This window comes from Argiope bruennichi, chromosome 1 (assembly GCF_947563725.1).
Source record: "Argiope bruennichi chromosome 1, qqArgBrue1.1, whole genome shotgun sequence".
NCBI classification, from domain to species: Eukaryota; Metazoa; Arthropoda; class Arachnida; order Araneae; family Araneidae; genus Argiope; species Argiope bruennichi.
Genome location: NC_079151.1, coordinates 105,938,625 through 106,010,713, shown reverse-complemented (window position 1 = coordinate 106,010,713; position 72,089 = coordinate 105,938,625). Strand labels below are relative to the sequence as shown.

At 30.3% G+C, this 72,089-nt stretch overlaps 1 protein-coding gene and 5 non-coding genes across 6 annotated transcripts; all 6 read left to right on the top strand.

Moving 5' to 3' along the window:
- Window positions 1-34,281: 34,281 nt before the first annotated feature.
- On the top strand, window positions 34,282-34,355 carry Trnat-agu (transfer RNA threonine (anticodon AGU)). The gene has a single exon. It is a non-coding gene; the product is annotated as a tRNA-Thr (tRNA).
- A 659-nt stretch (window positions 34,356-35,014) lies between these two features.
- On the top strand, window positions 35,015-35,088 carry Trnat-agu (transfer RNA threonine (anticodon AGU)). The gene has a single exon. It is a non-coding gene; the product is annotated as a tRNA-Thr (tRNA).
- A 460-nt stretch (window positions 35,089-35,548) lies between these two features.
- On the top strand, window positions 35,549-36,718 carry LOC129974207 (uncharacterized). Its single transcript, XM_056087541.1, has one exon. The coding sequence runs from the start codon at window positions 35,549-35,551 to the stop codon at window positions 36,716-36,718; it is 1,170 nt and encodes a 389-aa protein (XP_055943516.1).
- Window positions 36,719-38,031: 1,313 nt separating this feature from the next.
- Trnat-agu (transfer RNA threonine (anticodon AGU)) lies at window positions 38,032-38,105 on the top strand. Its single transcript has one exon. It is a non-coding gene; the product is annotated as a tRNA-Thr (tRNA).
- Window positions 38,106-45,000: 6,895 nt separating this feature from the next.
- Window positions 45,001-45,074, top strand: Trnat-agu (transfer RNA threonine (anticodon AGU)). Its single transcript has one exon. It is a non-coding gene; the product is annotated as a tRNA-Thr (tRNA).
- Window positions 45,075-46,261: 1,187 nt separating this feature from the next.
- Window positions 46,262-46,335, top strand: Trnat-cgu (transfer RNA threonine (anticodon CGU)). Its single transcript has one exon. It is a non-coding gene; the product is annotated as a tRNA-Thr (tRNA).
- The last annotated feature ends 25,754 nt before the right edge of the window (window positions 46,336-72,089 follow it).

Sequence of the window (72,089 nt, the reverse complement as noted above, 5' to 3'; positions counted from 1 at the left end):
GATAAAATTTAAAGTAAAAATCTTAGACGCTTCTTCTGAAGCTTATTTCATTTTTAAACGAATTAAATATTTTAATATTAAATCCTCTAAGCAAGATTACGCAAATGTGTGGACCAATTATTAAAATTTACTTTTTCGCAAGGCTGAACTATTTAGCACTCGTGTTTTTACTTGCAATCGCTCAAGCAAAAATCAGCCATCGTATCCGTACATTAATAACAAATCTATTTCAAAGGCTAACTTTGCTTTGAGTTTTGCTTTTTGCTAATGTATTTTAATTTAAAATTTAATCTAATAAAATTTATATCTAAAAAATTATCTAAGAATTTGAACCATGATTTTTTTGCTGTTTAGCGGTTGTAGAATACATTTCCTACTTATGCTTATGCCTACTTATGCATGTTTTTGCCAATCAGTCTAATTGCTATTGCTGTCTATAACTGTCCTTTTTTACTTCGTATATTAGAACTGAAACTTGACTTATTTCATCGATATTCGGTATTCTAATCTCCTGAAAAAAATAGTTAAATTTATTTTGTCTTAGAACTATGATTTCTATTGTTTAATGCGAATGAGCTCTTTGTATGAAATTCGGGGAATGCTAATTATTTAGAAAGCAGGTATTCTCCTTGTAGTGCGATGTTCCTTTCGAGATTTCCTAATCGGATAAGAAATGATTAATAGAACACATTCATTTCCGGTTATGCAAGATTTGAAATATTTTTTACTTCTAAGAAAAATGTCTTTTAATGCAGTTGCTTTCATTTAATAATTGTTAACGTTTCAACAGTGATTTTTTTAAACTATGCTAGACTACTAAGTTTGAAATGTCTTAAATGTTTTTTCTTCTCATAGGTGGAAGTTAATTATATGTTGACACTTGAATTCTCGGATTATACCATCTGTTACCAATTAAAATGAAAAGGGCGAGTCTTGGAAAATTGCCTTAGAGATCCGTGGCTTATCCAAAGGAACTTGTATCCGAGTCCATTCAGAAGCGCTTGAGATGCATCAGTAAATTAAATCTACACTGAATTTAGGTATGCGAAGAATTGTTATTTTAATTCAAAAAAATACTTTTCTTTTTATTCTACCTATTTCCTAAAACTGTTCAGTATTGATATGTAGTTCTTGGGTCAATTGCAGTTTACTGCATTACCAATGCTATTTTGAGAAATTATTGCTAAGACTTATCTTATTTAATATAATTATACCGCACTTAAAATGTTGATTCGTAAAACTTTCAGTCTTAGAAATCAATACTTTCCCTTCTATGCAATTGTAAAGGGCTGCGGTGGCCTGGTGGTAAGGTCTCGGTTTCGGAACCGGAGGGTTTCAGGTTCGTGACCGAACTCCACTGAAGAACCGTCGTATAAGGGGATCTGTTGCACGTCAAATCCGTCATGACCAAACGTCCTCCCGCTAGTGGGGTGTGGCGTGGAGAGGGGGTGCCAGCTCAGGTGTCGTCCACGTCATCTGACCGCGGTTCAAAATTACGAGGTCCGTCCCAAAATAGCCTTAGTGTTGCTTCAAACGGGACGTTAATATAACTAAACTATGCAATAGTACTCTATAAATGAATTGAGTTTATCGTTTACTCATCAGAAACCAAGAATGCATAATACAAGATAAATTTTTGCTTCGACTGAAATAGTAAATCAAACACAACTTATGCATACTATGAAGGGGTGATATTTATTGCCTAGTTTATATGTCGATATCTTGACTATTTAAAGATACAAGTGAATAGAATTTTTGAATCTGAATTTAAATTAACGATAGTAATTTTAATTCATAAATGTGATAAATATAAACTGGATAATAGAGTAATTGTTTATTAACATAATTTATGATACAAAATTGAAGGCGTATGTATCTATCAAACGTTTTGTATTAACAGTTTTTTCCACAATTCTTATTTCATATAAAAACGCACTAGTTAGAAAAACGAAATTGTTTTTATTTAATTTTAAATTCAAACGTGTCTGAATTTGTTGCAGGATCTTTCGAATACAGTCGTTTCAGTATGGACATTGTACCGTATTTGTGTGCCACTCGATTCATGTTGCCAATGGACTGATTCATGCAACTACAGAACCCATCTTAGATTTTGGACTCCATTCACCTATCACAACAGCTCCATCTGCAGTGGTTTTCATGTGTTATTTAAAACTTGATGGAACCAAGAAGCTTTGTGTATTGAAAGCTTCTCTCCTTGGGTGATGTATTTTGATTTAAAATTTGAATTAATCAAGTTTTGGATTGTATAAAGTAGTTCATCAACCTTTAGAGGACTTATCTGTTAGTACTGAGACTTGATACTAACTAGTAGCTAATCAAAGTGGATTTGCCATCGAATTGATAGTCTGCAAATGTTAAGGATTAAAGGTGCACTGAATAAGCCTTATTATAGTCTTCTATATTGTATTGGTAATGACGAGTATTTACCTCATGATCCTGGGTTCGAGTCTCGGTTTGGGCATGGCTGTTCATCTGTTCCGTCTGAGATGTATGAATGTGCCCCCCTGGAAAATGGTTTGTGTAAGCGAATGTGATGCGTGAGTAGCCAAGACGTACTCTTGGCCCTAGTTGGCGCTATGAAAACAAGACTCTCCCTTGGTTTAAAATTGCTGACTTCGTCAGCGAGCTTGTCCATGGCAAGTGCCATTGGAACAACGAGTATTTACACATTAATAAATCTTCATATCTAAATACCAAAATAGGAAACATATTTTCATAAAATTTCTCTTGTGTGCACATTTCCAGTGAAAACGCATCCAATTGTTTCATAATCTTTGATTTAAACTTGGATGACGATACTAGCAGTTACTTTAGTGATTGATGATAATCGGCAGACTTCTTAATTGGAATTAGAAATTGTTGGAAAAAATTTATGCAGAATCTTTTAAATGAGTTAAAGTATGAAACTTTTGTTAATTTTTAACCCAAGGAAGCACTCTGCATTATAAGTTAAAATGAAGCTGAGATTGTTACATAAAATAAAGCCACATCAGCAGTCCCATCTAGGAACCCTTTCAAAATGATTAAGAATCTTGTATCGAATTTGGACTTACTATCATTAAATAGCTTGCACTCTAAATAGGAAAACCAGAAGTATATCTAGAGCATAAAAATATCAAGAATATTTAATTGAAATTATCACAATTACCTGATTCACAGTTTCCAAGCAAACACCTCATGTTTTAATTATGGTTATGGCATTCTCTGCAAAATTTCTAATGCATCTGAAATAGGCAGAATTCATTGAGTTTAAGATCAGTTATGTGCAATTTTAAGCATAACAAATTTCGAATCAAAATTTCAAATTTTATCATTAATATTGTACATTAACCCTATGCACTCTAAAGTAATTCGATGCTTAATTATTCACTTAATACAAGGGCTTGTTTATTGTTCCAAAAAATATACATACAATTGTTTTAATAAATATATATAATTGTTCCCCTGAAAAATTTATCATGTAGGCAATTTTAACAAAATTGGAAAAAAGTGCTAAACGGATGCACAGTCTTGAATAGTGAGAGGGACCATCCGAAGGAAAAAGGGTTAAAAATGAATTTAAACTTGTTCTCTGGATCATTTCCTTTTAACTGTTTCGCGACTCTGACCAATGGCTTTGTTGATGAAATCCATTCCTTCTCGTTAATACGAGAAGTAGTTCAATTTCAATATTCGGAACATTTAAACATAATTGATTCCTTTCACTCCAGTGAATGTTACGTAGGAAATATTCAGTTTATATTAATCTTTCTTTAATTTGGTAGTAATTCACCGAATTATGATTTTAAAATTTTATATTAAAAGTGTTTTCTCAAGTGGTGGAAGCCTATTAACAGGTTTGTCAAACCAGTAAGATGTTTTGATCTTGTCATCAAATTATGACAATGGATTGAAACTTAAGATGCTAGATTGACATTAAACCGTTGGTCTGATTGGCGATGACCAGAGATAATTTCAAAATCTTTGAAAATTGGATTCCTGGAAATTTTTAGATAATCTTTGTTTTTAACTCTACAGCAATGAGAGCAAGAGGTCAATGTTTAATGACTAGTTATTGGATAATACCCATCTTTTCCTATCTAGATAACTGCAAGATGGTTGCGCAACTGTGCATTATTGGAATGTATTCCGATTAATCAAGAGGTATACAATTTTCTTTTTAGAGTTGCTTAGTTAAATACCAGTTCTTTCTTGCATGGCTTCATATTCTAAATATATAAATTCTCTGACGATGCCGATTCTGAGAAACTCCCTTGTTTATCGAACTGCCATATATAAAGCTAATTACAAAAGGTTTAATGTAGGGACTCTTAGGAGTTTCAGAATGTTTCCCTGTTCTTGTGTTCAAAAGATCAAGTTAAGCTTCTTTATAATGCGAGATAGCTAAAGGAAAAATTTTCTTTAGGTTAATCGGGGGGAAAAACTTTAGTTACTTTAGAGTACTGGTACAGCAGAATATTAATCAGAATGCTTACTTAAAATTACTAACACCTTAATGATTGAGGGAATAGGATGTAATCAAACTCCCCTTTTTCTATATCCTGGAACGTGGAGGGTAGAATAGGTAGATGCCAGCCGGCTGGTGAGAGGTGGGAATACGAAATGCAGTTATTGATAGGAACTAGGAAAATTCACCCCAATACCGCTTCTATGGTGGGTTTATAAAGAAGCATTAACTTGTACTTTTAACATTGAGAATGTGGGAATACATCTGAGCTCCTAAGAAACTTGGTATAGAATCAATTTTCTTAAGCGAGATGAAACAGTAAAGGTGAATCGTGTATGTATGGAGAGAAGCTCGTTACTCTTTAATGAAGCTTACGTTGATTTTTAAGCAGAATCACTCTGCAATTTCTACTTTAGACAATGTAATAGAATACAAATATGAACGTCGAATAATTGTTGTGCAATTCAAAGTTGAAAACGAAAACATTTTTAGAGCATCCAAGGGTGCTTGAATAATCAAATTTTACTCTTTTCATCAGAATAGCCTTTAAGAGTACTATGGCAGTAATTGAGTCAAAAGGAAGTGGTTGCACTTGAAACGTTTTATGCATTTTGAGTATGTTTCCAAATTATTTGCCAACTTCGCTTTTTATAAATGGCTTAATGGCAATCATCACTCTTCATATTTATAGCTTGCTGACATTGGTTGCTTTCTAGGCTTAGGACATTTCAAGGGATAGATTCCATCATTTCATAAACTCTTGATATAATTAATCTTGAATTCTTGCATTTCAAGAAATTTTGCCGGCTTAGCTAGAGTATTGCATTTGAAATTTCCAATTTCTTGGAATATTTATATACCTGTTTTGGTTTTCTTGAGTTTGAAAATGGTTACCATACTAGTTGATCACATACGCATTATGAATTACCACGGTATGTTATAAAGATTTTAGAGGGCTTCATCAAATACCCTCATGCTTTGAAACTCAAATGTTTGTAAGAATGTCCAATCTGCAGATATCTCTACAATTTTCTTTCCTAATTCAATTGTCTGAAATGAAATACTCAAGCACCAAGTCAAAAATACATGAAATAATCTCAGAGCATGGGACTGCTGAAGCTGTAATTTCTGCATATAAAACGGAGAATTTCTTAAATTCTATTCTATAAACTCAGCCTGGCATTCGTACAAAACAATTGCTTTCTAAACTGCAAAATTATGTGGAATTGCTAATCCAAGTAGTCAATTGAAGATTTCTTTCTGTTAATTACTTGAATGCAGGCTTATAAGCCTTTCTTAGAAAAAACTTTTAACTAATTCAAGATGACTTAAAATGAACTAATCTAAATATTGCCTTAATATCATAATGGATTCATCAAGATTTATCAATTAAAATGAATGATATATCAGGCTGAAATATATATCGATACACTAAACATGTCTGCCTTTCGCTGAATTAGTATTGAAGAACGGTAATTTGACCGATCAGTGGCATTAGTGTTAGATTTTAATATTGATAATACTAAACTTCAACACATTGTGAATAACATTCGTTTAGGATCTTGGATCTTCCAGTTGAGCACTTGCTTTTCTGTTGACCTACTGGAAAATAAGAGCAGAATTCAATGCTCAGTGAGAAATTTTAGACCTCTCAATCAGCTGCACGAAAATCTGCTTGGGATAGTCTAATAATGCAGTTTAATTAGTAGTCTATTAATGCAACGTATATAGATTTCTACCTATATTACAAAGTCATAAATAGCATTATTGCAATGCCATTATTAATTACTTAGTCGGAAATCAACGAATTGTAACTTCATACTAGTCTGACCAACAGGCCTTGTTCCTTTTTTTTTGATGAAATCATTGCATTGGATAATTAGTAAATTAAAATCAGATAATCTTTTACAATAGTTTAAAAACATTGAGCATTGTGGTTTTCACAGGTTTATAAATTCAAATCTTTAAATTATCTTCCTAGATACAAACATGTTTATAGATTTACTTGATAAGGAATTTGAACAGTGATGTTCAGGCCACTAAATAAAGTATATTAAGACTGTAACTCTGAAATCAATCGGGGAGCTCGGTTCTTCGAGTAAAGCCTGATTTTGTGATAGCATAAAAAAATCTTTGTATTTGAATGGTTGATGAACTACTTATGTTTTCTAACTAAGTTACACGAGTATAGTGCTTGTAATGAATGTTTGCTTATTTGTTGATTTAGTTTATTTGCTACTTTTAAATGTAGTTGTTGAATATAGTATTACACGAATTTGCTTGTCAAGTTTTAATGTTTGAGATTTTATCTTCTGACCACATTCCCATAATTTGTATATTTTTATTTACCTGATTTTTTTCTTTGTAAAATATATTTAAGGTACGTAAACTGTTCTTATAATATATTTCGTTGCTTATTCATGAATTGCTTATTAATGACATTCTCGGAAACCGTTCGAGACTGGATGATGCCTTAAATCTAGCAATATTGAAAAGCTCATATAAATCAAAGAAACTGCGGGGGGCGCCTGAGGCGCCTGGACATAGTGAAATTTCTTTCTCGTTAACTGTCCTTGGATACCCATGATATGCTTCATTCATTAGAGACGCTTTCTTTGTGTCTCGGGGACAGATCTTTCAACTCGAATAAGGCCTGAGCATATATTTGACCTTCTAAGTGTGGGTCTATTTTATATCATTCCCTTAAGAAAACGGTCTGTCTTTGCGACAATTAAAGTGTGTATCCAATTTTCCTTATTGGAAGAGAAACTCGGGTGTTGCAGTATTCAGAAGTATTTGAACTCGAATGAATGAAATATAATTGGGATAGTCGCAGTTTTTGAGTATTTTGTATCCGAATAGGATTTGTTCGTATCCACAATTAAAATGTTAACTTCAGTCAGATTTAAAGGCATGACGTGAAGGAAATTTTGAATTTTGGAAATATTTTGATGGATAAATTTATTGCATTTTGTATTAATTTAGTTTAGATATCGCAGCCTAATCACACTAAATTAAACTTATAAAACTGGTTCTAATTTTAATATCGGATTCTGTAGCAAACTGTTTTGAGTTGAATGAAGAAAACCTATCATAATTGGAGGTCCCGTGTTTTCTCAATTTGTCATGCAATAGTGGCTGCGTCTTTTCAGATAACGGACAATGATACTTCTATAAATTTCTGTGCGAGTGACTGGTTCTTCAAAAGACAAATATAATTATTGAGGATCCTGAAAAGAAAATTTCGAGAGAATATAGGGAAGTGGTGCACGATTGGGGATTTGCAAATGGAATCATTAGATCAGTAGGAACTGAATAATCTTGTGGTTCAAAAAATGTGTTGGTTAGGTTTGGTATAGTTTATTGGACAAGAAAAACGTTTCAGATTCTTTGAAAGAATACATCTGTTAAACAAAACTAGTATTGCAAGCTATTTCAAGGGAGTGATTCTCGCTTCTTATTAGTTTCACTTTTAAAAATGAAACCAACTTGCCGATTTTAATCTTGTTTCTGTGCATATTGCACACAGGTTGAATATTATCCACTGAAATCCTAAGCGTTGACCCCGCTTCAGAGCACAGTTGATTCTTGTACCTACTGTTTACGAACTATTTCTTCTAGTAAAAGGCAGGACGGTGCCAGAGGCTATGTTTAAGGCACGAGACATGCAATATCCTGCGATACACATAATCAGTGTAGTTATGATGCCTTCTTTAGCTGTCCATAGATTTCGAAGCGAGTGTTGTCCATTTCCTACTCTTGTCTCTTGTCCAAATGTTGCAAGCCCGATACAGCCGGTCTCCACTTCAACAGAATTAAGTGTAGGCCGAATATATCCCGTGTTAAGTGTGAAAAGGTAAATGGTATTTCTTTTTAGCTGTTCTTTCTCTTTAGTTCTATCAGTCCGCTCTACCGGAGCAATTTCACTGAACGGGATGTGTGCATATTGCAGCCCGATTGAATATTAGCAACAGGAAGTTTGAATACTTCCCAACTCACTTTTGAGCATACAGTTGATTCTTGTATCGATTGTTTACAAATTCTTTTATGTGGAGTAAAATATTAAATGACGGCAATATCACAGAATCAGTATCGAGCCGACGCCGGCCATAGTCGACACTAGACCATCCATCCAAATCGTTTAGAATTAAGTGGTTGTTGTCTATTATCTACACTTGTCTCTGGTTCGAATCTTGCAAACCGGATATAGGTGTTCAAATACGATGTTTGTCTCCCACGGAATTATTACGTGGTCTGATATATCATGTGTTAAGAGTGAAAGGGTAAATCTTTCCCTTTTAGCCATTTTTCGCTGTACTATCATATGCAAGTAATTTGGTGTACGAAACTCGTTTCATTTGCAACTTGGTTCAGGCAGACATAAATTGCGTATTTTTTTCATCTTAAAATTAGTGCATTCATGGCCCAATAAATTTAAAATGGCTATATTCGTGAAAGCAGTTCTTTTACGCTGTCGTCCATGTCAAATAACTTGTCACCATGAAACAATATTTCTCATCCAAGTATCTAATTTCTTTCGAGTTTCTATTTGCTGTAAAGAGTTTTCTTCAATGAGTCATTCAGACATCTTAATATTTTAAATGCTAATTTGATTTCTTAGTTATAAAGCAGTTGGCTCGGATTGTTGTAGCTTTATCACTTGACCTTTGTTGCCTTCCTTTTTGTGATGAGATATTTGTCGGTGCTAATAGTTTTGCGACCAAAAATTTTCCTATCTTGATTTTAATCTTCTAAAGCTGTTGTAACGCTCTTTGAAAGTTTTAAATTTCCATATCTAAATTTCTTGAGCTGTCTTTCTGCTGGCTGTGTAAAATTTTTGAATCGAGTAGCTGTTGTGATAATAAGTGAGCTGAAATGGAAGCGAATATGAATGAATCTTTGCAATAATATTTGTTTCATAAAAAGAAAATAATTCGTGTTATGAAAACACATCAGTCTTTTGCTATTAACTTCCGATACAATTCGATACATGTTAAGTAATGTAACGGGCAACAGCCTTGATTACAGCATTTGCTACAGTGAGCAGCTCATTATAATCGATTGAAAAAGGGATAACTTTAATCGCTGCAAATTCATTACGGATATTTAAGGTCTATATGTTCCTTACTATTCTTGGGCAATATGCCTGATTTCATCTGAAGTTGTATTTTGTGCGTCATTTGACGAATTCTTGATCTCCTTCCTTCGTCTTATTTTGTTTGCAAATATTGCTTTATTGAACTAATATTTCATAGAATATGTAGCAATACTATTTAGTTTTCAGTGTAAAATTCTTAATATTTAGAGAAATTTAGCCTACAATAGTGATTTAGTTGCAACATAAGCTGAAATCGGGATTTCACCATCTCGAATTTTTATACATCATGCATACGGCTATTTTAATTTCCAATCTTGTCCCGATCCTCCTGTTTCATTAGAATGTAATTAACAATCTGAAACAACTTAAGTTTAAAGAAACAATTACCTTTTTAAACTTCTAAGATTTGAATGAAACAAAATATTAGATTAATATTCACTTTCATAGGATTACCGTTTCAAATCGGTAAAAAAATCACTTTCATTGAGCTATGAACTGAAATTCATTATCCAACTACAAATATATTAAAGGCAGGGTCTCGGCCAGTGCAAGATGAGAAGCAAGTACTTATTTACTGCAACTCTAAGTTTACCAGATATGGCGAGAAAGCGACAGTAAATAATTGAATTATATAACGGCTGTTCATCCAAACTCAAGAGGATTGTTTAAATCGTAACATACTATGAACAGATAATATAGCTTAATGAGACTAGAATTTATGTAGATCATCTCGGTTTGGGAAAACTCTTGTGGTTTGTCAAGTTTTGCATATTAATGAGATTAGTTATATTTTTAAATTTTAACTAATTTTGAAAAGCTCTGATTGCCCCTATAATAAGGGCAAAAAGAAAGAAATTTCTGAATGATACGAAAACTAAAAGCGTTTCTTTCAAATTCTAAAATCGTCTTTAAAAGTTATAAATGGCAATATTGAATCTCCATCGACTCAAAATATTAACTTTTAACTATGCCATTTTTACTAGTAAAAGGATGCAATATAGAAATAAAGGCTGGAAACGCGACATATTTCGGTGAAAATGCAGATTAAAAGCATCAATCAAATACTGAATTTCTTTCACTTAAAACTGTAATCTCTGTATTTCTTTTGAAAACTTGATTTGTAGTCATGTAAATCATCGAATCGTGAAGATAATCCTGATGACGAGAATAGCTATAGGTTGCCTTTCTTAATCTTGCAGCTCCTACTTCGATATTTCTAAGAATATTGGAAAAAACCTTTAATATTTAAATTGTATAATTATATCGAAAGGTATTAAAATTATTCAAGCTGATATATAATTTTAACTATTGAGTGTAAAAAGATTAATTTACCTCAAACTACTTTTTAAACTATTTTATTCCACAACACATTTATATAGGTAAAACGCGGCAAAAAAGAATAAACGCGGTTTATGTGCATCGAATTATTTAATTTTTTATCCTGTAAACTTAAATTTTTCATTTTGACTTAATAGAAGATTCGTATGGAATCAACATCTCAAGTGTCCTGTGTTCTTGGATATAATTTCAAGGTAGGTCTAAGTAAATAATAGATTAAATATGTAAAATTATACGTTTGTATGCTATGAAAATCTAGTATTCGGACCGACAAAATTCACTCTTTAGACTTAATCATTCTTTGTCACAGGCCATTTGTCCGTCTATTTCTTCTAAATATTTTAATTACCTTACGGGTATATTCTTCCAAATTTTTAACTGAAGACAGCAATTCTAATTTTAAAATTACTCCGATTTCAGCTGCTTCAAACTACCTGTCCTATAATGGATTCGTGTTACTTTTTCTAATGAATATAGGAATACAAATTGAATTAGAAACATGGTTCTTAATTTTTTAAAAGTACGTATTTTTGATATTCGCTTCTTGCATTCTTTAAAACAATTGAGCTTTATTTCTCGAAGATACACATTAAATATTTATATAAATTTTAAATAGTTTGCATTCATTTTTCTGCATTTTATGTCCCATAAATGTGAACTTTATGAACACAAATGATAGTTAAAACGTTCTCTAAAAATTAAAAATAATCGGGGCAATAGTTCAACAAAACCTTCAATTTTGTTAAGAATAATTTCTATTATATTTTTAAGATCTTAAATAAATCGTATATGTACGGTATGCAGTGTATCAAGTCTCGTTGGAATTGCAGGTAAATTTTGTTTGTGCCAAAAACGTCATTGCAACTGTCAATTCTCTCAACCGAATGCAAACTTCAGATTCTGCAATAATTTTGCTTGAACAATAATTGAGATACAAATATAAAATGCTTCTCTTTATTTCTAGATGTCTAAATTTTTTCGAAGCAAAGTGAAACTTGAAATTATTTTGTTTACAGTTCGCTTAAAAGCCGAATTTCTCATAGATTAAAAGTAAGAAATCATATTTCAGAACTCTTCTATTCCGGATTATGAAAAGTATTAGTGTACCGTAAAATCAATAAAAGCCCATTTTTTTAATGCCAAGTTTGAGCATAGGTTTTACATGAGAATATGCGTTATTGCCATCTTAAAATAGGTCCGATATCAAGAGCTCAAAGTGGAAACTTTTTTTGTACTATCGTAGATATTAAAAACTCAGAATGCAATAGATTTTCTGAACCATTACATCAACAAAGGAAATTATATTTAAAATTACTTTGGCAGATTAATTTAAGAAATGTTATCTTTAGTTACCTTAAATGCCACATTACTTCTAATTTTATTCAGGTTCAATTATTTAAAGTAAATGTAATGTTCACAATCCCAATTTCAATAATTGAATTTGTAGGAATCTAATTTTATAAACTGGAACATCTTGGTATTTAATGCCAGTTATAATTTCTTTGTAGAAAGAGAAAGTAAAATCCTAGCGTTTTTATTTTACATGGCCATTTGGAATACTATATGGCTGCGTCTCCACTTTTCTCAAATATTATACTAACAAAGGAATTTAAACTTTAGATTCTTTAATAAATCGAGAAGTTTTCTAGAAGAAAGCGCCTAATAATGCTTTATGCTTGATATAAAATGAACTTCACTTTAAAAAATTCTCGTTTGAAAGCAAAACCTATAATTGTATAAATTACATTGTTAGGAATCTAGTTTTTCTTTTTGTTCGAAACCTTCAATTGGCTCGGCCGGCCAGCTAATTGGCAGGTTTCTGCAACGTTAGGGAAGTTTTAATCCTGATGCTTGATCACCATCAAGATTAAAACTTGGAGAAATGAACCGAACCTTTTCTTATATTTTTAGCTTGAACCATTTCAATTGTACAATCATAAATCTTCGTTCGATACGAGGATAAATTCATATAAAAACACTTTCAAAATTGATTTTTGTCGTATTTCAAATGAAATCATCCATTGCTTTAATTATTTCGACAGACTTCGAGAAAGTACGGAATCACTAAATTTAGTTTTAAATTTGGATGCAGTCCTTTAATTATTAATTTTCAGTATAAAATATTGAATTGGGAGAGTGAACTGTTCTAAATAGCAAGGCGAACTTTATTGGTAGTAAGCCACATACATTGGTTACGGATTAGTTTTTTGAAAATTATCTTACTTGAAAACATTCCTACACGCTCTTGATATTGGAACATTCTACTAATGATTTAAAAATATCCGACCTATTAATTTTTGTTAGTAAGCGAACTGTACTGCGCTCTGTAATAGATATGGTTAGTTTTAAACACAAATTTATCAACCTCATGCGAATTCTTCTGAATGAAATAAATTTTAAAACTCAAACTATATATGCTAATTGATATTTATAATACTTGAGGGAAAAAACTGTCCACGATTTGTTTTGGCTTGATGCGCTTTGCACACATTTAATTCAGGATTAAATTATGTCAACTTTATATGAAATTTTGTATCAAATTTTTTATTTGCTTGTAAGTAATTTCAGTCTTGCTTTTCTGATTCTTAACTGTATTTACCAAAATCTGATAATCTCACCCTCACGGGTGATTTTTAAAAAGAATTCTTCGGAATATTTGATATAGGGCAGAAAAGTTCATATATTCTTCCTCAAAAGTTACCACCTTTTTTTAAATGCGTGTTTAAATGTTAGATTAAGTTATAACCTTCATTTTAAATTTTAGTAGACGTCAATAAATTTTTCAAATTCTTTTTAAAAGGTCTTCTAGTAAAGGTTCCTGCGCCAAATATAAAGATAAATATTCTAAAATGTTTTAACACAATTATACAATATTAATCGAAACCTCCAAAAGAAATGCCCTAAATGAACGGAAATGGAAAAGGCAACGTTGCATCATTTAAGTAGGAAATAAATCGCTTTAAATTTACCCGAAATCCTCAGTCCTTTGTATATCCTGACAATTTGCACTAACCGTCGATTTTCTAGGTACCTTTCGCAGATCTGGAGAACACGGGACGTTTAAACTGTGGAGTCGATGTGAACTATTCAATATTTTTTTCATCTCGAATCAAATTCATTGTCGGTTCTCCTACAACACATTCTAGAAAGAGTGGAAGCAACTTCTCTAAATTGTAGACATTTAATGTAAATCCTCTCTGATCTAAATGTAAAGATAAACTCTCTTGCATTCATTTGTTAGAATTTAAAGAGGAGTCGGCTAATAAACATCAAATTGAAAAATAAATGAAGATTCAAATTATTCTTTGGCGCAAAAAGGTAAATGTTTCAAGATTTTGCATGCGTTTTCTATTCTTGAGCTTTTGTATTTTCTTCCAGATTGAATGATAATTTATAAAAATGTAAATAGATAATTATTGAATGCATCTTTAAATGGCTTTAAGAATTTCTTAAAGAATGTTGTTCTTTAAATTCGAAAATAATTCTATTTCTAAAATATTTGCTAAATCTTGCATTTCCGGTGAACAAGAGGTACTGATATCAGGTTTAAAATGAGAAATCAATAAATTGAACTTGGTTAATCTAAATCATCAATATTTAGGCATTATACTGCTTTAAGTGCCGTATGCTAATAGTGCTTTTCTTTGAAAAATTTAAATTCAATTGTTTAAACTCTTTCTCCTTTTTTATTTCTACTTAACTTCTTATTTTAAAGAACTACTAAGGATAAAATTTTTCATCATAAATATGGAGGTAGATATTCGGATTAGAAACACAACTGCAGGGATTTTAAGAAATTCAGAAGCTTTTCTCAATCTAATGTTGAAAATATAAGTTAAGCTTCTTTAAGAAGCGAGGAAGATGAGGACAGGAATAAAATGTTAGGATATGACGGGGGAGAGAAAGTTGGGATTGTAGAGTTGAAGAAAAAGTTTAAAAAAAAAAATTCGCCCAAACCATCTTTTCTCTATTTAGTGAAACCGTGGAGGGTGGGATAGGTAGGTGCCAGCCGGCTGGAGAGAGGAGGGGGAATACAGTTAACTTGTAACGTTAAGACAAAAAATAAACGCCCAAACTTTCCATCATAGGGATTATAAAGAAGCTTTAACTTGTACTTTTGGCATTAGAAATAGTGATTGCTTCTGAATTTCTTCGGCATGAAATATTTTGCACTCTACTTTGGCTGTTAGTGTGAAATTAAAGGTTTAAAAATATTTCATATAAACGTAAATGATCGAGGTTTTTAAGTAGCAAATAATTTTAATTTCACGAAACCCGACGCCCAGTTTTAATAGTTGGCAGCTGCTTTATGGGAAAACGCTTAACATATCGTCATTTCTATTGTAAATACTCCGGTAGTATTCTTTCATTTCCTTCTGTTTAAACAAAGTTACAAGGGACCAGTTTAACAAAACGAAGTGTATAAATATTTGAATGCAAACGTCCAATTCTGACTTTATTGCTCTTTTCGCTAACATCGTGATTTGTCAAGTTATTAAAATTAAATGATTCTAATTCTGCTTTTAGCGTATTCTCCAAATCTATTTAAAATCTGATGCTTTTCTTGACTTTAATATTAATATCGATTCATTGCAATGCCAAAATGGCATTGCATTAAATCTTAAACTGGAGTTCTTAAAGAAAGAATATTGCTTTCATGGTCAAAATAAATCATAAGTACTTTTCTAGCCTTTAAATTTTAACTTAATATTTCAGCTCTGTCTTCCAAGTAACGTTTCAGCTTTTTTCAGTCAAAGTTTCTTAGTTCTTAAAGCCATTAAATAATTTAACTTTGCAACGTTTTAAAATTTGTCTTGTCGATAGCACAGGAATGAGATCTTTAGAGGAAAATATTATAGCATGCATACTTCACATGGAGCTACGGTTATTTTGAGGGAAAAGACTCATGTCAGAGGCATTAAATTCGTAATGTTCTATTAATATGTATACAAATTAAACCTAAATGCTGAAATTGTGAATAAGTAGAATCGGCCCGTTTATTATTAATGAAAAGCTATAGAAAATCAACCATTTAATCCCAATCAGGGTGAAATAAAGTAATTAGATTTTCGCTCAAAAGGCCATTGTGGAAAGGTATAGCAAAGTTATCTTTTATATCTTAAAAATCGAGTCAAATATATTACTCGTATCTTCCCGATTTATTCAAAATGGCTAAAGTCAAAATTTTGTATTAAAATTTCAGAATTTCACTAGTGTTCGGATACTTAATTTTGAAGTCTGAAATCTCGTTTTAATTGCATTAAAAGTAAGCTCGAGTATGTAGAGTACTAATTGAATAACGGATGTAAAGAATAACGGATATAATACTGGATACATAGATTTGGCAACATTTAATCATACCATTAAATGCGGCATTTTCTAATGAATTTCTTGCATAAATTTCTTTGTTAGAATATTCGAAATACGCGAAAATAAAGCATTTCAAAACTGATGTTTTTCAAACCTTAATTTCAAATGTTTAATTTTTAAATATTTAGATTCGACTTGCATATTGCCAAAAATATTTTTAATAAATTTAAATACTTTAAACTAAGGTAATAAAATCTCAAGTGGAAAATTTTAAAGCATCGGTTATTCGAATTCTCTGCTTATTGTTCTTGAAATCTACGATTATTTTTTTTGCCTCCATTAAATTCTTAATGTATAAAGATGAAAATTTAGTCTACAGTTTTAAAGAAAATTTTAAAATTTAATTTTATGAATTAATGTTTCCTGAAAGACGTTGGTGTGAGAAAGTTTGGCCTCATTTCACTTAAATAACAAACGGATCAGCTTTGGCCGGCCGCTGATTCGATTAATCCATTTGATCATGCCTGATCACCATGATCAAATGGATTTGGGTAGGGAAGTAGAGTAATTTTTCTGCTTCAATAAATAAACTTTTAAATTTAAAGCTCGCAAATTTTTTTTTGAGCAATAAGTAAAACGCCAACGTCTTTTTGGCACAAAAAAATTTAAAAAAAATTAAACTAAAATTAAAAAAATCAAAGCAAAAATTAAGCTAAATACGTCTAATCTGATGAAATTAAAGCTTCATTATTTATTAAAAATAAGTTGAAGGTGAAAATATCGAATTTAAGCTCGTAATCTAAAGCATAACAATTCTCTACTTCACAGCAATCGCTACTTCCATAAATTAAATTTCTCAAATTCGTTAGGGATTTTATTGAGTATGAATAGTTTGAAGACTTTGGCCAGTTAAATCGTCAAATTTTATTTCTAAAATTCTTGAATGTAGCTTTCTGGATTAAGGAGGCAGCCGTTTTCTTCTGAACTAAAATTAAAATATCTTGCAGCCTGTGCATTAATTATTAGCAGATTTATGATACAGAGTAACAGTAATTTTTCAATATCCCCGAGTTTTGAATTTAAATGTATTCAAATCGAATTTTGTTCAATTCGTGTCAATTTCGAACGCTGATTAGCGGGTTCGATATCGGGTTCCAGTGAAATGGCTTGGAGCATGTTAATTTTGTTCATTGTTACGATTTTAATGAAAATGAATCTAAATGAAATATTAATTTGTTTCATACTCAACTATTGACGTAATAAGATTCAATTCAAAATGGAGTAAACTATTTGAGAACATTTTTAATGACTTCTGCGATTTTAAGCTTAGTTATGAAAGCTCCATGGGAAGAGACTGAAATTTAAGATGTGTAGGATTACATTTCTTCACTAAAATATAAAGAAAAATTTCTACGTATAAAAAAATTTAACCGTTTATGAAATTTTTATGGATTTCAATTCTAGTCGATAAGAGGTAGCAAAAGCAAGATGCATGCTTCTGAAAATGTGTAGGTAGCAAGGAATGTATTTGCAATTAGGTCTGCTTATATAGGTAGCAAATATGTTTGAATAGCCTAAATCAAAACTGTTATTTTTCTTTCGAATTCCATTACTACATAAAAATGCAAGGTTCGGAAACAATAAATAATTTTAAATCTGCCTCTCATCCTCTTGTACCTAAAATACGGTTTTCAGCCAAAAAAAAAAAAATCTCTTGTACGTTACTCATTGTCATTGTAAGCGGAAGATTTTGTTTTAATTTCTAAAGGATAACATTTTTAAATAGAACGGTAAATTCCAGATTCTAACTGTCAAATACAGCCCAGTCTCGAATTCTTTTGAATAGATTTTATAACATTAATTGCATTAAGAAATTAAATACTTTAATTCCTTGTTAAAAGAATCTTTCAGCTCTTGTTTTAAATGGAGTATCCTATTTAAACATTTATTAAATTCTTATTAGAATATCGACACATGAGATAATTAGGCGCGTTTAAGTATTTAGCTTATAAAAGCGAGTAAAATCCATAAAATTATTTTGACTTATTCTGTAATTCGATGCACAGGTGGGAGTTGTCATTGTATCCAAAACGGGTAATCTTCTGGAAAGGCATTTGTTAAGAACCGACACTATATTAAGCTGAGAAATGTTTGAATTATAAACGGCAAGCTTCTTTTCAGTCATTTCCAGTTTAGCAAAACTTATGCCTCTACGCTTTTGATTGTATATCATTTGATTTCTTGGAATAGACTGTTCTCATTTTAAAAATGCTCTGCTAAATTGTACGAATTAATTATGATATATAGCTGCATATAAAATCGGTTCTGGAAAATGGAGAATATTAAATAAGTCTGCATTATATTTTCAAAAAAATATTAGAGAGAAAATGTGCTATTAAAGGAAAAATGGACAAACGATGGATGTTAAAAGATTCGGTGATATTTTCTCAACAGTGATGCACACGTTTACTGTCGTTGATATGCTCGTGATACGTCACTTTGAACTGCTTTTAAGGGTCATTGAATTGGGTCATTAATTTATAATCAAGAATTCTGCAGAAGAATTTATAAGGGCCATGTTTAGAAACTAGCGATACAAATATTTTGAAACTTTTCATTAAATGTTTCATATTACAAATGTAGATAACTATCATGCATACATGGTCTTTTAGAATGTGTAATTGCTTGGTCGCATCTTTGTTGAAAACCGATTCCTTCCAAATGTATATATGTGAAATAGCTGCTTGGTCATAGGGGAAACGAACTTCATTCTCACTACGATCCCATAGTTACAAAGGTTGTTTAGTAGGGTTAAAGATGACCGCTTGTCATTTAATAACCGAGCTCAAGTGAACCGTATAACGTAATTATATTGATCTGATTCTGAAAATAAGATGTTGTGAATATAATGAATACGTTCCTTACGCAATTATAGTAATATATCCTTATATTTTAAGATACAGCAAAACAATAGACCGTATTTACTCCCTGGCCCCTTCTATTTAATCCATGAAACAAAGAACCTGAGCCTGAATGGCAGCTTGAGGTTTCTTAAACTCAATTTTATTCTGACTTACCTAAAATTGAGTCTCATCTTGTTTTATCTTATGATTGTATATTACTTTGATTCATCCTTGATTAGATCTTGGCTGCAAGCTCAAAAATTACTGAATAGTCTCAATTGATTCATCATAGAATAATCTATGCTTGCTGGATTCCATCTTGAAAAGTATGAAGTCTGGAGCGCTAATTTTTATTTCGAGCTCTGTTTCCGCTTAAAATGGTAAACTTCCAAATATGAATTTGGATTTTAAACATTTGTCTTGAATTCTTGCTAACTAGCAATTTTCAATGGTTCGAATGCAATCAAAGGAATAAATGACTTCTGAATTGCTCTGAAAACAGCGTTTTAAATACCATTTACACAAAGCGTCGAAGCAAATATTAACATTTTACTGAAAGCTATGATGCTATTTTCATTAATCAGATAATACTAAATTTTTATTGAGTCCCAGGCTATTTACCTTTATTTTACCTATGATTGACAATTTCTTCATACGGCATTGAAATGGATAATGGGCCAAAATCGAAATTGTTTTTTTTCTCTGACCCTTGCAAAATTCCAGCATAATGGAATTTTAAATAACTTAAATCCCTTAAACGATTTATTCCACTTCTTATTATAGACATTTGTTTTGATTATACTCGGATATTGGTCAATTCCTTTGCTGAACTCGTCGATTAATTTGATACATTTCAGAGTGAAGTGAATCCTAATTCCTCTAAAATGCACTTGGAAATTCTCTTCATCTATTCAACATTATATTATCTTATAAAGCAGGTCTTCTAGCATTGGGGCAAAAATGGTAATGGTTTGTGGGATTCCTTGAGTTCCTTTGTAATGGCTTCTAAAGAAAGAGCCTGCAGTTACCCTTTTTTAATTTTAGTAATATGTTGGCTTTTTGTTAGCTGAAAAAGAACGACAAAGGAAATAAAACGAGAAGTGTTTGCTTAAATATGCATTCAAAATTGTACTGCCTTTTGACAGTAGTAATTCAGTTGCTCTTAAATCTTGTTTGTTGAGGAGCATCAATAATTGGGAGAAATAATTGCCAAGACTTTTTGCCTTGTTTTTCGAATAATATTTTCTTAAGGGCTTTGTTTTCATTTAAATACAGTTTTTGAAAAATCATTCAACTTTTTTCATGTAAATGTTCTGTTGATGTAAGGTGAGGATATATCCAGATATCAGAATTCAGTGTTATGTTAATGTTTTAACGTGCACTTTAACTTTGTCATTTAATTTTTGAAATGAAGTGTGCGTACGTGACAAATGACTAAATATTGTTTTGTATATAAGGAATTCATTAAATCCTCAATTATATTTAGAAAAAACGTTTGCCATTTTCGAATATTTTTTTATTTGAATGGGTGGCACTTTTAATATCAAGGTCCACAGAGTGGTTTCATTTCCTTATAATAACTTTTCTCCGATTAACTTCGGGAGGTGAGGGGGGGGGGATTTATTTTCATGCAAACATGGAATTTTGCTAAAATTCGAATCTTCTAAACTGGTCATGTTTCAATGTTAGAAATATTCTCGTAAATCTTTGGCAATACAAATTTGGTGTATGATATGCGAGGAGCCAACTTGATGTTGCAATGAAAAATTCAAAAATCTATGCTTAAATAATGAAATATGGTCCCTGAACAACTAATTATCTACTTTTAATAACATAAGTTTGATTCGTATCGCGAATTTCGTATCTGACAGATGAGATGGAAGAGAGCTTAACAACAACAACAAAAAGTTTTCATTTTCCTCCAAATTTGTTTTTAAGATTTTGTCGATATCCAAAACGACTGCAACAGTAATATACCAGAATTTGATTCTTACCTGCTGTTTTCTATCATCCGAAGGAATTGTCCAATTGTGAAATGTTTTTGATGCCGAACTGATCAATGCAACTTGATTTTCATGTATATTAAATATATTAATGATTATTTAGCAGTTTTAAGGCTTGGTCAGAGGATAATAGTCTTGCTGATAAGGAATGTTATCATGTTGCAGAATGCAAAGTAGTTTTGTTGGAATCCCTTTGTCCCCTGAAATCCCTTTATTGTGATAATTTAAAGAAATTTCGAATGCCATCTTTATTACAATCGCAATCCTGTAGTTAGAATTTATAGAAGAATGAAGAGTTTTCAATTTGTCCTTGGTCTATCAACAAAATGCTGTACTCTTTGCTTTCTATTGTGAGGTCTGGTTAATAGGAATAGTTATTACACATTTTGTTCAAAACCCAATTCTTATGGGTATTGTTGGCTTGGATTTTATTAGCTTTAACGCAACTGTTGAGGCTGATGGTGGACAAGTCAATTTTCCCATTAAATGGAAAGAAATTAACCCTTTTGCATCACCAGTCCAAACATAGTTGAAAATTTTTCTTCAGCTATTAAGTTGAATTTAAAGATGAATAGCAAAATTTCTTATGGTGCGTGTACAGTCTTTTACAAAGCTATTTTAGTTCTTAGAAAGCTCCATTTGCAATGTAAAATTAACCAGGTTTCATGCAATTTTCAATTCATATATTTATAATAAAACTAATGATTAATTCTAATTTAAAATGATTTAATAGCTTACAAATGTTTTGAATTAAGAGTTTGATTTTAAAACTGCATGTTAAGGGATTCCTTGAATCAAATTATTTTATCTATATTCTAAGCTATAAAAAATTGTACCAATGGTGTATGAGATCTCGATTTTTGTCGTGTGTTTGTCACATTCATGGCACTCTTTCTCTGACTGTAATCTAAATGTACACAAATGATTTGTGCCTTATTTTTTAGAAATAATTTGCTTGTTTCCTGTAAAATTCAACACTTGCATTCTATGTTGCTAGATAATTGAGCTAATTTATTGTGATTTGTTTATTTTTAAAATGTTTGTTCTTATTAATATACACTCATGTAATATATTTCCTAGTCTAATGTGTACCTTATCACTTTTGTTAGTATTAGTCCTCATGAAAACCGAATTTGATAATTTTGATGTATGTTCAATAAATTTTTGAAAATTATGCGTCTTCTGTTCTATTTTCTTGTAGTTTATAACAGAAAGAAATTAAAGTTTTGCTATGTTTTTAGTTTATTGCACTTTTTAAATAAGGCATAGAAATTTAAAAACTTGTGGATAACTACAATATGTGGTAAGGCTTAAAAATTGTTTGGTAATGTAGTTTAATTAAAAGGACATATTGAATAAAATTATGTGCGGAATTGCGTACACTAAAATGGCTGATATTCTGTGTCATAAATTTGAAATTGTATTCTTTTATTATATGCATTTTTGCATAAATTTAACATTCATTCTCGTGATAATGGCAAAGAGTAAATTACATTGCTATATATGTTTCAATTTTTCGTTCGGAAAATCTCGAATGAATGCTTATTGATATGCACTAGGTTTGCTTACTGTTCAACGTCTCTTTTAAACGTTTTTGCTAAGCTCACATTTTTGATAATTCTTTCTCAATCTTAGTGCATAACGAAAGCTTACTTGTAATGCTCAAAAATAACTTACTTGTAATGCTCTTTCACTTCGTGATTTTGAAGATTCCCATCATAATTTTTTTCCAATACACAAATAGATAAAGTTTAGAATAAGCAAAATCTATTTTTTTTTAATTCTGAAAATATTAAATACAAATCGTGTTTCTAATCAAAAGTATATTCTATTTCCTTGCTACAGCGGTCGAAAAGTGAATGAGAATTACATCAACTCGTTTCTATTTAGAAAAAAAATCTGTAATCTTTTTAAAGTATTTGTTCTAACGATGTTATAAAATTTTTTAACTTAACTATCAAGTGAATTCTTCAAACATATTTCATTTATTTAAATATTTAAGATGTTTTTTTAAATTTTGTTAGTCTCATTTCATTGGAAAATTTTAACTCCTTTTCTGTGTGTAGAATTAGTAATTATTTTGAAATAATAATGGGCCAAAATATTTGATAGAAGTGAATGCTAATATTTATTCGTGGCTACTAAAATGCGTATTAATAGCTGTAAGCAGAATTGGTTTAAGTAGGTAAAAATATTCATAAAATTTATGAATTTTTCATGTTTGGGTGAAGTTAAATAAAAGCACAGAAGAATCGGCATTAAGAGGACTTCCCTGCTTATTTTAGCCATTAAGTTACGTTTATGAGGGATTTCCTTTTCCTCCTTCATTTCAAAATTAAAGAATAAAGTAGCAACTAGAACATTAACGATTTGGAACTGGAGCTTCATCTGAAATTTTCCAGATGAACTGTAATAACTGAATAAATATAACATGAAAATTCTTTTTAAATGTTCAAATGTAGCAAGCAAATATTCATAAAATACAGGCTTTCTGTTTTGAAACATTGTTTTCTATTAAGAAACTCTATTTTTAAGAATTTTATCTATTTTCTTAACAGAAGATTAAAGTTTATCTATTTCAAGTCTTGAAACATGTATGGATATACGAATGGCTGTTCGAAATTCAGTATTAAAGGTGAAGATTTAATTTACCGTTTCATTAAAATTTGATGAACTACATATTTAAATTTTCATTATAAATTTCATAAACTTTCATTGGTTAAACTGTAGTTTAGAGACGCTGACAAAATTATCAGGATTATTAGGGCTAAATACTAGTGACAAACTATTTGAAAATTCAGATTACTTCATATCATTTTTATGAGGAGATACGAAGGAAGATGGATCTCCAAGGGAAATAGAAAAATGTATTATCCAAGGGTAATATTTCATCTTTCAACTCAGCATGATTTTAGGGCTGCGGTTACCTGATGGAAAGGTTTCATCTACGGAACCGTATAATTCTTTGTTGGCAACAAAATTCCTCAGGAGAACCTTTGTGTAAGCGGACTTGATAGACGTTAAATTTGTCATGGCACAATGTCCCTCCTCCCCAGTTCCTTTAGATATAAGTGTGGAGAGAGAGAGTAGGAGGGATTAGATGAGATCTTCATCATTTGACCAACTTTAAATTTCTGACACCCCCCTCCCCGAAAAGAAACGCACCATGTGCTACTTCGAATAGATAGAACAGAATAAACTTACAACTGAAAAATAATAAATAAAAAAAATCAACGAACACCTATGCAGAGTAGGGGTGGGTTTTTGATAGATAAAACATTAGAATATTTCCCTTAATGCATTCAAAACATTTTTTTATCAAAAGCTTTTGTATTTCAAAATGGTGTGAATTTTTGACGGCCCGTTGAAAAACTATGCCTCAACATCAACTTCTGAATGAAATAGTGTCAAATGCAGTAGGGGAATCTTTATCAAGGAAAACTGAAATTTCCTTCTTGAAGCAGAATGAGATTTTTTTTTAGTTATCATTAACTTATATTGAAAACTCTTACCTTCTCTGGGGATAATAATAGAAATATGAAAATAAACTGTTACTTTTTTTAAAATAGTCAGATATATAGTGCAATATATTTTTCTATAATTAAATGTAAGCCAATATATTTAAAGGGAAATTAATAAAAATATTGATTTTCGCCGGAACTATTTTCTGTATTTAGGAAATATTAAATTTATGACATTAAACTTCATTACAAAGCTTACTTCTTTAAAAAAAATGTAATTATTACCTAATTTTAAAGCTTCGAAAAAAAAACACCTGAAAGAAAAAAAATAAAATAGTATACTTTAGTTTAAATTAAAAAAATAATAATTGAATTTTTCATTATATAAAACGTTATGACATATTTCTGAAGTTTAATTATTTTTTTGTCTATTTTTCGAAAAAAATTATTTTTGTATAATAATTTCCTAGATAATGATATTTGTGTTTGTATTCAGACTCTTTTTCCCATTTTTTTCTTATCTAAAGGCAATCATTTTTTTATAATCATATCCCAAATATATGATTTGAATAAAGAAAGAGCAAGACTCTTCTTTCATCCTATTTTTATTCTTTAAAGATTGCCATTGTGTTGGGAAATATTTCGTGCAGACTATTTTTAAAAATTTGTATAATAATTAATCTGAAATTTGTTGAACGGGTGTAGTATAAAAAGACATTACATGAAATATTTCAACGGATACTTCTTTTTGGAAGTTTATCACAAAGTGTAGTCATATTATTATAAGAAAAAAATCTGTTTCTTCCCTTTAGAGTTACCTAAAAAAATTCCTCAGAATTTTAAATTGTGCTTTTAACAAATAAATGGATATTTTTATACATGAATAAATATTCAGAAGGAGAAAAGATTCAAAGACAATTACCTCTTTGCAGAAAATTATTTTAACATTGGAAAATTATTCACTTTTACAGGACAACTCGTTTTAGCTCGTAAAGCTACATCAAATGTTATCTAAGTGATGAGAGTTAGGGAAAAGGTATGTGGTACAGCGCTTTCATGCTATACCAACTGGATATGTAATATTCTTCAATGTTTAATATAATGCTTATTATGAATTTCTCAGCGTATTCAAGCAACATTAGTTCACGTACTCAACTGCTAAGTCAGAGATTAAATTTGTTTACTACTTTCTTAGGTCTGATGCAATTAGATATTGAAATATCTAACTAATTGGAATATCTTAGATAGTGGAATATTTCTGGAAAAATTAATGCTCGAATGAAATAAAATGCAACCAAATCTCTAGAAATATGAACTGTAATAATTTGCATTAGAAATAATTAGAACTTAATTTAAATTCCTGTTGGATGCCATAATATATTATAATAATTTAGTATCTAGAAATTAAAATTAAAAAAAATAATACGCATATATTCTGCAAAGAGTTCTGAAATACTAAGAAGTTCTCATAAGAATGTATTGTTCTGTACTTGGACTTGTACAACTCGTTATGTGAGCTTTTAATACATTTTCATACACGATGCATACAAAGACAAAGCACAGCAATTGTCAAAAAATTTGAATTTGAAATTGTGACAAATTTTCACATTTCAATCCACACTGAATTTAAAAAACGATTTTTTTAAAATTGACCGTTTTTCTGTCTATAAACAAGATAACTGAAAAACACTTTGGGGGTAGATGAATGAAATTTGATAAATTTTATTTACATCGAATTCTTAAATATCTATGAAATTTCGAGCGAAATCTTTGCAAAGAAGTTTCTCAGTCCGGCTTTCCAAGTACAACAAAACACAATGAATGCATACAAAGACAGCTAGAAATATAAATTTTGGTACACAGGTTTAACATTTATAATGTAGATCCTTAGCAATTTGGAACCAAGTCACTCACGGGGTTTACCGTTTTTTGTTCTATTCTTTTGCATGCAATTAATTAATAAATTACATATTTCAAAACTATCATATTAAAATTATTTATATGCGTTTTCCCTATTTAGAGAATAGATCCTTATCCAGTTTATTCCTTTTAATATTGAATAAAAAATTCATTGAATACATTTTTATTTATTTTCCCTATGCATAACAAGCGACAGAAATCCGCACGTGTCCGTTTTGTTCCAGCTGTCTGTTATTATTCATTAGCAATCCGTTACTTACGAACTTCGTTACGTGTAAATAAACAATATCAGAGTATTCTAATGAAATGCTTGATAAGCCGTTTCATCATAACTCCCACGCTCCAAATGTCTCAGCAATTACAGATCGATTAAAAGAAGAAAATAATGAAAAAAAAAGAAGGTGGAGAATGGAATAACAATTTATGACAGAACAATAGCAGAAACAGTAGGGTGTCATTGGTTATTTTCATTCTAGGCATTTGGAAGAAGTACAGCGTAAAGGAATAATCGTAGAACTGACATATGTCTGTTTTATGTTACTTAATCGAGACTGTTGGGAAGTGTAAAATTCATCTCCCTAAAGTTGCAGAAAAAGTGAATTATACTTTAGGGATTTTTTTTTTAAATTTTTCTCATTTTTTATATAAAAGTGAATCAATGAATTGATGACTGAAAATTCCTTTTTTTGTATAAGATTGAAATAACTGGACATCAAGAAGTTCAAGATGAAAATTGCTGCAATGGATGAATTTGAAATTTATGATTGCAATAGAAGATTATCTCATACCTTTATCGGAGATCATGGATATTGCGCAACTTCTTTCATTCCAATACCTTGCAAAAAACTGGGAAAAAAATCAAATTTTTTCTTTCTTCTGATCTTTGCTTTTAATATTGTTGGAATCGGATTTACTAATTACTCAAAACCTAAAATCATAGCCATGACATCTGTAAAGATCTTCTTACATTTATTCTTATTGTATCGTGTCGCGATGCTTACTTTCCAAATAAATAATTTTAAATACGAAATTAAACTTTCTGCTTTCACATATGTCAGAGACAGCCTTGTTTTACTTGCTTGGCATTCTGTCTATTGCAAGAGAAAAAAGATATTGAAGTTAATGAAAACTCTCATGAAACTTATTGAACTCTCCCCTGCCTTGTGTTCTAAAGTTCAAATGATGATTTTCTATGTGTCATTAGTTGGAGTTTACATGTGTCCTCTTGTGACTGCAGCAGTGATGATAGGATTTCTCACTGAAAATAAAGCACTCAAATATCAACGCAGCACATTATTTGGGAATTGCAGCACATATTTTCCAAGAATGATAGCATTTCTCATAAACTACTCATACAATCTATATCTCTTAACAATACCTTTATTGATAAGTCTTACATATGTCTTTATATGTGTTAATCTGCAAAAAATGCTTGCACGTATTACTAAAAGTCTGAAGAAATGTCATTCTCTTGAAAATGCAAAGCTGGCATACCACCGCGCAACTGAATTATTCTTGGTGATCTCTAAAGTAGAAGATGCTTTATCAGTTTGCATATTTTTCGTGATATCTTTCAACGTGTTGCTGACTTTCGTATGCTTTGCTTATGGTTTGGGCTACTACAATTGGAGCAAAGCAGGAAGTGCTAATGTTATAGGATGGTTCTTCAGTAATCAAACATCTTTTATATCTATTGTGTGTTCGGCTTCCGGCGTCAAGGCTGAATCTGCTAGATTGAAGATGACGTTCCAAGCTGTTCTTTCCGGGCTGAAGCAAGAAAAAGATGTCTCGCCTCTACTTGTGAAAATTGAGGTCTTTGATTCCGTTTCTCTTACAGCGTGGAAAATGTTCGAATTTTCCAAAGGGTTTATACTCAGTACCTATGGCATTATCTTAACATATGGTCTTCTTGCGCTTCAGAGTGAAAAATATGCAAATCACCCATAAATTACTGTTAAAAATAAATTGGTTGGTATAAAGCATAGCATGGGAAACTAATAGTGACGTAAAAGGTATTCTGATGTCATTCTAAAATTGTTGTAGGAATAGCATGAGCAAAATAGATCACTAAGACGTCATTGTTTTGTCGTGGTGAATGCTTTTGGGGTGAATAACATATGAGCCAGTTAATATCCCTGCTACCCGAGTAATTATTTTGGTATCATGGTTTAGTTACTGGGCTGCGAACCACAAGGTCTCAGGTTCTATCCTTCGCGCATCACATATCACTACATTGGTGACCCAGGCATGATCTTCGCGCATCACATATCACTACACTTTACTGCAAGTTTCATGTTAAGAAGTGCACTTATATCAGTAATATCATAGCTTTAGCCACTATTTACATTTATATATTCTTAGATCTAAATAAATATGATGGTATTTATCAGATATTAATATTGTTTGTGCATACATTTTTGGATTATTATTTACAATTATGTATACATAGACCTCACGAGAATTGTGAAATTTTAATGTTAGCTAATTTTAATTCTCTTGTAAAAATGCTATCGTGTAATAATAAACTTTTAAATAAATTACATGTCAATATTTGTAGTTTATAACAATAATAAAGATCCGTTTGTTATTTTTGTGTAAGCATCGCATGAACTATTGTCAAATGATAGAAGTATTATATTCATCTGTTTCATTGTTTTGATTAAATTATTTGAAATTTCAGTTTACAGAATTAAATATTATGTTTAAGAGCAAATTTCAAATGATTTGTATAATTTTCTTGCTTTTTTGAAACGTATAATTTTGAGATTTGAGATGAAACTTGCTGCTTTTGCCTCGCGTAGATCATTGTTACAACATGCAAGTGTATCAAATTAAATAAAAATTGTATTAAAGTTAGAGATAAAAGCTGTAAGAAAAAGAAACTGATATACTTAAATATGTAATATTTTTTTATTTTACCTTAGATTTACTTAACTAAAGGAAAATTTTATAAATAAATTTGGTGTTTGAAATGTTGACAGTTATTTTCTCATTATTTTGAAAAGCGAATGTGTCAAATTTCATTAAGATCAGATAAAATTGTAGATTTGCATAAAAATGAACAAATCATCATTCATCATTATATAAACTGAGTGCCCTCAAGCAAAAACTTATTTTCCTAAATATTGCACTTAGGCTATATTTATACCTACAAATATTCATTAAGTAAAATGATAAATTGCATTAAAGTACTTTTGTTTTTGTGGAGATTTATAGTAAAAAAAAAAAGTGTAAAAGTATTTTAAAAGCATCAATTACTGAAAGTGTAAAAGTATACTGTAAATATGTTAATTAGTGAAAGTGTGAAAGTATAATTTAAAAATATCAATGAGGGAAAGTGTAAGTGTATCGAGTAAAAATATCAATTAGTCAAAGTGTAAGTGTATAGTGTAAAAATATCAATGAGTGAAAGTGTAAGTGTATAGTGTAAAAATATCAATTAATAAAATTATAAGTGTATAGCATAAAAATATCAATGAGTGAAAGTGTAAGTGTATAGCATAAAAATATCAATGAGTGAAAGTGAAAGTGTAAGTGTATAGTGTAAAAATATCAATTAGTGTAAGTGTATAATGTAAAAATATCAATGAGTGAAAGTGTAAGTGTATAGTGTAAAAATATCAATTAGTGTAAGTGTAAGGGTATAATGTAAAAATATCAATGAGTGAAAGTGTAAGTGTATAGTGTAAAAATATCAATGAATGAAAGTATAAGTGTATAGTTTAAAAATATCAATTAGTGAAAGTGTAAGGGTATAATGTAAAAATATCAATTAATGAAAGTGTATAGTGTAAAAGTATCAATTGTTAAGTATTGAAAATACTTAACAATTCTTATATTCATTTATACACTCATAAAATTTCTTGAGAATGTTGTGTTGGCCTAATTGCAATGCCTATGCAAAAGTATGTTTATGTTTAGAGAGGGTTATTACAAACTTATATGTAAATATTAAAACATGGGCGTTTATTTAATACAGAAAACTACCATATGCAAATCTTTGTCTAGAGTATATCATCCAATTATCATGATAAGAGAATTGTTAATCCAGCATTATGTCCTTGCTTTGATAAGTCGATTGCTTTATCTTCGACTTAATAAGGAGCAGAAGACCAATATGAGGAGTTGAATATTTAAGATAAATCAGGAAAATACTGCAGAGCAGTGCAAGAGAATAAAAGTTTCTGTTCGCAATTGTGTACTTTTTGAAAGAATGACAAATTTTAAGAACAATCTTTAGATATTCTGAATTGAATCATAATTGCAGAAGAATATAAACATCATTTTCTGAATTCAGGAAATCCTTCTAAGATTACTGTATTTTAAAAAAAACGATTTAGCGATTGTGAATTTCTAGATATTTACTTTTCTGTGCATAATGAGTCATTATAGAAAGGATGCATAAATTGATATTTTGGTTATTGTTACTTATTTTTACCTCGTGTTACTGAAAAAGTGCAGAGAGTATTTCAATATAATAAGCGGCATCTTCAGAGCATTTGTGAATTTCGTGAACGTTTATCAGTGTCCTGAAATCTAATCAAGACTCTTTTAATTTATTGCAACAAACACCATATAATCCAAAAAATCAGAATAATTGTACTATATTTTACTGTATCAATATATACTGTTACGGAACTTCAATTCCACTAAGTCCGTAAGGTCACCGGGTTAGCTTTTAGTGGGTGTATAGTGTGAAAACAATCAGCAGGCCTCACGGACGACGCTTATTAAACACGAACACAAAGACGACGAATATATACAGTCGTGACGAACATAGGCAACACACAGTAGCACACTACAATAAACAGTAGTCCACAAGTAGTAATAGGTAGTAATAACAACCGCGGCACACAAGGCGTCCAGACAGTATTCAGCAGGAGATGGAATCTTCTTAACTTCACTCTACGGTCTCTCCAAACTGTTGTAATTCTCCACTGTCTCCTCGCTTTAGTTGTATCCAGCTGACTACATACTACTACACTACTGGCTATTCTTCACATGACTCGATGCTGCTTTCACAATAAACACTAGTTCAGCAATCGCTTGAGCTCCCCACAACGCTTTATCTTCACTGGACTATTCCACCGTTGCTTCGTTATCCTCTCGATGGCTCGATACTTGTATACGACCCAATACACGACTGACATCAGATTCAGACTGCCGAACTTTTATAGTTCCCTAGAGGCGTAGGGGGGGAGAAGGTTCTGGATCAATCATGGCTTACCTTGGTTCCTATTGGATGAATCACTAAAATACTAGAAATTTCCAGTAATATCTATTTTGTCACCAAAGTTGCCAAATACGTCGCCAATCGCCAAATGATCACCAAGTTTGTCGGCAAGTTCTGAGATCACTGAAGTGGCACCCTATTAGCACCCAACAGAGCTGATAGTAAAACGGCCTTTCCAGTGATTAAACTAACCATGCTGGGAAGCTACATTACAGGATTGTAACAATATTTACAATAAAAGGAGCACAGAACATGACGATGAAGTAAATAAAACGGGAAAAACAATTTCAAGTTGGCACAACGAGATGATTTATTATTATTATACTGCATGAATAATTCTGTGAAGGAATTCACCAATCAATTTAGAAGTGTCAAACATAGATCTCATTGCACGTCACTCAAATATATGTTGCATGAAATGGCCATAAATTTTACAGAAAAGAATAATTTAGAGTTTAGAGCTAGATTTATTACATAAATATCATTCACGCATGGTGAAGTAATTTTATTTGCATGAAAACTGTCATTTCAGTTGATAGACATTTATTATGTATTCAAAATTTTATCACACAATTGAATTCAGCTGCCCAACTACATTGCACGAAATTCTGATTAATTTATTGTTATGAATTTTAGCTTAAGAAACTTCCGAGATATCTGCCTCTTTTCTGTCATATTTTCTGACATTTTAATAAAGAATTTATGATACCCTATGTATGTAGACAAATTGTATTTCAACATACTAAAAGTGGTGACAGCAAATTAGCTTTTATGAATATATCTCATCTTCACTTAGACGCCAACTATATTTAACTCTTCCAAAAACGGTAATCGGATATCTATATAATTTTATATGTGCAATTCTGTGTTTAGAAATTTTTGTGGATTATATTTCTCAATTTTAGTGATTTTTTCATTAAACAATTCACATAAAAGAAACATTAATATAGACAGAGAATGAACCATCAAATATATCAAAAATTTAAAAGATTAATAAATTCTTAATAAAAAAAACGTAAATATAAAATTTTTAATTCAACGAAAATATTTATTATCATAATAGATTACTAAAATACATGATAAGACCTAGAAAACCATCCTTTTTCTTTAAAGAAACCTGGAAATATTAAACCTAGAAATATTTCCACTCAATTTTGGTAATTAGATTAATATCAGTCGAATTCACTTTTGTTACTGCTTTGTTTTTATAAATGAATAAATCAAATGCGTTTTTTAATCACAAAAATATTTACAAATATACAAGTATTACATATTTGAGTAAATCTCGTTTATTACATGAAACGAAAACGCATGCGCTGAAACTGCAGAATCAAAACATAAGGTTCATAGTAAATACACTCATAGCAACAATTTCAGTGAAAAATCGGTATTGTCTGTTTTTAATTGAGAACATGGCATTAGTGTTTATAACAATATTTTTCAACACTAATGGACTTAACGAGTTTAATTGTTTATATTTATTGTATTTATATTTTGATACATTTGTGATGTGAATTAAAATTTTTTTGTAAATGTTTATGATGTATTTATACAGCATGGTTTTTATAGTCTAATAGATCTGATTGATATTAAATTTTGGTATAAATTTTTTTTACCAAATTGATAAATTAAATTTTGGTATAATTCGTATCAAATAGTTGGTTAAATCGCCTGTCTGGTAAACAATAGATCACGAGTTCGAATCTCGTCGGTGCCTCTGGGAATAGTAATTTACTTTATGAAAAAGACAACAATTACAGTTATTCTTTTCTTAAAAATTAGAGAATGATATCTAAAACGGTATTTGAAGACCGCTTATAACCGAAGCACCGTGGCATAGTTAGTTAAAGCGCCTGTCTAGTAAACAGGAGATCACGAGTTCGAATCTCGTCGGTGCATCTGGAAATAGTAATTTGCTTTATGAAAAAGACAAGAATTACGATTAATCTTTTCTCAAAAATTAGAGAATGTTATCTAAAATGGTATTTCAAAACCTCTTATCACTGAACACCGTGGCTTCTTTGGTTAAAGCGCCTGTCTAGTAAACAAGGATAACACGAGTTTGAATCTCGTCGGCGCCTCTTGTGTTAGTAATTAACTTCATGCGAGATAAAAATATTACTTTAACACTATTTTCTAAAATTAGAGAAGTGCATACAAAACCATATTTGGAAATGGCTTATCCCCGAAGCACTGTGGCTTAGTTGGTTAAACGTCTGTCTAGTAAACAGGAGATCACGAGTTCGAATCTCGTCGGTGCCTCTGAGCATAGTAATTTGCTTTATGAAAAAGACAAAAATTACTATTATTCTTTCCTCAAAAATTAGAGAATGTTATCTAAAACGATATATCAAAACCCCTTATCACCTAGCACCTTGGCTCTTTTGGTTAATGTTTCTGTCTAGTAAACAGGAGATCACGAGTTCGAATCTCTTCGTTGTCTCTTGGATTAGTAAGTAACTTCAAGCAAGAAAAAAAATTATTTACGCAGTTATCAGAAATTAGAGAATTAAATCTAAAACTATATTTGAAACCACTTTTTGTCCAGGCGCCGTGGCTTAGTTGGTTAAAGCGCCTGTCTAGTAAACAGAAGATCACGAGTTCGAATCTCGTCGGTGCCTCTGAGCATAGTAATTCGCTTTATGAAAAAAAATAAAAATTACTATTATTTTTTTCTCAAAAATTAGAGAATGTTATCTAAAACGGTATTTCCAAACCCTTTATCGCCGATCACCGTGGCTTATTTGGTTAACGCACCTGTATAGTAAACAGGAGAACGCAAGTTCGAATCTTGTTGGTGTCTCTTGGTTTAGTAAGTAACTTCAAGCAAGATTAAGAAATTAATTTTACACTATTTTTTAAAATTAGAGATCTAAATCTAAAACCATATTTGGAAACCGCATCTAGTGGAGGCGCCATGGCTTAATTGGTTAAAGCGCCTGTCTAGTAAACAGGAGATCACGAGTTCGAATCTCGTCCTTGCCTCTGAGCATAGTAATTTGCTTTATGAAAAAGACAAAAATTACTATTATTCTTTTCTCAAAAATTAGAGAATGTTATTTAAAACGGTATTCCAAAACCCCTCATCGCCTAGCACCGTGGATTATTTGGTTTAAGCGCCTGTCTAGTAAAGAGGAATCACGAGTTCGAATCTCGTCGGTGCCTCTTGGTTTAGTAAATAATTTCATGGAAGATGAAAAAATTACTTTTACACTATTTTCTAAAATTAGAGAACTAGATCTAAAACCATATTTGGAAACGAAATTTTCTAAATATGGTTGGCATCGTGGCTTAGTTGGTTAAAGCGCCTGTCTAGTAAACAGAAGATTACGAGTTCGAATCTCGTCGGTGACTCTGAGCATAGTAATTTGCTTTATGAAAACGACAAAAATTATGATAATTTTTTTCTCAAAAATTAGAGAATGTTATCTAAAACGGTATTTCAAAACCCTTTATCGCCGATCACCGAGGCTTATTTGGTTAAAATGCCTGTATAGTAAACAGGAGAACGTAAGTTCGAATCTTGTTGGTGTCTCTTGGTTTAGTAAGTAACTTCTAGCAAGATAAAGAAATTAATTTTACACTATTTTTTAAAATTAGAGAACTAGATCTAAAACCATATTTGGAAACCGCATCTTGTCGAGGCGCCATGGCTTAGTTGGTTAAAGATCCGGTCTGGTAAACAGGAGAACTCCAGTTCGAATGTTGTTGGTGTCTCTTGGTTTAGTAAATAACTTCATGGAAGATGAAAAAATTACTTTTACACTATTTTCTAAAATTAGAGAACTAGATCTAAAACCATATTTGGAAACAAATGTTTGTCGAGGCGCCGTGGCTTAGTTGGTTAAAGCGCCTGTCTAGTTCTAACTGGGGCCTAAACAAAGACCATAGGAGACAGCTATATAAGACCGTAGCAGAAAGAATGATTCTCCATGGCTCTGTGGAATGGGCTGCCTCCCTCTCGGCAAGACAGAAACGAGTACTAAACTCGATACAACGTAATTTCCTGCTAAACATCAGCAGAGCATATTTTACAAACCCATCTGCTGCACTTCAGGTAATAGAAGGCTCTCTTCCCCTCCACTTGAAAGCAGAATTAGAAGCGGCCTATGTCAGGCTAAAACAACAAATTTCTCTAGACGGAAGAGGCTTCCCACCAGCGGACTACGAGGAGAAGCCAGCCACAACAAGGTTACACCCGGCAGCCTTCCAACTGGAAGACAGGATCTCCTTCACGAAAACCGTCTCGCAGGAGGAAGAAACAAACATATACACAGATGGCTCCCACCTCAATAACCAGACGGGATGCGCATTCTGTGTAATTAAGAATGAAGAAATAACATCAGACTGGATGGGGAAGCTAAGAAATGAAAACTCCGTTTTCCAGGCAGAGCTCACGGCCATTAAAGAAGCCTGCCACTGGGCCATTAACCAAGATCTGCAGATCAAAATCTGGTCAGACAGCGAGTCGAGCCTACATTCAATACAAGCCATAAACACTAAAAGCGCAATAGCCCAAGAAATACAAGAGGTCCTCCTTAACTCCACCAACATCAGGCTCGGCTCGGTTAAAGCTCATGCGGATAACAAAGGATATGAGATCGCAGACCAACTTGCGAAAAGAGCAACGACAGAAGGAAGCCAAATCAATATCCATCTTCCAAACAGTCAACTCAAAAAACAACTAAAGGCAGTATTCCTCAAAAGGTGGCAGGAAGAGTGGGATACAGGCGAAACGGGCAGAACAAGTTACAAGATCCTCCCAAAGGTGAAAAGAACCCAAACTGGATGGGAGAGGGAGGAGATCATGTTCGTAACAGGGCATCGTCCCTTCCCCTCCTACCTCCACCGTTTTCATCTTCGAGAAAGCCACAACTGCGGCTGTGGTCAAGAGGGCACCCCATTCCACTACGCCACAAGCAGTCCACTAACAACGAGCTTCCAATTCTACAAACCCTCAGCACTCCACGAGCCAGCCTGGTGAAAAGGAGTCATGAATCACAAGCTATCGAGAAAAAGGGTAAAACTCCTCATCAGATTCCTACAGGAACATGAGGACATCCTCTCCCCTCAGAATTGAATAGCCTACAACCACCAAAACACTAATCATATACCGACATTGCCACCCCGCTCATTTCCATTCCTCACCATCTCACTCCTCTCCCACCATCACAGACATCGGCTACTTCCAGTCTCTCCTCCCCAGTCCCAATATCTAGACTATCATCCTTCCCAACGACCTACTACAACAATCCAGCGGCCCCACCCATCTTCGTCATTGGCAACAGAACAGCCTCCACTCCAAACCAACAGTCCTCCCTTCGACAGCACCATCCACCAGATACCAGCATCATCGCCCCGACAGTCTCCTTAATGGCCTTACCGTTCCAGCGACCAGATAGCAGCTACAACAGTCTCCTCCGGGAACGGCCTCTGATATTGTTGCGAGGCCGCAACTGTAATCCGGCAATGTTACAAATGTATACATTATTATCTCCATTTTCTTTTTTTCTTGTTCATGTCCATTCATCACCAGAACGGCCTCGCAACTTGTAGAGAGGCTGCACCTGTGAATCACATCAATATATTCATCTGTGAAAATTCATTTTCTCATCCCATCAATGTTACTCAAAGTGTGTGTTTTTTTCTTTTTTCTTTTCTCCCTGTTCTCTTTTCTTCTGTAGGCTAGTATCATTTTCATCAACGCCCGAACGGCCTCGCATTCTGTGGAGAGGCCGCAACTGATATTCATCAATGTACATTATTGTAAATATTTTTCTATGTTATGTTAACCGGAATTGTAATAAGTTTTTTGGAATCCAATAAAGTTCGGGGGGGGGCGGCTATGTTATGAGCGCAACTGTGCCCTCTTAGGGATGCGGTTGCTCTTCCTTCCACATGCATCCACTCAACCGACAAGGAACCTTCAGGGTTCCACATTCGGGGATGCATTGTGGCGTTTATGTCTAGTAAACAGGAAATCACGAGTTCGAATCTTGTCGGTACCTCTGAGCATAGTAATTTGCTTTATGAAAAAGACAGAAATTACTATTATTCTTTTCTCAAAAATTAGAGAATGTTATCTAAAACGATATTTCAAAACCCATTATCACCTAGCACCGTGGTTCCTTTGGTTAATGCGCCTATCTAGTAAACAGGAGATCACGCGTTCGAATCTCTTCTGTGTCTCTTGGTTTAGTAAGTAACTTCATGGAAGATGAAAAAATTACTTTTACACTATTTTCTAAAATTAGAGAACTAGATCTAAAACCATATTTGGAAACTAATTTTTGTGTAGGCGCAGTGGCTTAGTTGGTTAAAGCGCCTGTCTAGTAAACAGGAGATCACGAGTTCGAATCTCGTCGGTGCCTCTGGGCGTAATAATTTGCTTTATGAAAAAGACAAGAATTACTGTTATTCTTTTCTCAAAAATTAGAGAATGTTATTTAAAACGGTATTCCAAAATACCTCATCGCCAAGCACCGTGGCTTATTTTTTTTAAACGCCTGTCTAGTAAACAGGAGATCACGAGTTCGAATCTCGTCGGTGCCTTTGAGCATAGTAATTTGCTTTATGAAAAAGACAAAAATTACTGTTATTCTTTTCTCAAAAATTAGAGAATGTTATTTAACCCTCTAAGGGTTCCACACGTATTTCGACGTAGCCCCATAGATGTCTTTAAAGTGCACTGCACGCATTTTAACGTAGGGTAACGAACGATGCAAATTCGTTTTGCACTGAAAATCACATAGGGGTGTTACTGCACCGCAGATGGTGTCGACGTATTTTAACGTATTTCTTTCTCCCTACCAGTTTCGACATCTTGATGAATTGGAGGGGAGACAACACAATGAAGTTTTACGGCCATTTAAGGAAGTCACAGGATCTGAGAGCAAGAAGATTGCTTTAGGCATAGGGCATTGTGATGGTGCCGGCGTTATGCAGGAATGAGGGGTGAAAAAGGAAAGGGCTCGTCCAAGAAAAGAGGAACAGGAATTTTTCCCCAATCGTGTCTCCCATAATGGCTCTATGTGGACTTAATTTAAATTGCATTTTGTTTCAATAGTTTTTGTTTGATATCGATAGGGATAGGATTTCTTTGATCTAAGCGTTGCCTCAAAGTTCCATTGAGTTATTTTTTTCTTAATGCAGTTTTATGCTTACTTGTGATTAAACATCACATTGCAGTACTCGAAAGGGATATATTTGAAAAATTGCCATCAATATATAGTTAAAATATTAAATATATTTTTTTATTCTTAGTTCAACTGTTATTATGATTCAAATTTATATTTTTATGCTAATCTATACCTCCAATTATTTTTCACGAAGTAAACAGATGCAAATGAATTTTGCGTTATTAAGCAGTCTAAATTTAACAGAATATAATAAAATATATTATTATATTGTTTCTCTTATCTTGTAAAAATTTGGAATAATGTGTCGTTTTTTATAATGCGACTCCTTTTCAAAGTTTTTTTTTTAAAGAACTGAATAGAATAATTTCATTCAAATTCGTAAAAGAAACAAAAACATTTTTTTAAGAATTATGTCTATTCAGAAAATTATTAATATTTAGTCTTAATATACCTTGATGTAGATGAAAGCAAATAGTAAAATAAATTTAATTCAGGGTTTGATTTATTTTGTTAGGAATATTAAGAAACGAATCGCATTGTAAAAGTCTTAACATTGTAAACTATCTGAAGATATTTTTTCAACAGTTTATCAAAGAAGATATATTTCTTAGATAAAATTATAGATCTCTAAAACACTTCTAAAAAAATAAGTAGGTAGTTCAAAAATTCTGTTCTTATTTTACAGATCTTTAAAGCAGTATTTTTTTTTTTTTGTAGATAAGTTAATGAGCATTTTTCAATATAGAATAAAATCCGAGTGGATAAATGAGATAACTTTTGGTGAATCTTGTGCGAAGTACAGAATGAGTTTTAACTATCGTTTTTAAGGATGTTCTGCTACAAAATGGTGCAGATAAATTCCTGAATGGTGCATGGATAATAAATTATTTTTGAATATTCAAAATCTTAGCATTCATAGTTATGCCTTGAAATCACAACCTGCTATTTTCTCCTATCAAATAAATGACTTTGCATTACTTTATTCAGATTTTGTTACTGATGCTGGTGTTACTTATGGAAGAAAACTTCATAAACTGCACACTAATGCAGGATCGACCTTAAAGGTTGTTGGGCCCAAACAGGAAAACAATTATTATTATTATTAAAAGCAATCCAAGGTTTACAATCAAGGTAAAGATCAATGGTAGCATCAGCATTCTTACTTTTTCCTATTCATATGCTTATGCAGTGTAGCGCTATCCATATTTCTTAGCACATTTTGAATAGAATCAAGTATGAATTTGGTGCATCTTCCTATCCTTTCAGACTGGAGCAAAAATTCGACACATTCGCAATAACGATATCAAACCAACTTACCAAACTTCATTTATCTATTTTGTATGTGTGCGTGTGATTTCAAATAATTATTTAAACACTCATGTGTAATAAATCCTTTGTCAGAATACATTTAAAAAAATTAATACAAATCTACATTTTGATAAAATTGCATGATACATTTAATTTATCTCGATGCTTCCGTTTTGGGATATCATGTACATGCATACATGACTTTTACATGCAGATTTCTCATCAGTCAGTTTATCTAATATTTGAAGATAAGATTACATATAAATTAATTACAATTAATTATAGAAAGGTTGCTATATGTTAATTTACGATAAAGAAAGAAATCTTTTCTCAAATTCTTTGACTGGAATGATTCCTAGTGAATGCTCAGCCTTTTTAACCCAAGCTATTGAATGGGGAGGTTAAAAAAAAGTTAATAAAGGGTTTTAAAGGGTTGAAAAAAGGGATTAAGCCATATCCACTATGCTATATTAAACTGAAATTTGAGAAACAATTGTTTATTTTTTAAACCAATTATATAAATAATATTGTCAATCATATATTAATTTTCTTTTTATATGAGGGCTAATGACTATTGATATATCATCAATGATCAATATATATATATATATATATATATATATATATAATATCTTCTCAGTATATTCAGTTGATACGTCTATGGCGGAATTATTTCCAAAACCTTTTGGTATTCTACTTGCCCCAGTCATTCGACCAAATCTGTCAATTTATATTTCATATTAAAACCATTGGCCATTAGATATATCATCAATGATCGTCTGCTCTATATAATTTTTCAATTTCGAAAGAAGAAAAAAACGCCTTTTTTTTAATGTATTTTCATTTTGAAATAAATAAATTCTTTCTTTCCCCTATTTGGCTGCATGATTCATCAACAATTCAATCAAGTTTATTAATTTTTTCTACCGCTTGCAGATATATTTGATAAATTATAAAAATAAAGTATCAAGCGTTGTGGATGGGTACAATTTGTTTCAAACATTTTTTTTGTAACCATGTTTCTCTGCGCGCTGGGGAACGTGAATACAGAATTTCTGCGAAACATGCGAATAACTTTATATAATAAATTTTACGAAAACCAGTTCTGTGATACTTGAAGTTTATAAATACTCGTGAATACTCGTTTTACTGAAGCAGATATGTATTGTAATGCTTAAAACTAGTTAAATGAATATTATAATTCGGTATAACTATACTGCATAATATTTTAATTATTCTAATAATTTATATATTAAAAATTTTCTGTTCTTTATATAATATATATTATAAAGTGACAAAAGAAAGCGACAGGAATTTGAGGTTGAAGTTTTGAGGTTGAAATGGATTTCTCTTGATGATTCCTCTATGAGATTATACTGCGGCCATGAATTTATACTTTTGTTCCTTTTGCTTGGCTCCTTTTTAGTATTGGTTTTTATATATGTATTTCCTCTTTAAAAAATTAAAAGTACTAAATTTGTGCATTTTAGTAATGCGTTTATTATTCTTGTTGTCACGTGAAGTATTTCCTTTTAAAATATTTTCATTCTATTACTTTTTTTAATGAATTTTGCTGTTGAATTCTGTTCATAATTGTCCTTATTGTGAGGATATAGAAACAACGCAACAATAAGCAACACATTGAAAATATTTAAAAAGTATATCAACTTTTTTTTTATTGAAATGGCTGTTATTTAAATATATAAAATTTTTATAAAGTAAAATGCGTTTTCCTGTATTAAATCCAACATCCTACACAACTGTGAAAAATATTTCAATTTTTGGTTAGTTCTTTTGGAAGTTATCAAGAAGTACAGTAAGTAAAATGTTCTATTGAGTAAAATGTTCGGTCTGTAGAAAAACGGCGGCCCAAACTCATAGCGACACAGGTGGCATTTGAATCCGTATAGTGTGAGACGAGCCTTAGGGCCAAGCGGATGGTTAATCGCGAGATGGTCTTTCTGATTTAAAGGGGGGGGGATCCATAAATCAATGGAATAGCTTACAAATTAGAAAGTAACTGCTTTATAAAGGCTTTTTTTTTATCAAGATTTAATTTGATAAGTTTGTGAAATTAAGTCAGTAGATGTAATCGTTTAAACACTATTATTAATTTTCGACAAAAAATATGATTAAAAACTAAAATCAACTTTTGATAATAATATGACGTGATGTTCTAAGACTGGGCATATTTTGTAAGTATCAAATTTCGAGAATCTGTGAATTATTCTTTTCAATAACAAAATACAAAGAGTGATTATTTAGTTATGGTAAAAGATAACTTCATACTTAATGAACTAAGGTATGCGATTAATATATTCCTTCTAATATTGAATGTGTTTATTTACTAAATGCGATCTTCAGATTTATTTTGAATTGCTCTGAATAATCATATCATAAATCACCATAGCACTCATGACATAAATCATCATAAAACAGATTTCAAAACAAACATCATAATATTGATTTATTTAGAGGAAAGAACAGGAGATGTAAATTTTATTTATGATTTTCAGGTATGTTAATTATAATATAATTTAGAATACGGTTTATTAAGTTATAATCAAAATAAGAAGTGTTTACGTCCTACGCGCAACTACTAAACCTTTTTTTACTAATTAAAAAAAAAAAAGGAAAGAAAAAAACTTTATTTTTGTGTATTTCAAAACCGATTCAAGGCTAATGTCAATGATTCTGGATACAACAAGGCTACTTTCATAAATGAAAGTAATTGCTTACACCGGTAATTACTTCTAAATAAGGAACCAGTTACCTCTTACGCTGGTTTTCGAGAGTTTTCAAACTATGCTCTCAAATATTTGTAAAATTTATACATCCCAATTTCACTGAAATACGAATATCACTATTTCTTCACTAAATCCATTTACTTATATAGTTTGATATTTTTACTATGTCTATGGAGGTAATCAACAAAAGTAAAAACTTTTCTAGTAAGCAATTAAAACTTCCAAACTTTGTTTCAAATACAGTTCTAAGACATAAAATTTCTTAATTCATTTGTGGAATTGTTGCGGTTCCTACCAAAGCAAGACGCTTATTCTTTTATTGAATCCATCGTCAGGAATTATTGTTAAAAAAAAATGTTTTCGGTGATTGTTATCTTCACTCCTAGCGATCATTAGAAAGAGAAAGAAAATGGAATGTTGCAAAGATACGTTAATGCAACATATGCTTTACAAGTTTAATTTTACATATTTAAATCATCGATTACTTTTCCACAGTAAATTTTATAAAAATATGTAAGCACAATTGAAACTTTTGTCGTTTAAATTTTTTTTTATAAAACTAGCAGAAATAGCAATGAATAAATAGTGTTTTCTTTTTTAGAATGTACGAAAATTAGAAAATTATTACGTCCATTGTATTTTTTTAAAGAACATCATAAATGTATCGAAATTTACGAGGAATGAAATACTCCTGTATAATATTTTAAAAGAACCATTTGTTTGTTCCTTTGAATATTTTTTAAGATAGCAATTTCTTTGAATATGCACACAAAATAGTGAAAAAAGGTGGGAAAAAAATAGCAAAAAAAAAGTCGATAATTTTAATAAATTTCTAAAACATTTTAAAATCAATAGAACAGTCTATAATTTCAAAAATAAATTTTAAATAAGGTCATTTAATCTGCATTTACCCTGATATATTTGATGAGGTTTTAATTGAAATTTTCATTATTTTGAAACATTTAATAGCCAATATGCCATTATTTTTCAATAAAAAAATGATTAAAAAAGTATTGAACTTTAAAAAAATTGATGTGATATATTTTAGAGCCTGGGTCATTAATACATAAGTAGCAAATCATATGGCTCTAGATTTGTATATTTTTTAAGCTACTCAATCAATTTGCTGATTTGCATATTTTATTATAATAGTCGATAATGCTATTTTAATGATAAATCGGTTATATATTGTTATTTATACACATCTGATTGACATAACTATTTGTGATTAGTCCTAATTTTAGACAAATGCTATTCAAATATTGATTACTCAGTAAAAAATATTACAATGATTTATTTGAAAGAATAATAAAGGAATATGAATGGAATTTGAATCCTCATTAATTACTTATTTTATATATATATATATATATATATATATATATATATATATATATATATATATATATATATATATATATATATATATATATACAGAGTGATATTATCTACTATCGGGGTTAAAAAGCAACAAAACTGGATCCCCATACACTATTCCTAGAAACCATCTGACTTTTCTAGCCATAAACGAAAGCTATAAGATCTGACATGAATGAGCGGTAATTTGCGCATACCCCAGGGTGTGTCGACCACCCGTGAAGAAGAAGAGGGGAAAGAAAAAAGTGCTCGCGCTTGCTGTACATTTCTTTAGGAAAACCGAAACGATTGTGAGAGAGAATACTAGTCAAGTTTAGTTCCCTTTTTAGAGGTTTCAGACGTAGAATGAAAACGCTCAGAGGGTTAAAACGCTCAGAGGGTACGATTTCGAATCTCTTCGTTGTCTCTTGGATTAGTAAGTAACTTCATTCAAGAAAAAAAAATTCATTTGCGCTGTTTTCTAAAATTAGAGAACTAAATCTAAAACTATATTTGGAAACCACTTTTTGTCGACTCGCCGTGGCTTAGTTGGTTAAAGCTCCTGTCTAGTAAACAGGAGATCACGAGTTCGAATATCGTCGGTGCTTCTTGGTTTCGTAAGTAACTTCATGGAAGATGAAAAAATTACTTTTACACTATTTTCTAAAATTAGAGAACTAGATCTAAAACCATATTTGGAAACCAATCTTTGTCGAGGCGCCGTGGCTTAGTTGGTTAAAGCGCCTGTCTAGTGAACAGGAGATCACGAGTTCGAATCTCGTCGGTGCCTCTGGGCGTAGTAATTTGCTTTATGAAAAAGACAAAAATTACTATTATTCTTTTCTCAAAAATTAGAGAATGTTATTTAAAACGGTATTCCAAAACCCCTCATCGCCAAGCACCGTGGCTTATTTTTTTTAAACGCCTGTCTAGTAATCAGGAGATCACGAGTTCGAATCTCGTCGGTACCTTTGAGCATAGTAATTTGCTTTATGATAAAGACAAAAATTACTGTTATTCTTTTCTCAAAAATTAGAGAATGTTATTTAAAACTGTATTCCAAAACCCCTCATCGCCGAGCACCTTGGTTTATTTGGTTTAAGCGCCTGTCTAGTAAACAGGAGATCACGAGTTCGAATGTCGTCGGTGTCTATGAGAATAGTTGTTTGCTTAATGAAAAAGACAAAAATTACAATTTTTCTTTTCTCAAAAATTAGAGAATGTTATCTAAAACGATATTTCAAAACCCCTTATCACCTAGCACCGTGGCTCTTTTGGTTAATGCGCCGGTCTAGTAAACAGGAGATCACGAGTTCGAATCTCGTCGGTGCCTCTGGGAATGGCAATTTGTTTATGAAAAAGACAAAAATTACTATTATTCTTTCGTCTAAAATTACAGAATCTTATCTAAAACGATATTTCAATACCACTTAGCACATTGGCTCTTTTGGTTAATGCGCCTGTCAAGTAAACAGGAGATCACGAGTTCGAATCTCTTCGGTGTCTCTTGGATAAATAAGTAACTTCATGCAAGATAAAAAAACTTACTTTGCACTGTTTTCTAAAATTAGAGAACTAGATCTAAAACTATATTTGTAAACCACTTTTTGTTGAGGCGCCGTGGCTTGATTCGTTAAAGCGCCTGTCTAGTAAACAAGAGAACACGAGTTCGAATCTTGTTGGTGTCTGTTTGTTTAGTAAGTAACTTCATGCAAGATAACAAAGTTACTTTAACACTATTTTCCAAAATTAGAGAACTACATCTAAAACCATATTTGGAAACGCTTACCCCGAAGCACTGTGGCTTAGTTGGTAAACGCTCCTGTCTAGAAAACGTGAGAACTCGTGTTCGAATCTCGTCGGTTCCTCTTGGATTAGAAGGTAACTTCATGGAAGATAAAAAAAAATTCTTTTACACTATTTTCTAAAATTAGAGAACTAAATCTAAAAGAATATTTGGAAACCGCATTTTGTCGAGGCGCCGTGGCTTAGTTGGTTAAAGCGCCTGTCTCGTATACAGGAGATCACGAGTTCGAATCTTGTCGGTGCCTCTGGGAATAGTAATTTGCTTTATGAAAAAGACAAATGTTACTCTTATTCTTTTCTCAATAATTAGAAAATCTTATCTGAAACGGTATTTGTATGGCTTAGTTTTTTAAAGCGCTTGTCCAGTAAACAGGAGTTCACGAGTTCGAATCTTGTTGGTGCCTCTTGGATTAGTAAGTAACTTCATGCATGATATAAAAATTACATTTACACTAGTTTCCAAAATTAGAGCCCCCCAGGTTCTCACCTACTATAGGTGAGTACGGGTGTCCCAATCCCGAGTTACCCAGGGATCTTTATTCCCTTTATACTTACTCACCTCTACGCCTTCTGCTATTTGCTTGATCCTTCCATCCCTCGACGGCAAGCGAGTTAGCTCTCCTTGAGAAGTTGGCGCCGCTCTGTTTGCTTCTTGCTTCTCATGGACAGCCAAAACACCCCACTTGTTGACCGTGCGTGGCAACCCATTAGACGGGTGGTGCACTGTTGGTCCCTAGTGTATCAATTCGGTCGGTAGCTAACCACCAGAGTGGTTAGTCTGTTAGGGATCAAGCGAAGGGGTCACCTTCTGGGGCTCTGCGTTAAGGGTGGTAGACGTTCCTGGAAGTGGCCCTTAGCGTATAGGTTCCGATTAGCATCAAGGCAAGCGCCGAGGCCTGGGATGCCTAGAGCCGGTGGCTGCCTTACCTTGTTGGGCTCCGTGGTGGGCGGTGCCTTCGAAACCCGAATATGAATTGCACTTTGCATGGGTCTTTTCGAAACGTCTTTGTCCTTATATTCAATTACTGAAAATACTCCTTTTATCATCCTACATACTGACAAAACCTTCCATAAAGTCTCGCCTTTTCTCATTCAGAAACCTATTGCCTCAACCATTGGAGAAGTCAAAAATACTAAGAAACTTAAATCTGGAGATTTATTGATTGAAGCAGCCACAAAATCACAAATATCTGTTCTTAAAAATTTGAAATATTTAGGAGAATTTCCTGTGGAAACGTATGCTCATAAATCATTAAATTATTGCCGTGGTGTTATTTCCGAACTTGATCTCGAATCTGTTTCAGAGTCTGAAATTGTAAGTGTGCTAAAAAGCCAAAAAGTTTGTGAAGCCCGCCGAATAAAAATAAAACGTAATGGTCAACTAATTCCAACGAAGCACATAATCTTAACTTTTTGTACTCCTCAGCTTCCAAAAACTATTCTTGCTGGCTATGCACGATATAAGGTTCGTCCTTATATTCCTTCTCCTTTACGATGTTTTAACTGTCAGAGGTTCGGCCATTCGAAAAACGCTTGTCGAGGTAAACAGACTTGTTCCCGCTGTGCATCATTCGGGCATTCCAGTACAGAATGTAATGCAGATCCCAAATGTATAAATTGTGATAAAACCCATACCGCAGATTCTAAGGAGTGCAATAAGTGGAAAATGGAAAAGAAAATTCAAGAGTTTAAAGTAACTAAAAATCTATCTTATTCTTAGGCAAGGAAACTTGTGTATCCCCCACCTTCTACTACATCAGCTTCATTACCATACTCACAAGTAGTCACAAATACCATTTCTGGTTCTACTCAGACAGATGAAAAATTAACTCGAGTTGTTTGTCCTCCACTTACGAAGTTAAAATCTTTAACGACTAATAAATCACAGCCAGATATTAATCCCTGCACTCCCGTCATTACTCAAAACCGTTCTCCACGAACTGCAAAGGATCTTAAGAAAAAAGAAAAATCAAAATTTAAAGAGAGAACTAAAAAAACGGAAAGTCAAATGTGTCCAGTTTGTGAAGAAACGAACTTTTCGAAACTTTGACAATCGATCCAGCATTTGGTGAAACTTGTATTCCTCAGCCAATTGGTAATGAATGTGAAACTACTAATGTCTCATCCAATGAAATACCACAGGACCTGCATACATTTAAAAATGTTACATCTAAGAAAAAACATAAAAAATATCAAAATTCTGAAAATATATCGAATTCTAAATTCTGGAAGACTTCACCTCGACAAGTTTCCCAATCTATGCCAGTCTCTAATTTTAGCTCTTCGCAGACCATAAATTTCAAACCAGCTAATAAAATGGATGAAACCAACTCTGTGCTTGAAACCTTCCACAGATAAGCCCAATCAAAATACTGACACCGAAATAGAATCAGATAATGCTATTGAATACAACCCATACGAAACAATTGATGAAACCCCACCTGCTCCGGAACCTTCTACCGATTTCACCTCAGTTAATAAAACTGTTTTTGGACAAAGTCCCCAAAAATGTACGGTTCAATGGGTTGATCTTAAAAAATTTTACAATGAATCTTCAAATACACCTATTCATAAGAAATACATTAAAAAACATCGAATAAAAAGATTACAATGAATTTTTTAACTTGATTTTGTATTATATTGTATCTGTTTTTACGTTATGAGATTTGCATTTTCACGTTTTCATGAATATTTTAATCTTTTAACATTTTTGGAAAATTTTCCTTTCTGGGATATAATTTGCATTTTTAAGAATACTGATACTGTTCATTATTTGACTTTCATTTTATAACAAGAACTTGTAATTTTAAATTGTATGTCTCAATTGTACTTGACATATTTTTTAATACCATATGTCTAGCACAATATAGTGTTTATCTACCATACGCTTGGCGCAGTATAGCCAAACATGGCTCTTGCGCCAGAAAACTCCAATCAACCAACCAACCAATCTAAAATTAGAGAACTAGATCTAAAACCATATTTAGAAACTGAATTTTGTCGAGGAGCCGTGGTTTGGTTGGTTAAAGTGCCTGTCATAAAATCAGGAAATCACGAGTTCAAACCTCGTCGTTGCTTCTGGGAATAGTAATTTGCTTTATGAAAAAGACAAAAATTACAATTATTCTTTTCTCAAAATTAGAGAATGATATCTAAAACGGTATTTGAAATCCGCTTATCACCGAAGCACCGTTGCTGTGTTGGTTATAGCGCCTGTCTAGTAAACAGGAAATCGGTAGTTTGAATCTCATCAGTGTCTATGGGTTAGGGTTAGTTCCGCTGTAGTCTGGTGGTAAGGCTTCGGAACCGGAGGGTTTCATGTTCGTGACCCGATTCCCCCGAAGAACCTTCGTGTAAGGCGGTCTGTTTCACGTTAAATCTGTTTTGACCAAACGTTCTCCCGCTGGTGTGGTGTGGAGAGGAGGGTGCCAGCTCAGGTGTCGCTCTCGTCGTCTGATCTCGGTTGAAAATTACGAGGTCCGTCCCAAAATAGCCCTAGTGTTGCTTCAAACAGGACGTCAATTTTACTAAAAAAACTGGGATAGGATTATTATAATTGACTTTATGAAAACGAAAAAAATGAATATCACTCGTTTCTTAAAAAATAGAGAATGATATCTGAATATTATTTAGAAGCCGCTTTTTTCCGAGGCCTCGTTTTTTAGTTGTTTAGAGCGCTTGAAAAGGGATTACGAGTTCGAATCTTGTCTGTGGTTTCTGAAAAGCATTCGTATTTTGAAATGTATCATAAGAATCGAATATGGCATTCTAAAAAATCGAAATTTTATGTTTACTCATAATGTAAAGAAATATATATGAAATGTTAATTCTTTAGTCCGTTAAAAGTAGAGTCATGGCTGATTTGGTTAACGTGCCTGTCTACTAAGCCGGGGATATTGATTTCGTATGCCGCTGAAGGCTATTGTTTAGAGGTGTTTTAGTTTATTTTGTGAAAGAAATATATAAAATCAAATCTGCCTTATCTCAAAAATTAGAGAATTATATCGGAAATTCTATTTAGAAACAGCACTTTTTTCTTGGCACCTTGGCGTATGGGGTTAAACGTCTTGTCTAGTAAACATGAGATCACGATTTCGAATCTTATTGTAGGAAGTCGCATAGAAGTCTTGTAATTAATTCTATGAAAGAAGAGAAAAAAATGATTTATTTTCTCAAATCTTAGTTAATGATATTTGAAATCACAATTCGCAGAATCTATCTTCGTGGCTCCTTTGATTAAAGCGCCTGTGTCTAAAAAAGGATATCACTTTTCGAAGCTTTTCATTGTTTTCCCTAAAGCATTCGTATTGTAGCATTTATCATAAGCATGAAACTCGATATTCTGAACAAAGATAAAAATTATCTTTACTCAAAAGTGAGAAAATATATTTGCAATAATAATGCTGTGGTGCATTGGGTTAGTGTTTAAAGTACCTTTATAGTAAACAAGAGTCCACCACTGTGAGTCTCCTCATTGCCTTTCATGTTGAAGTATTGTAATTTATTTTATGGAATAAATATATTATCTTTATTTTGATTCCAGAAAACAGACGGAAATTAAAAGTTGTTTTTTTTCTGAAAAATTTGAGAATTGTGGCTAAAATTAAAATTTGGAGCTGCTGATGCTCATTTTGCCAGATGATAAGTGTCTTAGATTGTTAAAACATGCTTTTTACAACAATTCTCGACTTTTTGCTTCATTATTAATGATACATTAATTTTTTAAAATATGAGATAATGAAAGATTTTATAATTGGATTAACTGAATAAATAAAAATGCATATTTTTAAAATGAATACATTGCAGAAGCTTTTATATTTTGTTGTTTTTCTTCAAAATTACAGAATTTATTGTTTATTATTATAAACTACATCATGTGCCTATCATAATTATAAAGATTACAAAATTTGCAAACTTTTTAAATTCAATTAATAAAATTAAGAACATGAAAATCCCAAAGAGCTAATTTAATATACTTTTGTTCTAATAATATGCTATTTTCAAATAAGAGTAATTGGGACGGATCTCGTAGTTTTCAGCTGCTGTCAATGTCTAAGAATGAAAACTGTTCTGGTATCTTCTCTTTTATTCTCGACACCACATCGGCGTGACCGTAAGAAAGGTAAGAAAAAAAACCTTCTTAAATATTGACCATTAAAGTGGTCACTGCTTATTTTCTGTTATCCATCTGGTTTGTTAAGGAATGTTTTCTCAAATGAAAAGTTTATTAGCCCTTTTAAAATTTTGAAAAAAAAAAAAAAAAAAAAAAGAAAAAAAAAGGCATTTATGAAATTGAATTAAAAACCCATAAAAAAGAAATATTACAATATTGATAAAAAATTACCTAAAATTACAGCCATAGGCTGATATTATCATTATTTTCCAATGATATTGAAATATGAAGTGTTCTAATATATTATATTTAAAAACAATAGCATACTGTAGTATTTTAAATAAAGGAATGGAAACAAATTTTAAAAAAGCAATTGAAAAAAAGGCATAAAAATGTATCATATAATAATCAAGTATTTATATGTAAAACTTCGCTATTTCTATTTTATATCATATTTGATTGTAAAGCATTCTCTAAATGAATTCCATTCCACATCTTATAATCTTTAAAGCTCTGAACACTTTTGAAATTGATAATATATGATAAATTTTTCTTTTCCTTATCTAAACAAATAGATTTTTCCAAACAAAAGAAAAAAAAATCTAAACAAATGCATTTATCTTTGAACTTCTTGACTTTTTTTCTATAAGCATTAACTGTCTTAACTTTCGAATTAATGTCAGATCTCCTTACTAGTCAAATCTTATAGCATATTTTAAAAAAAATGAAAATATTTCTTTAAAGTTTCTGTGTTTTATTTTTTGAATAATTGTTATGATAATTGAATCCTTCTAGCCTGCAAAATAAATAGAATTTACTTTAAGGTTGTAATAGTTTCCACCTGATGTAAAATCCGATGTCAATAAGAAAAAGAAAATATCATCTATTTTACTGCCTATTCTCAAGTGAATCTGTGAAGAGGACACTCATCACTGTGTTATAGGTAGCTCAGATGACTCATTTTTCTTACTGAAAAGTGAATTTTTTTTTTCCAAAACTTCCCAATTTTCGAAATTTAATGTATTTTATTTATTTCTGAAATTGAATAAGTACTTTTTAGAAGTTTAAGTATGGGTCACATATCGCTACAATCGAGTTCAAGATATTTATACATCGTTTATATAAATGGATAAGGTTTGATTACGATAAATGCTTCAGTCAAACAGAAATAAAATCTGAATCTGGTCAATGATGAGAAATTTTACGAAATTGTATTCATTTACTTATAATTTATGGTATTACTTCCGGTGGTATCTAAATTAAGGAATGAAACAAGTGGGTGATTTTTGGATATTTTATACTAAGTTATATGATTACAAAATGATAACATTCGGTTGATAATACGTACATGAATCAATGTTGGAATCAGTATATATTATTTTTATGGAAAGAGCATAAAAAATATAGAAAAATTCAATTATGATTTTGGAAATTCGTAGATTTAACATATAGTCACATATATAAATAATTTAATCAGCATTATTTGTTAAATATCTACAAATAAGAATAGAGTAATATTAATAAAGGAAGTTTGTTCTTTATGTTATTCATTTATACTACCTCATTTAGTTCTGTCAAAATAATGTATGGTATCCCATTATTTGTATTTTGTAAGTGACAATCAATTAGTAGAATAATATTTTGCAACCATGATGATGCTATTTTTGTCGTATTTGATCATCGATGGATAATCAGACAGACAAGAAAAATCAGCATTCATCTTTTCTATAAATTATATCAGTTATTACAGGTTAATTTCTTTTCTTAATTCTTCTGTTTTCTTCTTTTATTCCTTAGTTTAGTTTTTATAAAGTCGTTTGGGAAATTATCTCAATCTCTAGAATTATTTTTCTCTCGACCTTTTGAGCAGTTTTTTTTTTTTTTTTGGAAGTTAAAGATTTTTTTTTCTTCAAAAAAACTGAAATAAATGAAAAAAGAGTAATTATTTCCAGAATATGATCTTAGTTCAATTTCTAATGTGAATTGTAAGAAAACACATTTACGTAATGAAAAATTAGAAAATCAGAAATGGAGGATGGAAAAAAAAAAAAAAAAAGAAAAAAGATATCGTTTGAAGGAAACAATATGTCATGTAAAAAAATGAGAGTTGCTCCATGTAGAAAAGTGAGTAAATAGAATTGACGAAGTAAATTTTGAATTTTGTTATACGAAAACTTTGAATTTAAAATGCTATTGTTTTTAATTAAAATTTTTATATTGCTCCTTATATTAAGTAACGGTATTTATTGTTTTTGAAATATTTAATAAAATTTATTTTTTTAAAATAAAGTGGCATATTGAATATGTGCAGTAGATTTCGCCGTTTTTAAGCACGATTTTAAAAATTCCAGAAAGTAAATACACTTTTATATTTCAAATTTCCTTTTTTTTATTTTAGAAGTAAAATTTACTGGTGTGATTTCAATACCAGAATGAAAGTTTGGTTTCTTCTATAATATTTACAATTTATCTAATAATATTAATTTTTTAGTGAAAGGACAAGAAATATCAACCGCTGAAAATTTAAAGATAGAAATTCTGTAATTTATGATTGTCGTATAGTTAACTTAACATATAGAATTCTGGGCAATATCATTTTTTGAAATCAAATGTTCAACATATATAAATGATGTTGAATGTGGAGAAAGTACAGGTGTCAGTAAATGAAAACCGTCGCATACGGAGCTACATAGTATTTATTTTGATAGATAGGACAACCTGATTTAGATAGATAGGACAACCTGATTTAGATAGATAGGACAACCTGTTTGTTTTGAATGTTCTTGTGTTTTATTGAATAAAATATTGAGTAGTATTCATTTTTTTTTTTAAATTCTAATATCAGATTCAAAAATATGACAACTATCTTCATGAATACATATTATTTGAACGGAGTTTTCATTAATTTTTTTCTGCATTTGTTGAATCTAATAGCTCAAATTTTTTACATCAATATTTAAGTTAAGGATGTGTTTTTTTAAATTGATTTTTTCAAAATGAAATTTTTCTAAATGACCTTCGAATAGGCTCTGTGACATTAAAGAAACATCGTGAAAGGCTCTTAAATTTTGTAATTCTCAAGATCAGGAAGAAAAGACACTACATTATTTAGTCGCTTGTTGGAAAGTTTACTGTAAAGAAAACGAATCAAGATAGGGTCAGAGATAACATTTGGGAATAGTGATTACAGTAGGTACCTATATAACATTAGAGAGATAGAAATTTTATATTTTCTTCAAAGCAATCTAGGAAACAAAAAATGATAAATATTTTTTCGCTGTTTACTATAGAACTACTCTAATGTTTGTTTATTTTAGTTGCAGTAGTATTAAAAAAGTGAAATCGAAATTTTCAAAATGCCAACATTCATTTCCTGCATCGGTTATTTGCAAGAGAAAAATGCTAAATTTTAAATTTCTTGGACTTATAAAGGATACGGCTGAAATTTAATTTTCATTTTTAGATTTGTTTCAGCTGTTATTCCTGACTATTTTCTTCATGGGGTAATTAGGAAAACCTTTTTATGCAATAAATTCGATAGTTTTCATGTATTTTGAATAATTTATTATTATATGTTTGGAAGTAATATTAAATCTAGCTACACGACAATACTCTGTACTCCAAAAATTATTTATTATTTTATGTTTTATTAAAATTGATATTTTAAAAGAATCTTTTCATGTGCGGAAGCTGTTATTAATAATGGTTTGATACCTATCGACTCTGAGTATAGAAGAAAGTGGAACCGCAAAAAAGAGGAAGAAATCCTGACATAAATTATAATGTTTGTTTGATGTCTTTTCATTAAATAAGTAATGCTAAAAAGTAGTTTTCTTAAATTTCCATTTAATATATGAATGTCACATTTATTACTAAGAATGGAATACTCTTCTTGCATTTCCTATCCAATTACAAACATATCGAGATGAAAAAATATAATATTCTTATTTTTTGAAGATTATATAAATTATATGAATATAAACTTGAATTAGATTGTAGATTATATGAATAGATTATATGAATTTATAGATATAGATGCAAATTATATGAATATAAACTTGAATTAGATTGTAGATTATATGAATAGATTATATGAATTTATAGTATAGATGCAAATTATATGAATATAAACTTGAATTAGATTGTAGATTATATGAATAGATTATATGAATTTATAGATATAGATGCAAATTATATGAATATAAACTTGAATTTTAAGCCAGATTTCAAATAAAAAAATTTATATCAGTGGAAGAGTTTTGTCATGTTTTTTATGAAAGTATTCTGTAAAATCATTAAAGGTAATCAATAAATTCTGTATCAAATCAAAGTATTTCTTTTATTTGATTCTTTTTATTCCATATACTTATAGCAAAATCGAGAAAGAATAGGAAATATTCGAATGTTCTAGAGTTTGATTAATTACGATGATTTTACATGTTACAGCAGCACTTCTATAATCTCTAAACCAGCAGAAATTAATTTTCAAGATTGTCGAATCAACAAAGCAGTCTTCCGTATTAAGTTCTAATCTGAAATAGCAAGCAATAAATTTGTATTTATTTTGTCTAATATTTTGTAAAATATTCAAAAAAGAAATTAGAAAATAAAATAAAAAAATAATATCTTCTATTCTTTTAATTTATTTAAAAAGAATATTAAAATCATTTTCTCACTAACCGTAATAAACTGCAAAATGCTGAAAAGAATATTTTAGACCGATGCAATAACAAATTACAGTAAAATAATGACCACGTATTTTAAAAAGTAGGATATAAAACATTGAATGATCAAATAATTATACAAGATATTATATGTTGGTATAATAAAAAATAGATAAAATAATTATTCCTAGTAAACCGAATTATGATTTAGCTAAATTCATACTATTTGCTAAATTATACAGAATACTGCCGATTATTTAAGGGTTTTCAAAATGCATATCACTATTTGCTCTAATGTAGGATAATCTAATACAATAACCGTACGGTCCGCGGACGAAAGATATTTATAAATTTTTTAATATATTAAATTTATAGTAGATTATAAAACAAGCTCTTCCATAAAGCAAAAATTATTTTTTATGAGTGTAAACGAATCCTTAATGAGTTATAAGTTTGTGAATAAACTTTCAAGTTCAAAAGAATTTTCGATAGCTCAAGCGCACATAAACGACATCATTTTCAAACAAAAGTATGCAATTGCCACTGAACTGTTTAATATCTAGAGAGACGCTTTGATACTATCGCTCCAAGAAGATAAACACAAGAATCTTGCAGGCTTTAAGTCTGAGAATGCCTTCGACTAAAAAGAATTTATCCTTTTAAACGTGTCGGCAACATGTACTAACAGAGGAAACTGTGTCTCTTTCTGTTAAATTTAAACGTAAGTTGAAGCATTAAAATGCACCTTATTATATTGTTTCACGTGAATTTTAAAAACTTGCATGTGTACGAGAGCAACATATATTTCTTCAGAAAAATAACTCACTTCGTGAAACATCCTGGAAGAAATTGATATCCTGAAAAATATCCCGGAAAAAATTGTGCTTTAGAGCCTGTTTCTTACCTTTTTTTAGTACGGTCACAACATGTTTCCAATGACAGTATTTGGCTTTACCGAACATTAACATGAAAGTGACTAATTTGCTAAGTATCAGAACCTATTTTTGAAACTTTTCTAGGAACTTTCAATTCACACAAAAAGCAGTATTCTATTCGTTAAAGGTTTTTAAAGGTACAATTGATAATTTGTTATTAATAATTATTTTTGCACAAAAGAAATAACTGTTGATGACCAAATTGTTTTTAGAAAACTTGATATAGAACAATATATAAATTGTTAACTTTTCAATTAAACTACAGTGGAAATAAGATTGGTGCTTAAAATAGTCATTCCTATTTTTAAATCGCTAAAATTTTGATAACCGATATTGCACAGATTATGCAAGATAAATATATTATGCAATGAAATATTTAATTTTATTATATTATCACAATTGTTGAAAAAAATATTAATTACAAACATATAAATTATCTTTTTTTAAATTACAGAATCACAATTTACTTTTAAATTTTAAATAAATATATTAATTATCTAAACAAATGCCATTTAAGAATATGATGCTGTAATTCATATAGTAAAGAAATTCCGTCAACATCCAAAAGATGAATCATTGGTTGAATGAATGTGTAAATGACTTCCTTAACGGATGTCTTTTTCAAATAGATAATAGAAGTAATTATGTGAAATGGGCGATTTAACGTTTCTGAGATAATACTTGTCTTCTCAAAAAGATCTCCTGGAGTCCTTCGTGAAAGTGATCCTAGGTTTAAAAAAAAGAAATAGAAAGAGCTTTTCAAAAAAGTGTTGGAGTCATTAAAATTTTGATGGTTTTTTCACTTCAAAGAAAAGCTCCGAGCGGAAACTGATTGCAAAAACTTCTTCTTCCCAAAGGGATTGTGCTGGAAATAAAAGAAATCCAAGGACCTGGTATGCGGTCTTTGAAATCAGTAAATGCTTGGAAAATGTGTTTCCAAGAAATCAGTACCTAAACTTCAAATTTTTTCCCTTTATTATAAAAAAGAAATGTATTCATATTTTCTAAACTTTTTTTTTTGACAAAACCAGAAGTTGTGCAAATAGATATAAATTACAAAAATTTAAAAGCAATATTTTTTCCAGGTGAGTTTTTGAAATCAATAAATGAGAGTTGATATCATAGAATAAAAAGGCAGGAAAAGTTTAAAAAGTTGGAACATTTATTTCATATTAACTAATCTCGATGACATTTTAGAAAATAATTTATGTAAAACTAGAATTTAACTAATTAATTTTAGTTAGTCTTTTAATGTGTTTAAAAAATAGAACATTTCAGTCTGGGTCTATCTAGGAATGTATGCAATAATATACATGCACGTGTCTCCGTTTCTTAATATTTTTTTAAAAAAAAGCCCATTATCTGATTTTAAACCAACATCTTCGGATTACAAAAAAATCTCAAAAATTCCCCGAAATCAAATATTTATTTGAACTCTCTTACATTACATAACTAAAATAATGAACTTGTAACAAAAGATGCGCCACTGTAAATTACGACATAAATAATGCATTGCAATATTTATATGTCTAACAAATATTATGTGAGACTTACATTTCATGACCAATGCAAAAAATTTTTTTCATTGAAATTATCACTTTAAATGCAATATAAAAAAACAGCCCCTGGTGAAGTTGGTTTTAGTTTCTTTAGAAATACAAACCAATAAGATTTGTTTAATCATCATCCGTAGTTTCATAACAAAAGTTTTCCTGCAATTATTTTAAAAATTTACAAAAAAAACAAACAAACCTGAAAGTGATTTTAAAAAAAGTTTTAACTATCCCGATTTGTAAGACATAATGTATCTTGGAAAAATATTTACTGTTTTGTCTTAAATTCATTTCACAAATCTGCCAGCTTCAGAAGATACAGCTTCTTTATCTTTTTTACTCATATTCTTAAATGGAACAGATAATAGAGAAAACCAATTTTTTGATCATTACTTTCTTATTGTATTTATAACAAACATTTTAAAGGCTAGAAAAAAAGAAAATGCCATTTATTTCTTGCTTAACTTTAAATTTACTGTTCGAATATATATTTTTAGTTCTTAGAAAATCATTTTGCATCGTAAAATTTATGGCATTTGTAAAAGTCTTGTATGTTTATTATATTATTAACAAAAAATACATTTATTTTAAATGAAAGAATGTGTGTCGATATATTAAATCCAGACACATTTCAATTCTCAATATTACATCAAACCTATCAGGAATATAATTTTAAGAATATTCTTTTTATGTTAATAGAATTTCACAACGGACATTGCGTATATTTCAATTTGTATATTATTTTTACTTGGTCGAGTATATTTATCCATTTCCATGAGATAGTAATAGAGAGAAAATGTGGAATTTTCAACAATCAAACTGAATCTGGAGAATCCAATCCATCTTATGTGAAAATGTGAAATATCTTTAATTTGTGTGTGTAGGGTTGCTTACTTGGAGACCTTTCAAAGGATACTCTAATAAATTTGAGTTCCTCTTGAAAGGAATTAGAATTTCCATCATCTAGTTCAATTGCAGAAAGATGTAAAAGTCTGAAAAAGATGTAAAAACGCAGCCATGACAGAACGTATAACCTTATTATTTCAATTATTGTTCATCCGCGAAGTCTTGCCTTCACTTCTTATTTTTAGATATAAAATTCCATTATATCACATCTTATGTTTTCTGCATAAGGCGTTATTTTTAAAAAATCTTCCATGACTGATGAATTATTACTTTTTTTGCCGATCTCAATTATCTCCATTTATTTATTGAGTAAAAGAGGTTTTAATATTATTGTTTAATTCATAAATAAGGCTTTAATATTGACTGTTAGGAGAGGGATTTTAAATTAAGAAAAGTCTTTTACACGATTTAAATATGTAATATCATTCATTATTAAAAAATAATTTTTCTGATGAGTTCAGTAAATTCTAATATTTTATTAACAAAGGTTATTATCAAGAAAAAAGATTAAATTATTTAAAATAAAGAATCAAATCATGATCTTATAAAATTATTTTTTGCCGAAAATTGCTAAATGACATCTTTAATAATATCTCTATAACAAAACGGTAAATTATAATATTTTCAAAAAATAATTCATAACAAATACTGATTTAAATAAGTAAATTTGATCCGTATTAATTTATAAACATGATCTAATGCATAGGTTTTATGATACTATAAAGGCAGAAAATTGGATTGTAGATGGAAACAAAGAATCCATACAGATCATAAGTGACACCATAAAGATATCAATAAAAATAAGAAAAATCTCTTTTTGAAAGTTTTAAAGAATAAAGTTGAAAATTCTAGTTCGTTTAGTATCATAGAAAAGAAGTGAAACTACTTTTTTTTATTTTACACTTGAGAATATTTCTTTCTTTTGAAAGAATACCTCATTGAACTCGAATTGCTTTCTGCTTCAGAATAACTTCTAAATAAAACCAATTGAGTATTTTCACTGCATGTTTATTCTCTTTTTTTTCAGTAACAATATGCTCAAGATTAGTGAGTCAGATCTCCGTTAAAGATTTGTATTTGGAATGGGATTTAATTTTGTTATATTTTATTGCGTCTGAATCATGATTAAATTTCATAATTTAAATTTGATATGAACGATACATCATATTTGCCCAAAACGTATTGTTAACAAGATTTTTCCTGTTCATTATTTTTTGTTATGGTTATCAGAAAAGTATTGGAAGAATATCTCCCTAAAAACTTTTTTAAAGACGTATTTGCACTATTCTTATCAAAATAAAGTCAAATTGTTATTTTAAAGATTAAACAGAATCATTTCTCCTTAAACAAAATCTTCCTACAAAATATACGTCAGTGGCGAGATCTGGAAAAAAAGCTGAATCAGGAAGAACTTGATGTGATGTCTACACTTTTAATTCGGAAATTGGACCTTAGATCGTTTTCTAATCATTATGGAGCCTATATCAATTGATCTGACCACTGACGGGAAATTTTAAATACCTATTATCATGAATTAAGTGCATACGATGCACATTTTTGAACTAGATGAAATCTGATCTATGAATTACATTATATTCTTTACTTGTTTTGTGGGAAATGATTTAATTTATTCACATTTGGAAATGATCTGGAAAAGACAGAATTGGTTTGAACGTAGAAAGGCATATTCTGCAAAATCATTGTCAGAGTTTTGCAAGTTATTTTCCAGTTGTTGTATATTAAGATTTTAAGGAGAAAAATATTATGAAAATCCTACTTTTATACCATAATAATTTTACTTTCGTTCGAATTCATTTAATTCTTGGCTCCTCTGGCCACGAGTTGGTTCGTCGGAATTTCCTGTTTTATTAGAAAATTCATATATTATTTTTTTAAAAAAAGTCCTTTAACTTTAATTTATAACATGAATATATTTTGTAACAATTATTAATTTTAAGTAAAATTTTTGAATTATTTGAATACGTTTAAACTCCAACTTTATCAAGGATAAATCAAATTTATGTAAAAAAGGTGAACTAATTCAAATTTTTAAACATAGAATCGTAATTCACATTGCTAAAATTATAGATTAACATTATCGAATAAATAAAATAACACTAAATATTTTCTTTCATATAAAGTATGTACAAAAATTTTTATATTTAGTAGCATATAGATATTCTACTAATGCTCTTCATGGACAAGATATACAGTCGTTTGAAATTTTAATTAATTATGTCAAGTTGCGATGAAAATTCAATTATTTTAATGACATCACAGCAACAGAAAAATTTTAAATAACTAAATTACTTTTTAAATAATTATTTTTATTATATATATCATTAAAGGGAATTGAAAATAAAGATACGTCTTCCTGTTTTCTTAGAAAATTCATATATTATTTTTTTAAAAAAAAGTCCTTTGACTTTAATTTATAACATGACTATATTTTGTGCCAATTATTAATTTTAAGTAAAATTTTTGGATTACTTGAATACATTTAAACTCCAACTTTATCAACGATAAATCAAATTTATGCAAAAAAGGAGAATTATTTCAAATTTTTAAACATAGAATTGCAATTCACATTATTAAAATTATCCATCAAACGTTATCGAATAAATAAATTTGGCCGTTATTTGAACCCCATTTCCCAGACAAATTTTAGGGCTACCCTCATTGAGCTACCCTCAGGAAAAATAATAACTTCCTAATTTGGAGTATTATTTCACAATGATGGTTTATAACATATTCAGCTTATACAGATGCTTTAAATAAAATAAGATATTTTTTTATTCAGATATTTTGAATATTCTTTTAATAACAAATTATTTCAGAATTCAACTGAAAAAAAGGTTTTAAATATTTCTTATTTCGTGCGATAATTCATATATTCATCAGTGTCACTTGCTTTTCCAAAATTATTAATCTAGTATTAAATTGTCTTAATATTAAGACTCACTTTGAACTGGTAAGATCCAATGCTTTCATTTCGCTTGCATAATATTTCTTGAAATAAAACATTACCTCAAAATACCAGACAGTTTTCTATATTTTTATTCGTTAATCATAAACCCATTGATAAAAATTAAAAAAAAAATATGAGTATTAATATTTCATTATTGAATCAGTTAGAAATTAAAGATTCTCTGATAAAAGACCAAAGGAGAAAAGTTATGGACGTTTTTCAACTAATTCGCTCGCGTTTTTCTACTCAGATGCATTACAGAGAAAGGATGTTCTTTCGATTATTACTGACATGGTTCTTAACCATTAGTTATCATTAAATAATTAAAAGTCCATTAAATCCATTAATTAATTTTATGAAACCATTTGAATATCTGCGTGTTAAAAGTCAAATGGATTAAAACAAACAGCCAGAATTAATTAATTTTTCAAGTTGTAGCCTTTCTTTTTTAAATTTATTTGTTCACATTTAATTCATTATCTTTTTCTGCTTTTCAGCAAGTTTCTAATTTTGGACACGACGAAATATTAATTGGTCACAATTACTTATTTCAAAAAGCATTTTTGTAAGATATTAGAAATTTATATAACTTTTTTAACTTCCATATTCCTTGAATAGCTTTTGTTTTTCCTTTTTAGGTGCTGTCAACTGTGATATCATCCTTAAACATTCGTCTATTAAAAAAAAGCTTTTATTAATAACAGTATATACAGCAGAAGTTCCCAGCCATTTTCTGCTCCAGTAACTCATGATGTCATTTTTTTTTCTTTTTCTGTGCTGTCAACTGAATACCTTCCTTAAAAATTCCTCTTCTTGACAGTTTTTTTCTATTAGTAATATTAGATTAGTTTCAATTGAATCGGAATGAACTTATAACATTCCCAGGATTTATTCATCATTTAAGATTTTTTTCCATTTATATTAACGATGTTTCATCATTAAAACAAATGAATAGATTTAGAAATAATTTCGTATTATTTAATGATAAATGCCAACAATTACTCATTGGGAGAATTATTACTGTTAGAAAAAGAAGAAAACACTAAAAAACGCAGATTTTGAAAGGATAGTGAATTTTTCTGGATAATCCGAAGAGAAAAGAATAAAATGGAAGAAAAACAATAAAATTTAGTAAAATTGTAACTGTTTCGAAGATTTGCATAACTAAAATATAATCGGGTAATTTGATCGATAATGTAGTGATTCTGATGACAATCACTTATAAAATCTGTAACAATGAAATACAATACAAAATTTGTATGAATGATAATACTTTTTATGTTTTATACAGAGAAGAAAATTTATATGACGTATTTATTATTATTGTTATTACCCTTTTCTTTGTTGATTTCCTCCATTACCAGGATTTTTTTCTCATATCTTTAAATAATCTGCCGGACACAGCAGAGCTACTGCTACAAGACAGATATCTTTGATTATAGAGAAGGCCTATCGAAGTCTTATTTCGCTCATTTACTTTCAGAATACAGACATTTGTTGTTTAGTCATACATATTGATAATTAGATTCATCCTTATGTTTATACAAATTTCGGCCACGAGGTTTTTCCGAAGACAGCTAGTGCAGTTAATAGTTGTTATTGACGTATGTTGCGAATTAAAATAATGTTGTATATTAAAATTTTCTTTGTACTTTGGGAACTGAATCCTGTTACAGTCTTCCTTTCCATTTAAAATCCGATCTTTTATTGCAAAAACAGTTTATGAGTTTGACCCATCGTTAAAGTTAAAACTTTTTCTCGTGAATTTTGAAACACCCTCTATAGATACAGTTTATTTAGAAAGGGTTAGGCGAACTTTAAAAAAATATGCGACCTAAATTGTGATGAATGAGTTTTACACAGAATATACAAGCAGAAGCATGATATTAGAAACATGAAAGTGTTTAATGTCCGAAATGACTTTCATAAACAAGTTTACTTGTTTATTATATTTTTACAATTTTAGATGTATGTGGTTATCTTCGTTAGTGGCGTTCTTAGTGTCGTCGAATCACTTTATACGCGGACTGTAAACGAATTCATTTTTTTTTCTTTCTTTCTCGTTTTCTATCTAAATTATTGCTCCTCATGACCTGCATTATAGTTCATACTCAAATTCGTATCTTTATTTTCCAATTTCATATATTTATCCGTATGTAATAATATTATTATTATTAATAGCATGCACTTTTTTCTTATAAATATGAAAAGTGAAGTTATTTCTACAATTCTATTCTTTAATAACTTTCTTTTTTTTACTTAATGCTTCTACTCTGCTTACCTGTCTGAAAAGTCTAAACGTATATAAAAAGAATGAAGAACCATTACACATCTCTGAGAATTATTAAACCAGATTTATAAATAAATTATTTCGTTGAATATTTAATTTGAAACATACTATCTAAAGAAAAATTCCAACACAAGTATTAAAAATACTCACTAATTCATTTATATAAAATATTAATTTTATTTATTAAGAAATAGCGATGAATTTATGATTCTCAGAAATAAACGCAAAATAACTTTTAATATGAAGTAACTATTTTATTTTTAATGGTATACTAATTACTTAAAGTTAAGAGAAGATAACTGTTCAATTATTTATAATCACCGCTATCAATACGGAAAAATTGGGATGATGATTTAAGCAGTATTAATTATGAAAATTAATTAGTTAATTTTATTCTGCTGTTTTCTAATATGTATTAAAAACATCACCAAATTTTGAATATATCGAAGTAATTTTTATATGAAAATTATTTTTCTTCCGGAAAAAAAGTGGTAGCTTTATATTGTGAAGTATGATAATTCTGTTATTAAATTATGCTTTTTATATTGAATGTTAATGATAAAAATGTTAAATGGTAAAAGGTAAGTTTACACCGAAATTATAGTTATAAATTTTCGCATATTATTGTTGCAAAAATCCTTTAATAACTTGAGATTTGCTTTAACATGTTTTTCTCTAATCCTTTTGTTTTCATTCAGAAAAAAATGCGATTGTTCTTAAGTAGTATTAGGAGTGTTAATAAAGTATTTTTTTTCTTCATAAAAATGTCTAATAAAAACGTTTCAAAACTCGACATGACTTTAATGCAGTGAAACAGATTATTTTATGCATTTTTGTGGTATTTTTTTTTTAAGAGACGTTCAAGCACACTTGTACAAGAATTTATTTTTTAAAAGTTATGTATTTATTTATGCTTAAAATTCAATAAAGGTATAAGAAATTTTTCAATTCATTTTGGAATTTAAGATGTCACAGCACTACTTGATTTTATTAATTATAATTGTAAGAAATTTAAAGAACTTCCCTCTTCTCATGTTTTGAGATTCAGCTCATAACGTTTTGATGAAACTATTTAAAATTTAATTTAAAAGCCAAAAGAAAAGCAATTGAGTAGCTTTAAATATGCGAATAAAACTGAATAAAAAATTTTAAAATAAGCTTTAAATGGATTAAGGAAATCAACAAATTATTTATTTTAATCATTTCTTACTTTTTGCCTTTGTTTTATTTGAAGTTCAATGAAATTGCCAACGCATGTTTTTTAATTCACGTGCAAGCTCAGTTATTATTATGAAAACAAACTTTTATTATGTGAATTGATGATATAATAAGGGTGTTTTAAAAATATTTGATCAGTGCATTTCATTAAGAATATTCAAGTGTATAAAATTCTTAAATTTTAGTGAATCAGAAATTAAGCTCGTAATCGTTTACAAATTTTTACAAATATGAGGTAAATTACATATAAAAAGAAAATTTTATTTGCGATACATGCATTCCATGATTAAGTATATCAGCAAAAGGTGATTCCTTTATGATTTGCTTTTTCATTTTATTTTGAAAGCAATATTGTAGGATACTTATTTGAATTATTCATTGGTTGCGTTAAATTACATTTATTTTCCTTTTATATGCAATAAGAGGATTATTTTAAGAAGAATTTCATAGTTTTGAATTTTTGTCAATACTACTCAACAAACGGGCGATTTGGGTCTTACGTATTTAATTTGCAACAAACCTGCCTAAACGAAGGCTCGTCGATGCTATTGAATTTCAAATTTTTAACCCTGTCTTCTTGAAGGCGAGACCCTCATGTTATTGCGGCTTGGATTGTTTGACGATTTATGTCAAAGAAATTTAAAATGAAATAAATTTATCTGTTTTTAATTCATTCTTCCTTTATTAATAAGACTATGCTGATTTATATAAATCCAGGAACTTATTTAAACTATCTATTTTTGTAAATATGAGAGAACTCTATTTTACTATAACCTTTAGCATTTTGAGAAAAAATTTGTCTGATTCATTCGCAATCTTGTCAATCTCTTTTTTTCTTTTGACTTTTCATCTTCCATTCTTTCATCTTTTGCTTGAAAAATATTTGTTAAAGACGTCCGACAAAATGACAAAGTCAAAAGTCAATTTTAAATCTCCAGTTTCCAGACCAATCGCAAGATAAAAAAAAATAATAGTTTTAGTAACTTTTTCTCTTCAAATCCTATTTAAAATAAATATACATGCACAAGTTAGAAAAAAAATTATTTTTGCACCAAAATTCAATCAGTCTTGTTTGCTTAATTTTCTACCAAATATAGTAAAGTATTTTCACAATACGTTTTTAAAGTTTCTATGTAAATTTTTTCATACTATGTTATACATAACTTCCAATCCCAAAATCTTTTTAGTTCTTACTTTCAATGATAAAATATGAAGAAACTTTTGAATAAAATACAAAATGATGTAAAATTACTTTTATTGTTTTGTTTTTTTTGTACAAAAGTAAAACATTTCTTGTGAAACGTTTTGAGTTGAGTTGTTTAAATATTTTCCTGAAAGTAAAGTTTGAATCAATATGATAAATGTCGGTTTTTTGTTCATTAGAGAAATCGATTACAATTATGGCTGAGAATCTATGATACTATCATGCTTAAAATTCAATTTATTATTTAATTGTTTGCCCTCTAATTTCAAATATAATTTATAGTATGATAGTGGTTAATTATATATGTAAATATCAGAATTTAAAATTCTGGAAAATCCGTTTTAGTTTTGATTCTTTTTATCTGAAAAAAACTAATTCGAATAAAATAAATGTTTTATTTTTTATTAGCTACTTTTGGTGAACATCTGGTTCGCCAGGGTTATTGATTTTTGTATTTCCAATTAAATACCTTATACACAACTTAATGTTCATGACTTTTCCAAAAAATATTTTAAACAATGAAATTTTGGCAGATATCAAAGTTATATTATTTTAATAACCATATGCCATTTCTGTTCTTTATGTACATACCTTTCGAATACAGTCAATTCCCGTGACGCTTTAGCATTCTTAAAAATTTAATTTTCATTCTTCTAATTTTGACGATATTGTAGCTCTACTGTCTTATTTCTCCTGTAAATTATGGATATCTTAAAACGAATCTATCTTCCTTAACAATGGAAGGGAAATCACGCATTTATTTGTTGAAACAGTCAACATTTCTATTCAAAATGATATTTATTGTTAAAATTGTCCAAAAATATTCATGAAAAATATACTTATATAAATACAATTAAATAGCAAAATAATAACTAATAATATACAATTAAATTAGCATTAATAAAAGCAATATATAAATGATGTAAAAATTTGTTTGCTACAGTAATATTTTAAAGGACGTATCGCGAATAAACACTGAATTCTTGCTTTAATTTAAATTTTAAATCAAATTTAAAAAGCATTACTCCAATTTGAATATTTTCTTCGTCCAAATTATATAGTTACAAATTTAATAGCCCCAGACCAAATATTTTTTTTTTACTTTTAGAAAGCCAACACACACACACACACACACACACACACACACACACACACACACACACAATCTCATTTATTATTAGTAGAAATAGGGATGTAAGAATGAATTTATTTTTTGAACTGTGCTTATTTGCCATGCTATAAATGTATTATGTTTTTATCGAGTGGATCACATGTCACGATATCACCACAAAAAAGGATATCTCAGATAAGAAGATAAGAATGTTATTATATATTGGTTATTTTTACTTTCTGGTGTGGTGTGGAATTTTGGAGAGAGAATTTTCAGCTCAGGCGTCATCCTCATCATCTGACTACGGTTCAAATTTACGAAGTCCGTCCCAAAGTAACCCTAGTGTTGCTTTAAAACGGGACGTTAATAGAACTAAACTAAATTATTTTTGCTTTCTTAGTAAATACAAAACGAAGATGTCGCTTTCGGAATCCACTGCCGAAGATTAGATTTGCTTTTGTAAGAAGGGTCAGCGCAGAAACCGGTCGTAATGAAGGATATTTTGTATTGCTGACATGATTAAATATTGCTAATCACGGTGCCCAGCCATTCAACTTTCACTGTTCTGATTCATACTAGGTCGAGTTTTTCATTTTGAATACACTAGTTCCTCTGCTGTTTTCCAAACCTATTTACCTTATTACTGTTATTATTTGAGAAATATCATTATTATATTTTTGCCTTTGACCCTGTCAAACCTGAGGCATTTAAAATATGGAATGGAAAAATTTCAATGCATTGTTTAGTTTTTTGGCATAAAAATGGTGTGGGGTCTTATACCTTCTTCAGATGACATACGTGCCTCTTAGGGAAGGGATTATACCATATCTGGTGATGGACATTATAAATAAACCATAATTTCCACCTATACAGTAGCGGTCTTCCGATTATTCAGTTTTTTTCTTGGGTCTATGCATGGACTGCAACTTATAGCAACTTTTGGTTTGGTAAAATTGGATTTTCTTGAAGTTTGATAAAATTTGCAATTTACTACCTCCTGCTCTTACCCAGATCGTAGCGCAAAAATAATCGTTTGAATATTCGGTATCAGCTTCATTGGGTGAGTTCACATTTGGAAGCTCAAAGCACTATTCTGCAGTTTGAGTTTTTGAAACATTTGTGAGAATTTCAAAATGTTATTTCCATTAATGTAATATTAGAGTGTTGACAGGGTTCGTTTCTCAGCAAATTAAATCAAAACATAGCCACCTTATCCCTAATCAATCTTATAGTGACTCAAGTTCATTATAACAAAAATAATTTTATTTCGAAGAATCTCTTATACTCGAAACATAGAATAATAGAAATTCATCTGGTAGAATACAAAATAATTATACATCTTACAAACCAAGTATATGACAAAAGCAAATATCAGAATATTCTTAATATTAAACAAGTATGTTAGTAAAAAGCAATGTTAACTACTAAGGATATATGCAAGAGTCTGAATATTAATATGTACGGATCGCAGCGACAGCATTTGTAGGATTTAAAGTTGAGCCCTAAAGAGCATTACTTTTGTAGCCTTTCCCATGGGAAGCATGTCCCGTTCTTGGCAGGTAGTAATCTATTCCGTAACTATTCTGTACCTTCCCGGGTGGCGAGAACCAACCACTGTGCCAGAAGATTTCTGTTCTATTATCTGATGTGGTTCCCGGTGGGAAGGGTGAATGTATAAATTAATAAATGTTTTGCGCATACACAGAATTGTCTATGCACATTTTTTTTAATACAATGTTTAAATATTTCCTTACATTCCGAGTATTTAATTCAGATACTTCATAACAAATGATATTATAAATTTTCCTAATTACATAGGTACAGAGCATTTTGTTCCAAATTATCTGACTGACAACTCTAGACACCTTAAAATAATCAGTGTCGTAGAAACCATGGATCTATGGAGTGGGAATCTTTATTTGATTACAATTAGGGGTTGCAATACCGGTATACCGGGATACCGAATACCGGTATTTTGAGCCATTTGTACAATTTTGTAATACCGGTATTCACAGGTTTAAAAACCGGTTTTTCGGTATTTACTAGAAATTTTTAAAATTTCTACACTATATGTTCAGGTATCGCGAACATAGCAAAATAATATGCGTTTTTGTTTTTATGTCTCCATAACGGGCGCAATTAATTAGCTAATTAGCAGCTTAATTAATTGCTTAAATCTAAATTAGCGAAACATGGAATATCCCTGAAAGAAAATATTGTATCCTTAAAGACTGATGGAGTAACAATTATGAAAAAAGTTGGAAAGTTGATTGGTGCAAATCAGCAGTTGTGCTATGCGCATGGAATTCAATTAGGAGTAATACATGTATTATACCAAAAAAATAAAGAACAGAAGAATCCAAAAACTGTGGATATAGAAATTCCGGATTCCAACTTTGAAAAGAGTAAGAGTGAGAGTGATATTGACAATGAAGATAATGACAATGTAATTGTTGAAGAAGATATTGCTAATGAGGATGAAATATTAACCTATCAAGAATTGCTTCCTATAATTTATAAAGTTCGAAAAATTGTTAAGATATTTAAACGTTCCCCCACAAAAAGGATATTTTACTAAAATATATACTAACTGAAAATAAAACAGAATATATGTTAATATTAGATTCTAAAACACGTTGGAATAGTTTACTCCTAATGATGGAACGATTTTTGAAACTGAGAAGTCCAATCCAAAAAGCAATAATTGACTTAAACCTGTAAATTAATTTTTCAGACAGTGAATTCGACTTAATATCCAGAACTGTATCAGCTCTACTTCCAATAAAACTGACTATTAAGGCATTGTATCGAAGAGATTCTAATTTATTAACAGCTAATGCAACAATAAATTTCATGTTGCAGTCACTGAAAGAACAGCACACATCATTATCTGAAGAATTATATATTACATTGAAAAATTGCAACAAAACAAAGGCATACCGAAATAGAAAATGTCTTACGGTATTTACATAATTATAATGATTTTAAAAATGAAAATGAAAAAGAAGAAAAGAAAATAACCAATTCAAATCTGATTGAGTTTAGAGTAAATTTTCTTAAAATTTTTTATCCACAACCATATCTACTTTCAGAAGAATTCGGTTCAATTATCGAAGATTATGATGTCACTACTGTCGATAGTGAAAAGGGATTGTCTCTTGAACAGAAATTAAAATTAGCGATAAATAAAAAAAAATTCAACGAACCAAAATACAATACAGAAATCAGCTATATCCAAAACCATCCGACGAGAAATCAATTTATTTGAAGATGAGGAATTTAGAGGTAAATGCCTGGAAAAAGTATATTGCTCATTGCTAACAGTACCACCAACTAGAGTAGATGCCGAAAGAGCGTTTTCGACAGCTGGTAATTTTTACACAAAATTACTTTTTAGGCTTAATGATAGTACAATTGATGCATTATGTTTTTTAAGATCACATTTCAAAAAGTTGTAATAGTACCCCAGACTGAATAGTGATATTTGCACTTTTTTGTGATTTAAATAAATAAGATGTTTCTTTACTTTTTTGTGATTATATACTGTTATAATTTATAAGTTACAAATTATTTTTTGTGATATTTACACTCTCTAACAAAAGTGGCAAATAAAACAAAGAAACAACCGTGTTTTCTTTCCTTTTCTAAAATTTCTAATACCGGTATTAAGATTTAAAAAATACCGAATACCGGTATTGAACTTTTGGTCCGGTATTGCAATCCCTAATTACAATCTAATCAGATTCTTATTCGAATTCTATAAATGCGATGCAAACTCACCATTCCATGCTTACAACTGATAGACAAATAAGCATTTTTGTATTTTTTTCTCGGTATCTGAATAATTCCACATTTATTTTTATTCATTAGAAGCATTCAATTTATTTTAAAAGAATAGTGTCTTTGCTTTACGAGTCCCAAACAGACAGATCAACTTGATGTTACTCTATATCACTTTCAGCGTATCCTAAACAATCCGATAATTTCAATGTTAATTGTAAAATGGTAGTATGGGCTGTTGCTCTGTGAAAATTGCA

Coding starts and splice junctions, on each gene's coding strand:
- LOC129974207 (XM_056087541.1), top strand. CDS start 35,549: ATGTTTGTCGAGGCGCCGTGGCTTAGTTGGTTAAAGCGCCTGTCTAGT.